We start from the raw sequence: 72,089 nt of genomic DNA on the forward strand, positions 1-72,089 counted from the left end.
CGTCCACGAGCCCCCTCGCCCTTCCTTCCCTCCTGTCTCCCCCGGGACCGGCCTGGCACCCTGGCCTGGGGCCCTTGCAGGCCCCTCTTCACCCTCCCCATTTCCTCAAGGCCGTTCCCCTAATGAGGTCCTTGCACATGAGTCCCTTCTTGGGGCTTCACAGAGCACCCGGCAGACCCCGGCCAGGGACCAGCAGGGAAGGTGGACCAGGCAGAGAAGCGCCTGCAGGGGTGGCGGAGCCGAGCAGGAAGACAGGGTGCAGTGGGGGGCTGGGGAGGTTACGGGAGGTGACCCGCCCTGTAGGCCCCGGACACGGCACGCAGGAGTCGGGCCTCTCCCACAGCCCCGGGCCGGCCCAGCATTCTGAGGGTGACTGACAGGCTCAGGGTGGCCTTTGCAAAAAGCTCTGGCACCAGCGTCCAGTGACTGGCCTGGGGGCAGGGGATGGACTCGGCTTCAGTTCCCAGAGAAACGGCACAGCGAGGCCCACACCACGGGCAGCACCCACGGGTGCGGCAGCGGCGGCAGGGGGAAGGGGCGCGCTTGGCCCTGCCGGGTGGGTCACGGCTGTGGGCGGAGCAGCCTGGGCAGTGCCCTGAGGGCCGTGCGTGGCCGGGCAGGTGCCCGGGGCCAGGTCAGCACCCAGAGGTGTGCACGAGTCGGGGGTCTGGGGAAAGGACAGCCGGAAAGGCGCGCAGACACCAGGAGGCCCCCCATGAATAGTGCAGGTCAGAGCAAAGGCGGCGCGTCGGGGTGCCACGTGCACCTCCACACCAGGGGACCTGGGGGAGGACAGGTGGGGGGGGCGGGCGGGGGCGCCGTCTCCAGGTCAGCGGGAGACCCTGCCACTGGGCCTGGGCTTATGCCTCCCTCCCTCCCTCCCTCCCTCCCTCCTTCCTTCCTTCCCTGCTTCATTCCTAAAGGGACAAATCCCCAAGGGCGGCTCCCATGGTGACCGCAGGGGCTCAGGAGAGAGGGCGCCCAGCTGAGGCTGAGACCCCTGCCAGAAAGCAGGGACCCCGGTGTGGCAGGTGGCCCCTTGGCACGGCTAATGCGTTTTCCTGACTGGGGGTGCCGGGCAGATGACGTGCAGAGAGCTGGGCCTCTCTGAAAACAGAGGAAGGGCTTTGCTGATGCATATAGTCTGTGTGCTCTGCCATTCCCCCCATTAGAGACCACGGGATGCTGAGCTACAGGGGCAGGGACAGGTCCACAGGGCTGGCGGTGGCACTGCGGGTACAAAGACGTATAGATTAGGAAACAGAAGAGGTCCCAGCGGCTATGGATGCCTGCAATTAAAATAGGGCATAAAATACACCTTTAAGGTAAGCATTAAGAATTACAGGGTTGAGGACTCATCTCGCTCATTGCTGTATTCTGCATTTCACCAGTTTAAAAACATCTGCGTAGTCTCACCCAGGACCCCACCTCGGAAAACCTCCTTTCTCACCAGTGGTCATGTCCCTAGCAAAGGCTCCCGGGGTAAAAGGACATCTCGTCCCTTCTTTATAGCGTGTGCTGTTTATTAATAAAGATGCTCGATGTTTATATGACCCTATAAATTCTAGGATTCTAGGTCCTATTCATTATCCATTTCTAACAGTCCCGTTTCATTGATTGCAGCTATTTTCAATTCTATTAAAACCAAGTTGACTATTAATCTGATCACAGCTGGATGCTTGCAGCCATCACCTTGATTACAAGTGAGTGAACTTCATGCTGCAGTTGGGGATTCTCTGCATATTTCAGAGAGGAATAGAAACATCTGATGGTAGAACAGAGAATGGTAGAATTTATACACAAAATCCGAGATTACAGTTACCCTATTTCATTGTTTTTAAGCTGTGGACAATCTTCCCTCATTTCCTGTCAAGACAGGAACTTGATATTACAGAACCTGCAAGACATTTTGCGTATGACATGAAACTATAAAGCTTCAGGGCTGTTTTTAAATAAATATAAAGGCACTGGGACTGAAAGAGGACTGTTCTCTCCCTGGATAGTTCTGTCCGGAGGCCGTACACCTGCTCCTGTGATGGCACAGTTCACACAGTTTTGAACTCGTGGTCGGCTTATGAACAGTTCTCACCAGCGCTATCCCCAAATGGCGCCTCCCAGGCGGGCACCTCTCTTGTCCCTGTTTCTGGAGGTGTCACCACCTGTGACGTGTGCCTGGAAAGCCTGGCACTGGCAGGCTGGAAACAGCAGCCGCCTACGCTAAAAGAGCTTTGAAAGCTTCCCACCTTCCACTCCAAAGGGCCTGCTGGGCTTCCGGGTTGGTTCTTTGAGCCATGCACTAAATGACCCGGCACCCCCCACTTTCAGGAGGCAGGATTGTCAGCGGGTCCTCTTCCTGCCCACAGCGGCCCTCGGGCTGGTCACGTGAGCATCGCGAGTGCGTCGCCCGCTGGCCCTGGAGCCCACCCCGAGGAGGCAGCAGCAGGGAGCCGTGGGGACGGCCAGCGGACCCTTCCCTCGCTACTGCGACCGTCCTCCACGGCCACTGCGACCGTCCTCCACGGCCACTGCGACCGTCCTCCGCGGCCACTGCGACCGTCCTCCACGGCCACTGCGACCGTCCTCCGCGGCCACTGCGACCGTCCTCCACGGCTCTCCAGGGCAACCGCAGGGCTTCCGGACTCACGGCTTGGGGAGCATGAAGGCAGCCCTTGCCAAGTTACCTCACTGAGCAGCTTCTTCCTCTTAACTCTAACTCAGAATATGTTCGGGTATTAGAAGGAAAAGCAGGCATCATGAAAATTCTTACCATTACAGGAAAGAAGAAAACCCTAACACTCAAAGAAGGGCCATGGTTTCTTTATTCCCCTTTATCAGCGAGTATTTCATTTCTTTTCCCTGGAGCTTGGCGGCGGCTCACGGAGTCGGTCAGGGCCGGCGCTGGGTCCGAGGAGAGCTGCAGTGACACGACGGGCAGCCCTTAGCACCTGCCGCCTGCGAGGCCGGCTCTCTTACTCCACTTTGCCGATGAGGAAACTGAGGCACGGAGAGGCGCGGCTAAGGAAGGGGTCCGGTGGGTGCCAGGCCTGACCTGTGCTGGGCTCCTGGGGTTACTGGGGGGCAGGGAGAACTCCTGCCTTTCTACAGGCGATAGTCTGCTAATTTCCCCTAATTCTCCAATGGGAAATGTGGGAAATTTAAAAATCCACAGAGCTGCCACGCAAATCCGCGAACTGCTCTCCGTGGCGGCACTGGGCCAGGTCTGGGGTCTGCTCCCCACCGCGAGCACCGGCCTCGGGGCACAGAGGGGACTTTCTTTAGGGAAAGGGGATGAAGTCAGAGATGAAACCCACCTTGGGGTCAGCTGAGAAAGAGATGGGAGACACCCAAGCAGGGCCCACTGGGGCTCGGCCTCGGCAGTGCTCACATTTAAGCAGGACGAGGGGCAGGTCCCGGCGCCCGGGCCCGTGGGCAGCTCAGCAGAGCCCCAAGGAGCCCACGCTCCCCCTCCTGCTCCTCATGGCATTTCACTGCGAGGCATCTGGAAATCGGAGCACTGGCCTGGCAAGGCCATTTGCAGAAAGAGCCAGGAGCTGAGAGGGGAGGGCAGGAAGCATGGCACACGCGGGCAGGAGGCCTGACACACGGGCAGGAGGTGTGACAGGCGGGCAAGGGCATTACCTGATTTGCACATGAAGCCCAGCTGCCAACACCTGGTGACTGGGCAACCCCCTGCAGCAAGGCGGAAAGCCAGACATCCTCACGGAATTCTTCATCAGATCGGAATTTGTCCTTTTTTCTCTCTCTCTACTCAGAGTTCTGCACAAATGTCACAATATCAAGTAGATAGTAAAAAAATTTGTATAATAACAGAGTAAGTAAACTGACTGAAATTTAAATGGTCTCTCAGACATACATAAAAGGGATATTTGTCATGTAACATTTATTAAGCTTACTTGAAAATCAGGATTATTTTAAGTTATTCCATTTCACTGCATAAAAAGAATGGTCCACAGTAAAACAGTGTTTTCAAGAACATTATTTTATTCCCCCCAGTTCTCACACTTGGACGCCTGACTTTAACTAGCACAGAATTGTTCAAAATAAAGTTTTTACCCAAACTGGACCACGGAGAGGCAGGCTGGAGAGAAATAAACTCAAAACAAGCAAACCAGCATCAGTAACCAGAAAAAGTGTCTGTTTCTTTACGTGTATATACCATATTTTACAAAATTAATGTTAAACCAATTGGTCATTATGTACATGGTGTTAGTGAATATTAGTATTTAATACTTACACACGTGCATATACAACCATAATACAGTAAATTTTAAATTATTTTTACCTATGAAAAATATATATACTGTGAGTGATACATACTTCAATTTGAGTGCTTGGTCAATACTCAGTGCTTAAAAATATTTGGAAAAGACTTCCCAAAATGTATTCTGGTGAAAGATATGAAAAGTGAGAGAGAGAAGGAAATAGCCAAAAAGTGGGTGAGGTGGGCAGAAAAGCCCAGCCCCCACCCAGGGGGAACCACAGGGCATAAACCAGACGAAGACTCAGAGGTGAAGGGCTGTGTCACTGGAAACCGAACAAAACCAAGGGAAGTTTTGGGGTCAGGGCCAGCGATTAGGTTCTGATCATTTCGTCCTGACGGGTGCCCTGCAGGAGGACCCCAGGGCAGCTTTTAGTTGAAGCTTCCCGTAAGAGAGCCAGTGCCATCTGTCATATAATCGCCTCACGTAACCTGCAGGAATTTGTCCTCACTGGAGAGACTTCGGCGGCGGCGCACGGCTTCCGCAGCGGGAGCTGGGTGGGAATTCTTGGCCCCCGCATTTGTTCTCTAAAGCGCGGGGTCCGTGAGGGTGAGAGACGCCCCTGCCCCTGGCTGTCGGTCCCCGAGGACCCCGGGGGCCGAGCGGCCCTAGTCGGGGCTGGGGCAGCAGCAGCAGCAGCAGAGCGCGCGGCACGGGTTCTTCTTCTTGTACTCCGCGGCCTTGCGCACGTACGCCTTGGCCTGGCCCGTGTACTCGAGCGCCTGGAGCACGTTGGCCTCGATCACGTCCACCGTGTCGGCCTGCTCCTCCACCAGCAGGGCCATCTGCAGGAAGAGCTCGTGCACGTCGCGGATGCGGTCCTCGAGGCGCAGCAGCTCGCGGTGGCGGCTCTCGAGCTCGCTGAGCGCGGCGCGCGCGCCCTTCACGTCGGCCAGCAGGTTCTCGGAGAACACGTCCCAGCGGCCCTGCTCGCACAGCGCCTCCACCTGCTCGGCCGGCACGTCCTTGCCCATGATCTCCAGCTGGCGCTGGATGCGCGCCTTGCAGTAGTCGCGCTGGCGCAGCTCGGCCTGGTTGTACTCGAGCAGCGCGCGCTGGAAAGTTTTGGAAAGCGCGTGGTGCTGCGCGCGGGCGATGCGCGCCACGGCCGAGTGCGCGCCGTGCTGGGCCTCGAGCAACTCGGCCGCCTCCTGCAGCGCGCGCAGCTTGCGGTGCACCGCCTCGCCGCGCGCCTTGATGGCCTTGGCGATGGCGTTGGTGTCGCGCTTGATGCTGCTCAGGCGCCGCATGGACGTGAGGAAGCGCGTGTTCTGCTTGCCCAGCCGCTTCACGTCGGCCATCAGCTGCCGGGTGTCCTCCTGCAGGTCCTGGATGTCCCGGTACAGGGACTCCAGCAGCTGGTCCGTCTCGAAGCAGATGTCCTCATGGGGCGCTTCCAGGGCGTCATCCCCGTCTGGGAACTGCTGGTCGAAGTGTCTGGACACCTCCAGAAGGTCTGCCAGCCGGTCCTTCATTTTGCCTGCAGGTGGAGAGACAGAGTCAGCGCCCTCCCAGCCTCAGGGGTTGAAGCCTCAGTTAAGGATGTGTTCTGCTCAACACCCCCACGGTCGCTCTCCGGGGAGGGGTGCTAAGTGCGCTGCGAGGGCGAGGTCCCCTGGCCCTGTGCTTGTGAGCAAACGGACAGCAGGAGCCCCAGGCATGATGACTCAATCAGCCGTCTAAATGTTTTGATTGCATCGGGAAGAAATCTTTTCCTTGCTTTAGGTTTTCCAATCCAATCCAATCAAAACATACCCCCAAAAAAGGAAAAATACGGAAAGACTTGCCAAGCCAAGGGCTTTTGAATAAGGACAGTCTCCTTATAGGCTTTGGGGTCAGCGGTTTCCGCTCAGCAGGCTCATGCATCATAGCAACTCTGACATCATGAGCTGCTGCACTAGGGCTTTAAAACCGTTTTCTCTTAAAAATTTTACAAAAGTGAAATGTGCTTGAAGTAGAACAACAAAATAAAGATAATTATCTAATGGGGAGTGTAAAATGTAGAAGTTGGAGTGTCCCTGCTCCCCTCCCCAATAGCTTTCCTACTGGTAAGCGTTGTTAGCGTAAGTGCTTTGAAACACTTTTATATGGAAACTTTCAAACATGCACAAGCCTAGTAGCAATAATATAACACTGTCCCACTTCCCATCAGGCTACGGCAATATTTGTTCATTTTTAATGGCTTCTTGGAACAAATTGGCAGCTTACACAGAATTTCCGTCTTTTTGTAAGGGTGATTTTGATAACTCCCCTGCTTAAGCAAGGCAAAATAATGTTCTGTGTGCCCTTTGATTTCCAAAGCTTTCATTCTTGGCTGGTGTATGTGCCAAAATACTGAACGTTTTGCCCTTACCTGAGACTTCATGACTAGGAAGGCTGTCTTTCTACTATATAATTTCCAAATGAGAGGGGAAAAAGTAGTAGCACGGATGGCTACTCAATCTAGGATGGATCTGGACCCCAAATTAAAGGCTTCTCTAAAGTCATAATTAATTTTATAGCGTGACTAATGGAATGCTGACAAGTTGGATTTAGTGATAAATGGTGAAATATTAACCGTGACCTCTCATCTACCACGATCATTATTTTCATAAATTAACAGAAGTCTTACTCCATGGCACTGACAGAACAAGTCATCCTGCTGAGAAGGCCACTTCTGCTCCCTGGAGATCACCCCAACCACGGAGGAGGTGCCGGTGTTGGCAGAGGGAGCGAGAGGCAGGAAATGGGCCCTGCCTGGGCCAAAGTTGGCTTTCTGCTGGCCCAGATTTCCCTCTATTTGAATATTTCCTCACATCGAGCATAATGTAAAGACAGACCACAACGTGCAGGGAAAGCATAATATATGACAGATGATTGGCTAACATCCTTAATGTACAGAAATTCTTCAAAAGATAAAAATTAGTAAGTAAATAAAAGGACCTCTTGTCCAAACAAAATGAAAGGCAATTTCTAGAAGCAGCAGCAACTGCAAACGCCTGTGTGTGCCAGCTGTTTGCTGCCTGCCAGGTGCTGTCTGGGCACTTTTCAGGCACTGCCTTCTTGAAACTTCCCACAGACTCTATGAAGAAGGTGTTTCATCATCGGAGGTGGCAGGTGAGTCATGGGAGACTTAGGAAGTTCTCCAAGGTCACCAAGAATTGAACAGTCAGGCTCCAGAGGAGCCTCCCATCCAAGCACACACACAGTCTTTAGCAAATGTATGAAAGGATCTTTGACCTCACTACTAAACAAGGAAAGGTAAGTTAAACTACTGAGATCTTTTTTTGCCCACCAAATTGGCTTTGATTTCTAAAAAATGACAATTTTTAAAAATAGGTGAGGATTTGGGGAACTCAAAAATGCTGTTAGGAGGTAAACTAGAGAGCCTTTCTGGAAAGCAGTTTAGCAATATGTTCTAAAGCTTTAAAAGGTGTGTCTGCATTGACTCATGCTCCTTTATTCTAAGGATTTATGCAATGACACGTGGAGCTCAGAGCTGTAAATATTTTCAATTGTCACATTTTCAAAAACAAAAATTCTGAAATAACTTAAATGCACGACAGTGAGGCTGCTGCATGAATCCCAGATTTCGGAGGCAGTCCAACGGCATGTAAAGTGCTCTCAGGCAGAGAAAAAAGGCAGAGTGAGGAGATTGTGCTGCACAGTCCACACACATCCTGAAACAAAGCTGTGAAAACACATGCACACATGTACACACACAGGTATGTTATGTTAACAGTAGTTTTTGCTGAATTGTGGACTTACAAATTCTTTTAATTCTTTGTGCTTCTGTGTATCTTTTTGTCCTTGTAGATTTTTGTAATTAAATAAAACCCCAAGGAAAATTATTTTTAAAGGGCTAACTCCTTAAGGTCCTCTTCAAGGCAGATGTATGTCAGACAGTTCAGCCCCATATGCTTCCTGGGAGAGCACGTTAGCTGGCTAGCATGGGGTCAGGCTGCTTCTCTCCGTGTAAGATGGTATTCAGGATGTGCGACAGGTGGGTGACAGAGATGGGTAGTTGTGATGACCAAGGCAAGGACAGGTGGTAGACACCTTCCTTTCATCTTGGCCAAGGTGTGTGGGGCCCTGCAATGGAAGGGGGTGGGCGGCTAGTCCCACCTGAGGGGCCTGTTAGTTGCATTCCCACTAGTCATAGACAGATGCCATGCTTGTTTGTACTGCTGTCTTAGTGCCATGAAAGAGCTATTTGGGGAAATCATCTCATTCACCATGTGAAGAGCAAAGCACCGTTTCACCATGTTGGAAATCACCATGAGGAGTAGCCCGTCCTTCTCGAGACCTAACAGCCATAAACCCTCCAGCCCTAAGTCAAGTGGAGGCCTAAGTTCATCCAAAGGCCCAGTTCCCTGATGCGGGAAGGCAAAGGGAAGGAGAGAGGGATTCAAGATTCTCTGTGAGGTGGAGACAAGACGAGGTCTTCACCTTGACTTCATGGTCACCCTTCCTGCCCACGCCCAGTTCCAGGTGAGTTGGTCCCAGAATGTCCCTGGTTGCCTGGGGGCAGCACCAGGAAACCTACAACGGAAAGTCAGCTCAGAGGCTGTGATTTCTAAGAATGTCCCTCAAAAGGTTAAAAACGCATAGCTTGCAGAAGGTGTCCCAGAATGTAGAGATTGGTGCAGAAAGCACCTCAAAATAACCTACACATCCAGTAGCGTCTGCACTGTGAGGTGTTTAGAAAAGGGATATTCGGCAAGTGAGAAAGAAAAATCAACTCCCCACTGACCTTGCTGCCTCACTGTGATGAAGGAGAAAGTAATAAACACTGGTAAATTGTGTTCATAAATTTGCCAAGGTAAGTCCTGCTTTGATTCACATGGAGATTAAGAATTCAAAAGACAAAATTACAACCAACTACCAGACATCTGCTTCTGCTTTCTATTTTCTTTTGCGGCACAACTGATAATCTGTCGTGAGAACTCTACCCAACAGGGAACGAAGGGGAAATTGGTCACGCCATTTTTATTGGGCAATAAGATTTTAAGGAAGAGAAAACAGAGGACAGAGAGAAGGGGGTGGCTCCGTGGCCCTCAAACTTTGGGGAGCAGCAGAATGGACATGGCGGAGTTGACGGCCCGGGTCTCTGCGCCGCGGGGACGGGATGGCCTCCAGGTGGTTCCGGTGCACCCCCGGGTTAGAGACCCGGCACACAGACACCTGCCCGCAGCAGGTGAGTCCGTGAGCATCACGCAGTCCCCAGGAACGTACCGTGGTCCCCAGGCCGCGGGAAGCCTTGATGAGCAAACGGGCGACCGGGACGGAGAGGGGTAGCTGCGGGGCTGTGTCCCCGCGGGGAAGAAGCTGGGGCTTCTCTCAGCACCGCCCCGCTGCCCGGCCTGGGCCCGCTCTCAGCCCAGCGAGCACCAAAGCATCCGACGACGCCCAAAGGGCAGAGTGACCAAGGAGGCGGGGGTCATTTATTCCAAGCCCTGTGTTTTAGGATTTGACAAATATAATTGGTGCAGGCACTAAGTAAAGGGGAGTGTGAGCCAAACTGAAGATTGAGCTTCATTCTTATTAGGTGCCCTCAGGGACACGACCCATATCAGTGAGGGGAGCGTGAGGAATCTGTAAGCAACCGGGACACAGGGTGCCCCAGAGAAGACTGTGAACGTCCTCACTCCCAGCTTGCTGCAAAGGGGTCACAAAAAAATTCCCAAGGCCCATCCTGACCAGAAAGGGCTGTGCACCTCCTTCCTTTAAGGGGAACAAGGGAGAAACCGTTCAATATACTAAGCTAATTTTGCTCAGTACCAGGAAAGAAAACCTTTCCCTGTCTCTCAGGCATATGTTGTGCTTTTAGAAGCAACGGGGAACTCCAGACCTGGGGCTGCGCAGAGCAGGGCACAGTCAGTGCAGCTTGCTGTGAAGGCGGAACACGGAGGGGACACGGACCATGCCAGCACATACACATCCTTGCACATGCACACACGCATGTATGTGCACTCACACATGCATGTACATGCACGTATGCATGCACGTACACACACACATGCACACACGCATGTACATACAGTCACACATGCACACACGCACGCACGTACATGCACACATGCACACACACACGCTCACTCAACTTTGCATATGGTGTTCAGCTCTGTGAAACTAAGAAAATCTTGCCCCAAGATACACACTGCAAATGAGGACATACAAGCGGTCAAGTTCTGATTTTCACATTTTATCCTCTTCCTCTCCAATATCCTGAGTATGCTGCCAGTTTTTAAAGTATTGCTAAAAAAAGTGATGCCTGCATATCAGAATGTGTCGGTTGCCCAGGACGATGGCCAGGCCACATGGTGTCATAATGGCCTTGGGGTAAGGTCCATGTGACATCGTCTTTGGGGACACACGAGGACAGCCCCTTTCCTGGGTGGACGCAGCCCGCACCTGGGCACGTGGCCTGGTCAGCAGAGCATGGAGGGGAGTCCAGCTCCTCCTGTCCCTCCTCTGCCTACCCCCTGCCATCTCCAACCCCACAGGCAAGGGGTCCTGGATAGGCCCAGGTACAGGTCACACCAACTCAGCGGCTCCTGCCCAGCACACACCTGTGAAGGCACCCACAGGGCAGCAGGTGCAGCAGGTGCACCCGCCAAGCGGCTGACACAGCCACGGAGCGCGATTCCACTCAGCTGCGTAAAGCCAAGTCCTGCTCAGGTTCTTGATTAACAATAACACACCTAAGAGGGAAAACTCATTTTTTATCATCTAAAAATTATAGGTTAAAATAAAAGAGAGCCCCTAATAGGTCTTATTTTCTTGCTACTCTAAAGTTGATTTAAAAAAAAACAAAAACGAGTTATATTGGATCTTAAAGTATGCTGGGCGAGCGCTACATTTAATTGCTTAATTTCTTGGGGTTCATTCCAAGCACAATTTGAGAGTATGAAGAACATGAATTGAGATGGGCTATAATTATAAAAGTCTGAGTCAAGAAGACATAATAAAAATGTTTCTTGTTTCTACTCTTCACTAATAAGCAAAAAGCCAGAAGGAGTTTCTCAAAGCATTTTGGGGGGGTTCTAAACTAAAAGAGCAGACGGGTCCACTGTTTAGTTGCTCTACTCATTTGATGCTTCCTGACCCTTTCCCTCCATCATAATCTCCTGCCAATGTCTGGACAGAAGTGGTTGGTTCAAGATGCCCCATCACGAGCAGCCAGTGAGCCGCTGGGGTGTTGCTTCTGGGAATCTGCTTTTGCACATTTGGTAGGAATGCCAGGACGGCCAACCGCTTCTCCCATACTGGCTCCCATGGATGCCGCCCCGCAGCTGGCCTCCATGAAGCACTTGGAGTGTGCCAAGCCCAGGGCTAGCTCTGTGCACACTTAACTCCTTCATGCCTGAGGAGCACACCATCCCCACCCAGGGGAGCAGACTCAAGGTGCACGTGCTCCAGCCACTTGCCTGAAGTCACACAATCAATAAACACGAAGCTCATCTGAACCAAGAGTGTCTGGCCTGAGGGTCCATCTGTAGACTACAACACTATACTCGCTGCTTCTTCCTAAACCTCCCCAAAAAGGGTTCCAAAGCCTTTAACCATTCAGGGATTGCGGTCTTACACTGGGAACAGTTATTATCATCTAATAACCGAGAGCTGGATTCGCAGGTGAAAATATCATCACCAGGAGAGTACAACCATCTTTCCTCCTGTCATCTCTTCATCTCAGGGTTGCCAACACTGCAACGTTTCCGTTATCAGAGCAGCCAATCCGGGACCAAACATCCCCAAGGTCCGCAGAAGTACGCACTCGGATAGCTCCCTAATGGCGGAGCGTCTCCGTGGCTCTTGGTTATGACTGACCCGAGCCCAGGTTGGGCCCCATGGCACAGAGGGCTCCAGACGCAAGCCTTGGCGCAGACCCTGGAAGTGATGACAGGAAGGGGCGGGGGGCGAGCCCGGAGGCAGCCAGCGCTAGGGGGTCCCGGGTCACTCTCCTAAAGGGTGTCCACTGTCTGTATTAGCCTTTACAAACAAAGCCGCTGGTGCCGTGGGCTGCATCTGATCGGGCTTTGGCCCGAGAATGTGAAGCAGATGCTCAGCTGGAAACAATAGAAAAAGAAATCTATATAGATAAAAACCAATAAAGAATAAATTTTGAACTCAGTATGAAAACTTGTATGCCTTGGTTAAATTTACACTTCATAATAATTCCATAGAGCATTTTTGTGGTAAAATACATATAACATTTGCCATTTTAACCATTTTCAGTATACAATTCATTGGCATTAGTTAGGTTCACAATGTTGTGCAAATGTCCCCACTGTCTATTCCCAAAATCCTTCATCATCCCAAACGAAACTTTGACCCCTTGAGCAGTAACTCCCCAATCTTCTTCCTCGAGAAGTCCCTGCTAACTCTAATCTGCTTTCCCTCTCGATGCATTTGCCTATTCTACATGTTCCATGTAAGTGGACTCATATAATATTTCTCCTTTTGTGTCTGGCTTCTTTCACTTAGCATGATGTTTTCAAGATTCATCCATGTTGTAGCATGTATCAAAACTTCATTCCTTTTTATGGCTGAATAATATCCCATTGTATTTGTATAATATAGCTGTTTAAGTCCCTTTTCCAATTCTTTGGGGCATATACCTAAGAGTAGAATTGCTGGGTCATTTGGTAATTCTATGTTTAACTTTTTGAGGAACTGCCAACCTGGTTCCTTCAGCTGCACCATTTCACATTCCTCTAGTAATGTACAAGAGTTCCCGTTTCCCAGGGTGTACTTTTTAAAAACAGAAATCAGTGGAGTTTCCAGAATCATCAATGACCTTTTGTTTTCCAACTCATAATACAACTTAGGAAAAATCCCACAGGATTTTAAAATGCCTTTTTATGGTCCTTTGTCTTTTAGACAAAGCCCTTTGAGTCAGTGATTCTAATCTCATTGGCTGGTTACTCCTTTTCAATTCTGCAAGCAAACAAATTATTATTTTTGGCTGACACTTTTTACATGCAGCACAGAAACATCTCAGTTATGAAACACAATCAGGGTATGAGATTTTCCCATGTAAGTGATTTGTAATAACTGAAGTTTCTCCCTTGAAATATTAAAGACATTCACCCCGTTATGTTGGAAATCTTCTGAAATGCATTGATATACTTCATTGCTTCCTTAAAGAGAGGAAATTGGGCACAATTTATGAATGACTTGGACAGCCATTGTTGACATTTTGGACTATGTGATGTATTTTTGTTTGCTTTAAAATGTTTCTCTTTCCTCTGGGTTCAAATGTCAAGCTCTACCTCAGTTATCATCGTGCACCATCACGGACAGTGCACTCATCCTCCTTAGAGACCGTGGCAGGCTGAGAAGTTAGATCACCAAGCATTTAATCACGGTAAGCTTCAGGTGGGTCAGCAGTCCCCAAGAAGGAAACCTAAGGAGGAAAGTAACTGATGGAAACTCACTGACATTGGACAATTGATATATAATCCACCAACAATAACTTCTGAGGAGAGTGTCGTGATTTCCAGTTGACTGACAAAAGGAAGTTAAGTTCCTTATGCAGCTCACACAGTCCGTGAGAGGGATGGAATTTGAACCGCATCTTCCCTTCCCGCTGTATCCTGCTCTGAAGCTGTGTGGAGAGTGGGGCTGTGGGGTGTTGATGCTGTCAAGGAAGACATGGTTCTCTGCTCTCCACCTCCTCCCGCCTGGGGACATGGAGTCATGTATCCAGCGGGTGACTCTGCCAGGAGAAGTTGTCCGTGGTGGTCCAGCCCCTTCCCTTCTCTCTCTCTGGGAAGTGGGTCTCTGAGCTCAGAGAGCCGAGCCCCCTCCTCCTGCTCCTCGGTGGGGTGGGAGAGCCAGCCCCGGGGACCGTCCGTCCACCCAGTTCTGGGGTTGGGATCATGAGGCACAGCCCCCGCCGGTGTCAGCCACACCCTCCCAATGTCGTGATCTGTAACTGCTTTTTCCCTCTTGTTGCTCGGATGGTGTGGAACGGGGTCCGGGGACACTACTTCCTGTGTAAGCCCAATAGCCAAGCTAAGCAAAGCGGAGGACGCGAGGGCAGCAGCAGCTTTAATGCTTACCTTGCCCAGTGCCTTAACTTATAGACAAGGAAAGAGAAACTCACTCTATTTAAGTGACCTACAGATAGTGATGAAAAGATTATTATTATTTACTATTTAAGTGACCTACAGATAATGATGAAAAGATTATTAGGAAGAAAAAAAAAAGTATGGAGAGTTTCCACTTACAGCAATAAAACTTCCATAGAGGTAGCATTTTCAGAAACCTGGCATTTATTAGGACCTCAATAAATGAGAGCTATTACTTGTACTAGTTTGTTACCAGATAGTATCCGAACTATGAAAACATGAAACTTTCAGATTATTTCCATGATATAATGACCATCAACTTTCTTAACCCGACCTCCTAAATGTGCTTTTTTTTTCCCCCCAAATTTATATGTTCTTTGGGGAAGGCTGAACAAAAAGACTCCATGCATTCTCTGCAGCTCCTTTCCCCAGGAGGTAGCCACTACTTCTCATCTCGTTGTTATTGAGCTTTGTCATGGGACAGGCTTGCTTTGGAAAATGGGCTGCTCATGAACATGATAAAGGCAGAGGCTTGCAAAGCACTTGAGCAAAAGGGCCCCCTGAGACAACAAGACCACTGTGTGCAGAAAGCTAGGCCACCTGCCATCTCGTGGCTGCAGGAGTGAGCCCAGGAGGACCAATGGAAGGCTGCTCGGCCAACAAACTGAACCACGAGACGGGATACAGCGTGGCACTGAAGCCACTAGACTGTGTAAAACGATTTCTTACGTGGCACAAATGAACGGGTACAGCGATTGGCACCCAGAAATGAGATGTGGCATGCCGCCACGGCCCAAACCTATAGCAGGCAGCTCTGGCTTTGGAGCCAGAGACCAGGTGAAGGCTGGAAAGGCAGAGAGGCAACTATGAGCAAAACCTGGGAAAACGGCACGCAAACTGTTATGGAGGCTGGAAAAGCAGAGAGGAAATTGCTAGAACAAGCTGGGGAAAAGGCTGCCCACATTATGTAGCAGCAAAATAATTGGCAAAAGCATTGCCTAGGCAGCTCAAAAGACAGAACATGCACATGAGGTTGGATCTAGCTGTGGAGTTCCCGAGAAGGGTGTTCAGAGCGTCTCTTGAGAGCTTATGGCAGCAGCATACGACGAGGTCCGACAGAGGGGGAGGTGAGCTGGAAACTGAACTGCTTAGTCAGCAAGCAGTATGCAGAGGAGATTCAGAGAAGTCAGAACCAGGAGATCGGGAAATAGAGCCTGTTTCCCTCCCCAGCCTCTCAGCTGGAAAGAGATCCTCACGGTGAGCCCCGGCCTGGGGTGCAGCCTGATGCTAATCTGCCGGCTCTGCAGGCCTCCCAGCTCGGCCGGAGGTGCCGCGGCTCGGCAGGCACCGTCCCAGGCCACCTGCTGCTCTGTCCCAGGCCGCCTGCTGCTCAGCTGGAGCGGAGACAGGCCTCCCTCGGAAACCTCTGTAGGTGGCTTTTGGGGCCACGATTCCTAGAGCTGCTTCTGCAGAGTACCACGGACTGGGAGGCCACAAACACCAGACATTTCTTCTCTCTCAGTTCTGAAGTCTGAAAGTAAAGTGTGGCCGTGCTCGCTCTGCAGCCTGTGGGTGAGTCCTTCCCCTGGTTCCAGCTTCTGGAGGCTCTGGGGGGTCCTGGCTTGGGCTGGTCTCTGCCTCCATTTCACAGGCTTCAAAATTCCATTTCCTTTCTCTAAGAGGAGAAGGGCTTAGGGCCCATCCTAACCAGGAGGACCCCACCTCGGGATCCTTCACTAGTTACCTCTGCAAAGACCCTTTCCCAAAGAAGGCCCCTTCCCAAGTTCCGGAAGGCAGGGCATGGTCATTTCTTGCGGGGGCTGCCGTCCAACCCACTGCAGACCCTAACTGGGTTCTGGGGAAATCCACCAAGTTTTTAAGAGGGTTGTACTGGTGAAAGCACCACCAGCCAGCTTAGATAGAGGCCGTTCAGGTGGAAAGGGGTCTCAGACCCACTTTCTAGGAGCAGGAGTTAGGCCGAGAAAGCTAATGTTTCAAAGCACAAATGGGCCATTTCTTATGGGCTGGGAAGTCTGTTTCAAGGATGGAGCCAAGAGCAGGGAGCAGGCCTGAGCAGCAGAGCAGGGTCCTCACTTAGGCACGCCCCGGGCCCAGGGTTCAGGGCCAGCGACCCACACCCGGCTGGAGGGAGGCACTGCTGGGGGCTGCTGTTCAGGCTCTGCCGGCTCATTGCCATGGGGTGTCCACCGCGGCCACCTGCCTCATCTCACCAATGTATACGGGGGGTGAGGGGCAGGTAGCATGTCCCCTAGGGCACGGTCTCGGTACCAGGAGGAGCCCTATTGGCATCCACATCCGATGCAGACCCTGAGATCCCGGGCTTGGAGCCTGATGGTGCAATGGATGAGACTTTCAGGAAGCCTGGGATGGGGTGACCATATTTTTCTCATGGGAGAAATATGAATCATTTGTGTAAGAGGCAGACTACAATCAATTGCAAAAAATAGCCACCAATTCCTAGCAGTACCTCCCATCAAGAGGGGGTGCCTGTTTTTCTGCCCTTGGAACCTGGGCACGGCCACAAGGCTCACTTTGCACAAAGGACAGTGACAGTGTGATGTGGGCAGAGGCTGAGCTGGCACTGGCACCGGGGAGAAGGGCTCACCTCCAGGGTGAGGACCTGGGAGAGGGGCCGGCCCGGTCACCCTCCAGCTGACCACAGCTCCTGGCTGTGCCCAGGCGGGGCTGGCGGATGAGCCGCCCAGCACATCCTTTCTGCCAGGTCCTGTGTGTTCTGGAACATTCCAGGGATGTGCTCACTTGAACCCTACAACCACAAGAAGTAACAGACTGGTACTGGGGTATTGTTACACTGGGAAAGCTAACCGATACACCCAACTTTAGACTTCTCTGGCACCTGAGTGTGTCCACTTCTTTGAAGAGGACGAATCATGGATAAGTCATAATATTTTGGAGAATAAGTTCCGATGCAGTCACAATTAAAGCAAGCAGCAAATGCCACACAATTTTCCTGCTGATATATGGCACCTCCTCAGTGCCTAAATTATCTATGCTGATTTCATTTCAGTGTATATTTATGATATTATCGCATCCACATTGTACACAAAAGTTCATATAAAGCATACGCAGGAGAAGGACACGTGTTTCCTAACATGACTGAGGACAGCCCTTCCTTTCCTTTGAGGACTGTGGTCAGCATCATGGTAAGGAGGAAAAAGATGCTACAGAAAGATTATCTCGCACCAAGCAGCCTCTGCGGAAACTGACCACACAGCTGGTGGACCTGGAGTCAGGACAGCACGGCCGCAGCTGTCCAGCATTGGCGAGCTTCAGTCCAAGAGTTCCTGAGAACCCGGAGAGCCAGGTTGGAAATGCAAGGAGGGAGGTTTCAGGGTCCAGATCAAAGTAAAGTGCATCAGGTGAGCATGGCTCAGCTTCCCAAACCACGCACACCTCTGCCACGTGCCCGGCCGCCTTTCTGGTCACATACCAGACGAGAGATGCTTCCTGCTTCCACGTTAAAGAGAACCAACGCGTTACCGGGATGCGAACTCGGATCCTACGAAATGGCAGAGGCCGATTATGGCCCTTCCGAGTGGAAAGCCGATCAGGGGACCTCTTTTCAGAGCCCTTGAATCTGCTCAGTGCCCGGGGGTTGTGGATGACAGTGGCTGCAGGTCCACCTGGGGACAGGTTCAGATCCCATCTCCGCCACCAGCCGGCCGGGCCCCGCCGAGAGAGGATGATTCCTACCAGATCGCAGCTTTTCTGGGCTAAGCTGCTTGCCTTCTTACTGCTCACCTTCCCACATACGGGTTTTGGGAAGGGGCAGGAGTAGACGGGATGGGCGAGGCACGGCCCACAAAACAGCAGTCTGCAAACACCGCCTGCTGCCCTACTCATGTGATGTCAGTTCACTCAGACGCTAATTTAGGTTCAGAAACGCTGAGCCTCAATAGTGCATTTGCCACTTGCGGAAGCACCACTGGCAGCTCCCATCCCATCCGGGATCCTAGGTGAACACGCACACCTGGGGTTGCTCTATTATTTGGGGTTTTACATAATTTGTGTTCCAATTCTTGTTATGGAAAATTTCTCTGTTTCCTGGCTATAAAAGCAACCCATGCTCTTTGTTTAAAAAGAAATCAAATAATATGGAATTTTGTTTTCATGGAAAGTAAAAATGCCCCATCATCTAATGTAATTAAATTTAATTATATAAAATTATATAAAATAACCAAAGGTAACAGTCTTTCCCAGACTCTGTTCTATGCTGGAAGGCAGGAGTACTCGGGCACAGCACTCAGAGCATCTGGTCCTGCTACTGCGGAATCGAAAACCCTTCCCGGGTGAACGGCAGGGCTCTGTGGGTTCCTTTTTGCCTGGGTGTCCCTCGGGGCCTCAGGGCGCCCGCACTGCCCTTCCCGGCAACACTGTTCTGTGCAGGTCAAAGTTGCACCGAGGACAACCCGAGAAGGGAAGGGGAGAGACCCCTCCTGTTCAACAGCCCTGCAGTGGTTACCCCAACCCCACACGCCGTGGGCCTGTGGACAGCCCTGAGGACGAGGACTGACAGCTTCAGGCTCGGTGTCTAGAAAGCCAGGGGCGAGATTTCCTTTTGGGAACAGATTAACAAGTTTAATTCCATGGCATTTGTCATGGAGGTGAGCCCTGTTATAAGGTGTTGTTCGTGGACTTGGTTTGGTTTTGTTTTCCACTGGTGTGAAGGGTCACACGGGCAAGAGGTCCTGCTCCTCAGCCAGGGGCTGTGAGTCCTGCGAGAACCCAGTGCCAGTGCTCCCACATCTCAGGGGTCGCGTGTGCTTAGGAAAGTGCCTGGGGTGGAGGGAAGGGGCTGGCTGGGGCTCAGGGGCCTTGTTTCCATCTCCAGTGCTCAAGACCACCATCCATGATCATTTCACCAGGGAGTTCACCCAGATCCTGCGGGAACCAGTCCTCGGGAAACAGGTGCAGACCCTGGGATCCAAAAGCAGCCTGGAAAACCTACTGGCTATCTCATATCAGGTTCTGTGTTATTTCTATAACACAAGCGGCAGAATAGTAATGCCCAGTCCTCACTCAGAGTCTCGGGAGAACATGAGTTAGCCTCCGCACTGTCACTGTTTAAAAGACGGCCAAGAAAGCAAAGCCACGTATGTTGCAAATTTTTATTTCAAAGTGAATATCTCATATTATGCTATCAAAGAAGACAAATAAAAAATAACTCCCTGCAAAACAAAACTGACAAACTAAGAAGCAGTACCTGATCAGATTTCTTACACATTTACACCAACCTGAACTCTTCCAGGTGGCCATTGTGCTCTTTAGTGCTGTACCGAAGCAATAGCTACAGGTGTTCAAGGAAAGAAAAATCTTTCAGACCTTTTAATCTTAACAGAATAACTGGCCTAGCATATCTAGGACAGTTAAATCCTAAGCTAACAGTGAAGAAAGCCGGTCATCTAAGTTACTCATAGAACTCCCGAAAGCTCAGGAATCAGAATCAAAGGCTGGGTATCTATGAAAAAAGAGTGTAACAACAAAATAGGCTGGCTGGGAGCTTTCTACAAAGTGAGACAATCCTCCTTCACCTGCCCACCCTGACAGGAGACTGAACTGTGGACAGAGCCCACAGAACCTAGACTGAAAGCATCCACCGGGAAGGCTGGGCCCCAAGCCCTCCTCCTTCACCTGCTTTCCAGCACACTGCTCTGTATCCTACGAGCAGGAGAATGCAATATCCTTTTTTAGAAGCTAGAAAGAAAAAGAGAGGTTAAAGATCACAGAGCCGATATAAGAAGTTGAGCGGGCCAGTCCTGCCGCACCTGATTCTGAGTAAGATGAGTTCTAGAGAGAGGACACATCCTGTACATCATGTACAAGCACCAGGAGTCAAAATGCCTGTGGGCTTCTCAACAGCAACACTGGGAACTTGAAAATAATGGAATGAAAGCTTCAAAATTATGAGAAAAATGTATTTCTAACCCAGAATTCAGAATTTGGTACCCAACCGATCTATCAATCAAATGTGCAGGTAAAAGAAAGACGTGTTTCAGGTATTCAGAGTTTCAAAAGATGTTACCTCCCATGTTCTTATTCTCAGGAAGAGACTGGGGAATGTGTTCCAAGAAACACGAAGGGAAGCAAAAAGGATACACAGAATCCTAACATGGGATCCCACACAAGAGAGTAGCAAAAGGCATTCCAGATGATGGCAAAGGGAGCCTGGAAATGGCAGCTGTGCGCGTGACCATAAGGCATCTCTCCCCAGTATGTGATAAGACTACAGGGGCGATTTCTTCAGAGAGATGAAACTGAGAGGATACCTGAAGGCTCAAACCTTCTTGAGAGGAGATTTTGACAATTTGGGATTATGTTGTAAGCATAAATAAAACTAGGCTAACCAAAGAACAAGACAGTTAGCCCCTAGGAAAGCAAAAAAGGACTTTGCAGTTATGGGAAAGTAATCATGGAATCACATATGGCTCAGCTGTGATAAGCATTTTCATAATCATGAAAATATAATCCCTGAATACTGAGCTAACTCAATTCTGACATAGCTGTTTGGGGAGAATGAGGGGACAGGAAGTGTGCACATCTGCTGAGGACACAGGGGTGAAAATGAGTTAAATCAGCATCTGCATAAGGGAATTCAATGGATAATGACTAAAATGGAAAAACTCAAGAAATAGCAACAGAAGCATATCATTTAGAGAAATGAAAATAAAAACCAAAAGAATAAAAAAATAGCTGAACCTTGTTCCCATGGGGAGGAGAAAATGGAGGAGGTGATCAGAGATTTTGGTTTTTCATTAAATGTTTTCTAGGACTCTCTGACTAGAGAGCGAGAGACAGACAGACAGACACAGACATTGAGAGAATAGCTATGTAGAAATCACAACACCAGCCAAAAGGGCAGTGCTTGGGGGTGACTGGGCACTCTTCAGGAACTCCTCTGTTGCCTGCTCACTTCTCTCTCCCTTTCTCTCTCTCTCTCTCAATCTCTCTCTCTCTCTCTCTCTCATAAGCATCTCTTTACAGATTCCACTTTAGAATTAACATTTATCCATGTTTATAAGTGGAATCTGAAATTCTCCCCTAGACAGTTTTTCACTGCACTAAACTCAAAATTTCCACCAGGGTTTTTGTTTGTAAATCTGAAGGAAAAAAAAAAAAAAAAGATCCTGAAATAATCTAAATCCTAAGTGATTTAAATATTTTAATAAATTGAATAGAACACAGCGAAGGTGAATAGGGTGAGCCCTAGCAGACAGGAGTACATTATAGAAAAATAATTAAAACATAGTACTTTTGCAAACATAAAAATACAGATACATGAATAGAACATTAAGATATAGACCAATTATATGTAAAACATTAATATATGAATAAACCATCAGAAAATAATGGGGGAAGGAAAGATTTAAGCAACCAGACTGGTATAACTGGCTAGCAAAAATTTCTCTTCGATCCTTACTCTAGATCTCATACCATGCCTCTGAGACTTCAAAGAATTAAAAATTCCATAAACACTAACGGAATAAAGCTGAATATTTATCAGTACTTTGGGATAATGATAGCTTTCTATGAAATCTGAGGTTGCAGTAGAAATTTAAAAAAAAAAGATAGGTAAATTTGACTACATAAAATTTGATATCTTTATGCAACACAAAAGAATAACTAATATTAGGAAATAAAGCTAGAGACTGGAAGAAAAAATGTGCACAAAACATAATAGACGTCATGTAATGATCAGTATTATATGAAGAGACAATCCCAACTGATAAGAAAATAACATGACAATAAAATATTGGACCAAATTTATAGAAAGAGCAATTCTCAGGGGATAAAATATCCTCAATAAAATATGAAAGAATACTCAGCATCAGCTACTTAGTCAAATAAATACAAATTTAAAATAAGATGCTATTTTAGACTTAGTTACTAAGCTAAAAATGAGGGGAATGATGCAAATATTAAAAATGGCTCTCCATCTCGTCGGTTAACAGTGGCAGGTCGGGCCACCCAACTGTCAACAGAAAGGAGAAAAAGCCAATGGCGCTGGAAGTTTCAACAAAGGGCAATTAGCAACTGGAGAAATTTTGCAATTAAAAAACAACAAAAATATACTGACCAAACAAGATTTCCCTCTACCAACTGTTAATCTTTTTTAATGCTTTCATGCTATAATTTTCTTTCCTCAAGAAATGAGGTTGATCCTCTAAAGGATTCTGCATTTTTAAAGAGAGAAAATATTTCATTTCACCACCCTAGCTTTTTATAAACAAAAATATCAAATACTTAATGAAATATGAAATTTGAACTGGTTTACAATAAATGAAGGATTCAACTGGATTCACAATGACTAAATTCTTGCTTTACAATAATGAACAAAGTTCAAACTATACAAAATAGAAAGTTTAAGAACAAATATCTAGAATTTTTTCCTCACCATTCATATACCCCTTATATAAAATATTTACAGTAAAATCAAACCAAAAATCTAGACGTAAATTAAGTTACACTTGAAGTAAATGAAGGAATATGCCAAAGGGGATAGGAAAGATGTGAAAGCACATGGCAAATCAACTGGTTGCTTCAAGCCTGACTTACATTTTCACTTGCACTGTGGTTTCTAATTCCCTATTTGGGTGCTGATGTTGTGTTGAGGTCTTGGAGGGTGTGGACCAGTTTAAGTTGCCTTTATGAGGGACATAACAGAGCATTCCACACCTCCACCTATACGCAATAAGTGAGGCCTCGTGGGGCCCTAACCCTGTCTTTCCTTCCATCAGCCAAATGGCCGGTTTTCTTAGTAACCAGAGTAGATATTCATAGGTTAAATATGCTCATATTGGCACTTGGCTTATTTGCCTTGTGTTGTCAGGTTAACTGAGAAATAAATCCTCACTATAGAACCAATCCAGCCACTTTGTCAAGCCAAGGATTCCCTCTTACTTCAGCTGTTCTATTTAGGGTTATTTATTTATTTACCTAATTGTGGTAGTTTGGAGCTGTTATGTACTCAGAAAAGGCCATGTTCTTTTAATCCATCCTTGTGGGTGTAGACCTATTACGGGTGGGACCTTTTGATTAAGTTGTTTCAATTGAGATATGACCCATCCCATCCAAGGTGGGGCTTAGTCCTTTTACTGGAGTCCTTTATGAGAGGATAAGAGAAATGAAACCAGGAGAAACTCATAAAAAAAAATAATAAAAATGCCTTTGGAGGAGCTGAGACAGCCACTGAAGCCAGAAGCTGGAAGCAATGAAACCTGGGAGCGAAGGACCAGCAGATGCCGCCATGTGACAGAGGGACCCCAGATGCCGGCACAGCTTTTCCTCAGAGAAGGTATCGTCCTGTTGATGCCTTAATTGGGACATTTTCACGACCTTAAACTGTAACTTGTAAGCTAATAAAGCCCCACTGTAAAAGCCAACCCATTTCTGGTATGTTGCAATCTGGCAGCCTTAGCAAACTGCAACACGACTGCAACACCATTGCAGTAGAGGAGCTGCAGGAGATTCAAAGACTACAAAACCAAGAGGTCAGTGAGCCAGGAAGAACATGCACGATAGGCTCACACTGAGTCTCCACCACGGTCTCTACAATAAACCCAAAGGAAATCTGTCAAGCACCTTCCTGGGCCATAATAATCAGAATCTTAAAATTAATTTCTTTATAAAAAGCTGTGATATAACTCATAATTTTCAGAGCTTTAAGTTTATTTTCTTTTACTTTAGGTCACATATTAAAATACTAGCAAGTTAACTTCTAGCAATGGCACCTTAAGTAAGACACAGAAATCTCCCCTGTTCCTTGCCCCTATTTTACTCAAAATGAAGGAGTCATTTTCTTGTTCTCTCTTTGCCAATGTGTGTCCCCCATACTGGATACACACATACGTGCATGCACAAACACACATGGGAATTTCTAGAAATTGTAACACTGAACTTTTTAGTGAAGGATTGATCACTTTCAACTGGATAGACCAAAAGATCTTCCTTTGTTAAAATGACAGCCCTTGTCTTGTAACCAAAGCCAGTCTCATAGCTTCTTTGTTCTAATATAAATTGTGTCTTCACACCGATGAGACACTTCCTCTGGCTTGCTCTTCGCAGGATCTTGAACACCTTCTGGTCCTTCCTCTTTCCTGCCTCTCTCCTGGCCACGTGTGGCTCCCCGAGCCCTTCCCCGTAGACCTGTAGGCAAAGCTCAGCCTACGTCTGTTTTCCGGGAACTCGGCCCGCGACCCTGAACCTGCCTCTTCCGCTCAAGCAGAGGCAGCACTGTGCCTTCCTACCTGGGTGGTCTTGGGTGGCCACTTAATGTCTTCAGTTGTCTCCTTCCTCATCACACAAGGCAAATACAGACAACAGCCACACTCACAGCACGTATGATTTCTGTTCTGCGGAGCTGCCGAGAATTAGGGTACTTTGTACACAATAAAGAGCGTGTATAGTATCCTCAGCTACCATCATTGTATGTCAGTTTGCCGTGCAGTCATCAGGGACATGCACTAATATCACAGACTTCAGCTTACATGCTGTGCCCTACTTGGCTGCTGATCAGCAGATGTGTGTCCCTCATCAGCACATCACAAGGCATAACAGAAAATGAGAGAGAAAACCCCGAGGTGAGACGTGCATTGCTGCAATCCTGAAACTGAAACAGAAGACAGAGCAATACGTGTTTGCTGTCAGTTTCCATCCAAACACGGCAAGAGGGCAAGTTCCGCTGTTCTCAAAAGTTGAAATTCACATTGTTACCCAATAAGTTATGCAGTGAGTAATGGAATAGCATCGTTTCTATCTTTCAACTGGGAAACAAGTAAAACAGAGTTGGTATACCAAATGGGGAATACTTTTCTGAGAGACTTAGTATTTTCTTGATTACCTATGACTATATCCACTGAAGAGTTAAAAAAAAAAAAAAGTAAACAAAGTTAAAATGCATTTCATCAGTTCTAGAAAGATAATTTGAAATTAGCAACTCTAAAACTTCACTTCATACTAAAAATTAACAAATTATTGAGTCTTTGGGCCTTGAATGAGATATACAAACAATGGTCGTAGCCATAGACTCCCGAGTGGTACCAAACAAATGACTTGCCCTGATGGGTGGTTTCATTATCAGTAAAAGTCAGAATCCACAGAACCAGGAGGAGCCTTCGAGATGACTGGGGACCAACAGGGCCCCAACTCTAGCTGGGCCTGGGCTCGCAGGGCAACCACAGTCCCACTGAGGAGGCAAGACAAGCTCACATGCAAAGTTACCCACACTCCTTCCCTCAGCTGCCACCTGACCTCTGGACGGGTTAACGCAGGCGTGGGGGAATCCACACCCAGGTGAACGTGGGGGCTGAGTCATCACGCAAGGCTTTGTGTCACCCTCATGCAATGGGAAACTAAAGACCGGGATTCCCTGGAACCTGAAGAAATGCTCAGTGAAACACTGAATTCCTGAGTGGAGGGAGAAACATTTTAACTCTTGAAACTTTGAGCCTGCTGACTGACTTTAGGTACAACATTCAGTCTGTTCTAATCCTTAAATGGTCCAAATAGAGGCCTCTGAGGGAAAAGTAATCAGAGATGAATCACTTGCTGAACAAAAATCAGGACATTGATCCAAATCAGGGGAGGCTGAATCACCAAGCAAAGAGGGAAGAGTTGGAGCCAGACTTTTCGGGAAGAGAGAGGTCGTTGGCCCAAAGTACCTTTTTCAGGACCAAAGGAACAACATGGATAACGCAAATAGGGAGCTGGGTCAGAACCCAGGAAACTTGAACGAATGTGCCAAGCTAAAATGAGGAGCCCAGGGAACTCGAGAGGGTCGGGTTCACTTACTGAGATTCTGGAAGTTAGAGGCAAGTGGTGCAAGGAAAACACCTGCTTCAGGGTAAAACCAGAACAAAATTGGCCTCAAAAGGCAGCTCATGAGCCAGAGATGTAAGTCTGGATCCTTAAACACCTGTCTGCGTTTGTGAGCGACTCTTCCACCATTTGATCCTCTTAGTGGATTAACACCCTCTGGCAGCCTTCCTGCCTCTCCATGGGGTACTATAGATCTTAGCAGCAAAACGCTGAGCCCTGCCAGGGAAGTCCCGGGCCATCCGCAGGAGCAGCTGAATGCCCAGAGCTTAGGAAGGACAGTGGCCAGCGCACCTCAGAAGCCCTCAGTCACTGCAAGTCTCCATTAAAATTTAAATTCCCAGGAGAAAATTTCTGAGTGTTCCAGGCTGATTCCTTGATCAATCAGGTATTTCTTGGGGTGAGGATGGGAGAGTGCTACTCTACGCATTAGGGTCACTGGGGGCCAAGCTTAGGTATGGAGGTTATTCCGGATGAGGGAGAACTGCTGGGATCAGGAGAACAACTCCAATTTCCCGCCCTGTCCAAAACCTCATTCATTCACTCACGGAGGCTGCATTTCAAAGCACCGTCATTCTGAATGCAAACTCGAGGTCAGGTGCTTGGGGCGGATTCCTGGCTCTGACAATTACTAACATCACACTTCCTGCCTTTGTTAAAAGTAGTTAATTGTAGTATCTATCGCAGTGGATTGCAGTGAGGAGTAAAGATGTAATTCACTTAATGATCCTGAACAGGCACATAGTAAACATTCACTAAGTTATGGCTATAATTATTATCATTCATTCAGTCAGTCACTTTTAATGAGCACTATGGGCCAAGGGCTCTGTGCACTCTCCATCATCCTTTACCCCAAACCTGCTTGTGCACTTGCATTCCTGTCCTAGTAGTCATTAACAAGAAATGTGGGCATCATCCTGAGCAACTCCCTGTCCTCCACTGCCCACTTCTAAATACACTCTGGTTCTGTCTCTTAACCACCTGTCAGCTCCTTCCCTCCTTCCCACTCCTTACTGTTGCTGCCTGATTCTTTAATTTCTCATCTCCACTATGACAATACTCTCCACTGTGCCTCCCTGAGACCAGGGTCACTCTCATCCAAACTGTTTTCCATATTGATTCCAAGTTATTTTCCTGTCACATGCATGTGACAGTGTTGTTCATGTGCTCAAACCCCTCTGGGGATGGACACACAGTTCCAACATGACACACCATCCTTAGTGATCTGGCCCCTGCTCACCTCTCCAGCCTCCTCCCCAGTCCTCTCCTGGCCCTTCGCCCTGTGCCCACAGTAACTGAGCTTGAGTTCTCTGACCATACGATGCTGCTTGGCTTCTTTGTACCCACTGTTCCTTCTTCTGGGTCACCAATCCCTCCATCTGCCTGAGAACTCCTCCTGTGTTAAGGTTCATTCTTTAATCAATAAATACTTCCTAGTACTTTTCATGAGTAAAGCCTGTGCTAAGTTCAAGGAGTATATGATAAATAGTACACTCAATGGTTTTTCTCATAGAAAAAGGAATTTCAGACTCTTGAAGGAGAAATGAAGTATGGAGATTAAGGTTAAGCCATCTCAAAGTCAGCACTGTCTCCCTTACTACTTGGATAACATACAGAATTGGAGAACTTAATACACATTGGCATCAATCCCAAAGAACCTATAAGATTTTAACCCCAACAGTAAGTTGTGGTATAGTGAATTTAGTCATTTATACTTATAGAACCGTAGTGTGTTAGAAAAGATTGATTTGAACTCAAAAAATAATGACCAGAAAGTTGTTTCAATATGATGTTACAAAGTTATGTCATTAATTAGTCACTTTAGACAAAAAAGGGGCGCTGTTTAAAAGTGCCCACAATTGCCTAGGTATAACAATAGGCTGGGTTTATTTGTAAATGATTATTATATAGCATAAAATATGGTTAATTCAAAAATGTTAAAAAATCATGCCTTTCTAATTAATGTATTCGTCAATCATCTTATTGAATGAAGAATAAGCTGCCTGCAAAGAAAAGGAGATGACTAACCTCAAAACCTTGGTTCCTCCAGCAATGACCCAGGCCATTTCAGATCTCTGTTTTAAGGAAAGTTCCGTTATATTGGGACCAAAACTCCACTTTGGGCATTGATTGCTCATAGCACTCTCTCCTTGGACTGGATTCACCTTTGTATTAGTCGGTCTTCCCTCCTGGTCTCTAAGGCCCTTGGTGGCAGGGTCCTGTCTGATTCATTAAAGTATCACCAGGATTTAGTGACAAGCCTGCCAGAGAGAAGGAGCTTGGGAACTGTGTGCTGGGGCTGAACTCAGCTCCAACAGAGAAAACGTCCTTTCCTTCCTTCCTAAAAGTTTACTACCTGGCTGCAAGGGGACCTGTCAGCTTAAATGTTTACTTTCTCAGCTCCAACTAGCATCCACCTTCTTAAAAACTTTCACCAGGCTTAGCACTAATTTAGTGAAGACAAACTGACAAACTGTACAAAGTATTTTGACTCAGAGAGTGACTTACAACCACTATATAAAATGACATATTGCTACCATACAGTGAAAGTCATAGTAAAAGAGTTATCAAATAATGAAGTTAATTTTCCTGTGGGCCTCTGTGTCAAAGCACATGATGTGAATGGTTATCGTAGATCAGCTGAGTGACCCTCGCTGGTATGTTGAATCTCAGGCACTTTAGGCAATGAAAACTTGAATGGTTACTTCCTACACCACTAACCCCACTTTAGCAGGGCATACATTTCACCTGTGTAGTCTCATTTTAAATACAGGCAGAGCAAACCTCACTTTTCCAAAGTTCATTAGCAAAGCCTCACAATTTAAAAGAGCAGTTGTGTGACTCATTTTTGGATACCCATGTGGAAATAACAACCCCTCCCATTGCTGAGAAACAGCTTAAACAAATGCGTGAGAACCACAGGAAGTACTTACAGATCTCAGCTAGTGTCAGCTGAGTCTAGAAGAGGGGACAATTCCCTCGTGGGACATGTGGTTCTTGTAGGAGCTCCCACTACTTCTCTCCATTCGGCTTTTTTAAAAAAAGAGCCTTGTGTGGGCTTGGAAGGAACTGTTTAAAGGCTAGATCAGTTTCTCCCATTTCCTGAGTCATTCTGTCAAGTTCAAGTCAAGACATACTCGTTCTGGTGTTTTTGAGAAAGTGCACCCTAATAGGAAGTGAAGAAGTGATCGGACCCACTATTGCCCCCACTAACTCAAAACAAAAGTTAAAACAAAAGTTCTTCTGGGTGGCTACTTTAAAAGGTGTAGTCTATCAGTAGTTTTCTCCGAAATAAATTATGTCTATGAAGCCCCAAATGCTCAATCCCTCATCTTCCGAAATTAAAAAAAATAAAGAAAGCAAAAGTCATTTGGCTGTATCTGGGAAACCTGAAGCCCTGTTCCCGAGGAAGCAGAGCTGCGGGGAGGACCCAGCACACCGGGACCCCCTCTGGCCCCAGCCCCTGTCCCGGACGAACGGGAGCCCCTCCGCCGCCGGCACCCCAGTTCTGAGCGCGCAGCCCGCGGGGTGCCCCGCTTTCAGGGCGGTCGGAGGGAAAATCAGACACCGGGGGACAACTGACCGGAACCGGACGGGACGAGCGAAGGGAGTCGGGCTCTCTCCTGTCGGCGCCCGGCCCGCCGTGGTGGGGACGGGACCTGCTGCGCCGCGCCCGCCCGCGACGGCTCCTCGGCGGCCCCCGGCTGCTCCCCGCTGCTCCCCGGCTGCTCCCCGCTGCTCCCCGGAGGCTCCCCGGCTGCTCCCCGCTGCTCCCCGCTGCTCCCCGGAGGCTCCCCGGCTGCTCCCCGGCTGCTCCCCGGCTGCTCCCCGCTGCTCCCCGTTGCTCCCCGGCGGCTCCCCGCGGCTCTGCGGGTCCTCCACCCCCGGGCTGGGTCTCCCCGGCCGCTGCCCCCGCCCCGCCCCGCCCTGCAGACGCGCCCGCAGCTGGGACCGGCCCCGCCCAGGCCGATGGCGCCCCCGCCTCTGGACACCCAGGGCCACGCGCCCCGTCCTCCTGCCTCCTCCTACCCACCCATCCCAGCCCACCCCAGCCCACCCCACGTTCCCGGGAGGGGCCGTGGGCGGGACCAGACGCGCCCGGACTTTCCCCGGGAACCGCCGGACCTCCGCAGGGGGATGTTTCCCACCGCACCAGCGCGAACGCCCTTGCCGGCACCCGGCTGCGAGAGGCCCCCTGGCACCTGTGAGACCCTCGGGGGCGACCCAGTGGAAGGAGATGAGGCCACACGGCGCTGAGTCCCGCCTTCCCCGAGCCCGAGTCCTGGGACCAACCAGGGAGGTCATTCATTCATTCAACAAACCAACTCATGAGAAAAGGGCTGAGGATACAGCCATGGTCAAAAGCTGCCAGGACCCTGCCCTCAAGGTGCAGGCGTTTTAGTGGAACTTATGGACAAAACAGATAAAGTAGATATTATGTGAGGTGGGGATATGTATCTTGAAAAATAAGGCAGAGCTTGAAAGTAAGGAAATGTTCAAAACAAAACAAAAGAATCCTTAAAGATAGTGTACACGGGAGCCAACTGAAAGAGCTCCCAAAGGCCAAAACTGGAACAATTTGAGCAACAAAATAAAGCATTACTGATTATAGCCCAAAGTAAAAAATAAATATCGATGAGTTGGATACTGATAGAGTAAATGATTTATACTGACAGAAATAAATGGAGGAGATGAGACAAATCTTTCATAGTGAGGAATTCTAAATAATTTATATACATACTCTGCATTCCAGGAGGGGAAGCATAATTCCCCCTCTTTTGGTGTGGGCTGTACATAGTGACTTTCTTCCCAAGTGTAGAGGATGGAAAGGGGTGGGGAGGAGAGTCACTTTACATTGGAGAAGCCAGATAAACACTACCTCCTCCAGGTGACCGAGGTCAACACCGATAGTCATAGACCATGGTGATAGTGTGTGCCTGTGATCTGACATGTGAAAAGTGGTACTTTCCCTCTGTGTTCTTTCTCCCCAAAACCCAAAACCCCAGTCTCATCATGAAGCAACACATCAGACAAATTCCAGTAGTCAGGCATCCAACAAAATACCTGACCAGTACTTCTCAGAAACAAGGAAAGTCTGAGAAATTGACATGAACAGGAGGAGCCAAAGGACACATGATGACTAAATATCACATGGGATCCAGGAAGGGATGCTGGAGCAGAAAGGGTCATTAGGTTAAAAACTATGAGAGTCTGATAAATTATGGACTTTATTTTATAATAATGTATCAATATTGGTTCATTAATTGTAACAAATGTACCATACTAATGCAAGAAGTTACTAATAGGGGAAACTGGAGGTAGGGTGTATGGGAACTCTCTGCAGCACCTTTGCAATTGTTTCTGTGTATCTAGAACTATTCTAAATAATAAAATTTATTAAAAAAATAAAATAGTGAGAAGAATGTGGAGTGCTATATGAAAACAGGTTATTGCAAAGGCCTACAAGACAAAAAAATATATATGAAACAGTTGAGGGAAGAAGCAATGTAGACATTTGGGTAAAAAAGGACCATTCTGAGGCAAAGAAACTGCAAATATAAAGGCTTTGAGGCAGGAATATACTTGGCTTCTTGAAGAAGCAGGAAAGAGGCCAGTGTGGGTAGAACAAAATGAGTGGGGAAAGAGTGATAGGTGGTGGAGTAGGGGGTGGAGAACAGAGTATGTAGGGCCCTTGTGGTCATAATAAAGTATTTGGATTTTACTTTGATTGAGATGAGAAGACACTGAAGAAATTTTAGCAGAGCACCACCATATGTGACACTTATTTTCTTTAATCTACTGTTGTGTGGAGGGTGGATTAGGGACAAGGATGGGAGCAGGCAAAACAGTTTGCAGTGGAGCTGGTGAGAAGTGGTCAGGCTCCGGTTATGACCCAACGGATAGCCTGACTGGACTTGCTGGTTAATCGGATGTAAGGCACAAGAGAGAAAGAGGAGTTGAGGATGAGTCAAGGTTTTTACTCTGAGCCCTTATGCTGAGTTGCTGAGTTGGTGAAGGTTGTCTGAGAAGCAAGTTGTGGATGCTGAGGATCAAGTCCCATTTTGGACATTGTAAGTTTCGAGTGCCTATTAGACATCTATAAAGAGTTGTCAAGTGGGCAGTTGGGAGGTGAGTATGGAATGTGGAGATGAGATCTGGGATGATGACACAAATGTGGACGTCTTCAGCATATAGATGGTGTACAGGTAGAATGCAGATGTCTCAAGTCTGGGTCCTGGGACCCTCCAAAGTTCGGAGGTGAGGAAGAAGAACAACAAAGAAAGGAAAACGAGAAGGTAAGATCAGTGAGATAGGAGATAAACGAAGGGGGGATGGTATTCTAGAAGCCAAATGAAAAAAAAATGTGTTTCAACAAAGAGTAAATTAAGACTGAAAACTGAGTTCTGGGCTTGGCCACATCTAGGTCAGTGGTGCCCTTGAAAAGAAGAGTTTTGGTGGCATATGGTGACCAAAGCCTGATTGTTGTGGGCCCAGAGAGAATGAGAAGAGAGTAAATCAAGACAGAGAATGGGGCAGGAGCTGGAAGAGAATATGTAGTCAAGGGAGGGATTATTTTTCTTAATTAGAGGATCTACATGTTTGTATACTAAGGAGCATGAGCCAGGAAAAGGGGGAAATAGCAACGCAGGAGAGAAAGCTGGTGATCACTGGAGCAATGTTCTTGAGCAGGTAAGGGGGGTTGGAGTCCAGTCCACAAATGGAAAGTCGGGATTCAACAGGAGAAGAGAGTTCGACCACTTTAACAGGAAGGAAGGCAGAATGAGTGGGCCCAGATGCTGGGAAAGATGGCAGCAGGAACGTGTGAAGACTGTCCTGTTCTGTCAACGAAGAAAGGCCAAGCTCGTCAGCAGAAAGTGAGGCACAGAGACAGGCTGTTGGGGGTTTGAAGAGAGAGGAGAAAATATGCAATAGTCGTCTAGGACAGGGAGAGAGTAACTGGAATTTGAAAACATGGGCAGGTTGTTGGTAACGCTAGGGCCCACCTGAGGTGTGTGATAATGAATATAAAGGGAGTCCAGCCAGAAAAGTTGTGTGTTCTCACCAGCCTCATTTACCTACATTTAGGCAGAGGTCTGGCTTCAGCCAGAGTTTGGAGGTGCCAGGTGAATGTGAGAGAGGAAAGAGGAAAAGGGGCTGTGTGTGGACAGGAAGGGATCACTACACTGAAGGACTGTGGCATCCGAGCCAGGCAAGGAGAGAGAAAAGGACATGAAGGACAGTGTGGAGGGCAAAGGAACGGATAGATGGGAGGTTCCAGGGGGGTCAAGAAATTATTGCATTTGGGGGTTAGAGAGATTCAGTGAGAAAAATACAAGGTTGTTTCAGAGAGTGGGGTTTCTGTGACTGTGGTTATAAATTTAAAAACTAGTTCCACAATCCATTAGCTCTTGTTTGCACCTTTCAAGGACTCAATTGCCACTGTGGCTAGTGGACAGGGAAGGATAGAGCCAACATGTTGGATACAACATCGCAGAGAGTTGTGTTGGGCAGGCTTTCTAGAAAGATCCTAGTAGCCACCTCTGCCTGGTCTCACAAATCACACTTGGATAAGCTTTTCCAGAGCTGGGCAGTTTACAATTCAAGATGAAGACAGTTCTTTCAGAAGGGAGGAAACATGCTGCCTAAAAACGTTGGTGGCTCTTTCACCCACAAACAGCTTCTCTGCATGGTCTCTCATTTTCATGACTAAATATTTTGTGTGACATTCAACTGTCACGTGGTTTTGGTTGCTCTTGGTAATTACCTTTACAAATGCAGACTCACAGAACCAGTTACATCTTTCTCTACATCATCATTCAAACCTTCATCTACTAAATAGTAAGCTTCAAAAAGGCAGCTCTTGTTGTCTGTTTCCCTCCTCCTTCTTACCCAAAGCCTAGCCCAGGGCCCAGCACACAGGAAGCCTCACTGAACTGTTGAATGAGGCTGAACGTGCGATCCCAGTAAGCCCTGAGCTGAACCGTGGTGCTCAGGGCCCGAGATAGCATTACAGAGGAGGTGCACGGGAGTAGAGAGACTTAGACATGGTGAGAAAAGATTTTATTTTTCCAGAACAAAATTTCAAAACTATGCCTCCCCCGTTGTTCAAAAAGTAGTTTATAACATAATTCCAACAAGAATCTTGTCAACTACATGTATATAAAACTACCTACATTTTTATAAACATTAGTCACCAATGAATATAACAAAAGGAAAATCAATTCTGGAATTTTATAGTGCTAGCACGTATGCCAGATGTCTTCCATTTGCTTCCCTAGAAACACTTTTCATCTCCCTCCGCCCGGCTCTGCTCTCGTGGACCTATCAGAACGGATTATTCTAACAGCTCGTGTGCTCTGTGGCTTCCCATGGGCTTTTGAATAGAGAATTCTGGCAGGAGAGCAGGGGAAGGCAATGAGCTCAGGGGATTTATTCCAAAGAAAGGGGGTGGGTCCCTCAAGAGACGGCCCTGGGTCCTCTCCTGTGGCCTGCCCCCACACCTCTCTCCTTCCTGGCCCCAGGCACCTCTCCTCCTGGTGATTTTGAGGCTTGGAGAAGTGACAACCCAGGGCTCCCCTGCAGTTTCCTTCCACCTGCTCACACCTTTGTAACTGTGCCCTTATAAATAAATCCTCCCTGAACTAGCCTAATTTCAATGTGCCCTCCTTTCTCCACTGGAACCCCAACTGCTACAGCATCTTTAAGTTAGTAGCTAGATCACAATCTCCAAAACCCAGCTCCAAAATTTTTATACTTATAGTCCTTACAAAAATGTTCCTTGATATTATCAGCTTTATTTTGACCCACTGGTGAGCTGTCTGAAGAAACTACGCTGTACACGATATGATACAATTTTTTCTCCAATACCCTCAGACTAGAAAAATACTCTCAGATTCACAGGCAAATCTTTTGGAATGTTGCTTCTCTGTATAAAATGCAATTTATGGAAATACATAAATAAGAATTCATAAGTAGTTTTCTTTTTAAGGTAGTTATTTATATATCAAATTTTAAATTACTTCTAGATAATTGAGGAGTCTGTATTTCAGAATATTTGCCTTTTTATTGCAAACAATTCATCATTACTCAACATACTCAGCTGTCCCAGAGAACATGGTTTCTAATTCTTGAAGCTTAAGATTTAAACATACAATGATTAGCAAACTCCAGGTTATTCAAAATATAAGCCCTATAATACTCAGGCCAATATTAAAAATTACCAATACTTTTTGATCAGTTACAATGTTCCAAGTCCAGTGTTAACATTTTCATATATGATCTCATTTAATTCTCATCACAAATTTATCATGTGTGTGCTATGCAACCCCATTTGACAGAGAAGGAAACTGAGCCTTAGACTCTCCTGCCCACTGTCACAGCACCAGTAAGTGGGAGAGCATAGATTCAAACCCTAGTGTCCAATGCGAGAGTCCAAATTCTTAACCATGAATAAAGAAACTGTTCTGGTTTGCTAATGCTGCCAGAATGCAAAATACCAGAAATGGATTGGCTTTTATAAAGGGGATTTATTAGGTTACAATGAATATATTTATTTATTGATGATGGTTTAGTTTGGACACTTTTATGGCCTTAGAAATGTATTTCTTCAGTTCATTTCTGCCTGCCATGGAGCTGTGGGGTGAGGTTTGGTAGCCATCACAAGGCCATAAAAGTGTCCAAACTAAAGCATCAACAAGAGGATACCTTCACCCAGGAAAGGTATCCGGAACACCTCTGTCAGCTGGGAAGGCACATGGCTGGCATCTGCTGGTCCTTTGTTCCCAGGCCCTGGTTTCAAAATGGCTTTCTCCAAAATGTCTCTGGGTCTCTGTTTCTCTTAGCCTCTATCCCTCAGCCTCTGTACATCCTTGCTTGTTCTCCCAGGGTGTTTCTCATTAAGCGCTTGGGGGTCCTCTCTTAGCTTCTCCGGGGCAAACTCTAGGTTTCGTCTCTTAGCATAGCATCTCCGAATGTCTTTCTGTCTGCATCTCCAAGCATCTCCAAGCATCAGGATCTGTGTTGGCTCTTAGCTTCTCTTAAGTTATCCAGTGAATCACTCAAGACCCTCCTTGAATGGGGGGTCCACACCTCCATGGAAATAATTTAATCAAAGCTTTCACCCACAGTTGGGTGAATCACATCTCCATGGAAATAATCAACAGGTTCCACACCCAACAAGTTTGGATTAAAAGATCATGACTCTTCTGGAGTCCATAACAGTTTCAAACTGGCATAGAAATGAAGAACAACATCAAAGAACACAGAAGAACCAAAATGCCTTTCAAAGCAAATGATTTCTTTCACCTTATTATCTGAATTCAAAAATCAATGCAAAATCTAGGTAGAAGGAAATTGTGGGAAGATGGCAGAGTAGGAATTTCCAGGAACCAGTCCTTTTACCAGAACCATTAAACAGGAAGGAACTGTGTGAATCCACTGTCAACACCGTGAGGCACCCAGGGAAGAGCAGAGGAAGAGGCTGGTACATTGTGGTAAATGCAAGTGAATTTCACTTTCTATGCGAGGGCTACCATCCCTCACCCCACAGCTCCACGGCAGGCAGAAATGAAGTCCTCAACCCCAGCTCCTGGTGCTGCTGGCTGGTGTGAGGGTAGATTATGAAGGACTAGTTCCCCAAGATCTGGAGATGTATGTTCCAATCACTGATCACTGCATTTGATCAGCTACTTCAGAGGCTGAGCGCTCGGCTCAGAGGGCAGCCATTGTTCCAACCCACCCAGACAAAAGCAGCAGAGGAGACTTAAAGACAGTCCCCTTCCTCAGATCTGGAGAAAACAGTTAAAGGTCTACATTTACCTGACAACTGCTGAATCAAGAAAATACTTCAAGAGTCATAGGAGAAGCTCTCAGTGCCCTTGCTGGACCTCCCTCGGCCCCTCCTCAAGGCAGTGTGGAGCCATCTGGCACTCATTTTGGGGGTACCTGGCCTCCTTGCAGCTGGGAACGACTGACCTGGGAAACACTTCTTCTGCTTGCCCTTCATCCAGAATTTTCCCTCCAGGCAAAAGCATTGGGATAGCTAAAGCAGTGCAAGAAATAATTGAGTAAGGCAGCCTGGGGCAAAGGCTTACCTGCTTTAAGTCATGTGGTGGAGAACTCAGGAGAGGGAGAAAGTCTTTTGCACAGGCAGTAGAGGGGACATGCAAATTCCCATAAACAGAGGAACTCCCAAGGCCACCAGGACAAGATACAGACCCCGAGAAGACAAGAAGGACCCTGCACACTGTGTTTGCCTCAGGCTGACCTTCTGGATAGAAGGGCTGAACTCTGATGGAGGGCACCAGCCAACACAAAGCCAATTTGCAAAGACTGTGAAAGGTGCTTGCTTTGCATTGGTTTGTTTGGTTTTGTTAGCTCCTGGCACTCAGGAAAATCTCTGTCTTATCGCTATATAGATACAAACTCAAAAAACAGACAGCTCAGGGACTAAATTCCAGGGTTAAAGAGGATAAAAATACAGAGAACATCAACAAAGAAGACCAGGCCATGGACATACAGAAAAATGCTTAAAAAATTATCTTTAGTAGGCTCAAGGAGATGAAGGAAAACACAGAGAAAGAACTACAGGATATCAGGAATATAATGAATGAACAATGTGAGACTCTCAAAAAGAGAAATTTTAAAAGGAACCAAACAGAACTACTGGAGTTGAAGACACAATAACTGAAATGAAAAATTCCCAGGAGTGTTTCAGTGGCAGATTAGAGCTGACAGAAGAATCAATGAACTCAAGGACAAGACAATTGAAATGAGTCAGGGTGACGAGCAGAAAGAAAAGAGAAATAGAAAAAACAAAAATAGCCTAAGAGGCCTATGGGACACCATCAGGCATACCAATATATGCTTCGTGGGAGCCTCATAGGGAGAAGAGGGAGAGAACGTGGTAGAAGGAATATTCAAAGAAATAATGACAGAAAACTTCCAAAACCAGGAAAAAGAAATGAGTATGCACATTCTAGAAGCCCATTGAACACCAAACAGGGTAAATCTGAAGATAAATATGCCCAGACAGATGGTGGTCAGACTGTTGAATGGAAACAACAAGGAGAACATTCTGAAAGCTGCAAGAGAAAAGCAACACGTTATGTACAAAGGAGTACCAATTAGATTAATTTCTTATTTCTCATCAGAATTCATGGAGGCAAGGAGGTAGTGAGTTAAAATACTTAAAGTGCTGAGAGAAAACAATTTCTAAGCAAAAATTTTATATCCTATGAGACTTTTTTCAAAAATGAGGGGTAGATTAAAACATTCTCAGATAAACAAAAGCTGAGGGAGTTTGTCACCATTACATCTGCTCTATAAGCAATGCTAAGGGGCATTCTTTAGACTGAACACAAAGGACACTAGACAATGGACTGAACCAGCATATGAAATAAAGACCTCCAGTGAAGGTAGCCAGTGAATAGCTACCTTCAGCACTATTGTAATGTATTTTTTTTTTGGTATGTAACTCCACTTCTTTCTTCTTATAGGTGCTAAAATGCAAATGCAATACATAGGAGGCGGGGCAAGATGGCGGACTGGTGAGCTGTATGTTTTAGTTACTCCTCCAGGAAAGTAGGTAGAAAGCCAGGAACTGCGTGGACTGGACACCACAGAGCAATCTGACTTTGGGCATACTTCATACAACACTCATGAAAACGTGGAACTGCTGAGATCAGTGAAATCTGTAAGTTTTTGCGGCCAGGGGACCCGCGCCCCTCCCTGCCAGGCTCAGTCCCGTGGGAGGGGGGGGGGGCTGTCAGCTCCGGGAAGGAGAAGGGAGAACTGCAGTGGCAGCCCTTATCAGAAACTCATTCTACTGATCCAAACTCCAACCATAGATAGACTGAGACCAGACACCAGAGAATCTGAGAGCAGCCAGCCCAGCAGAGAGGAGACAGGCATAGAAAAAAAACAACACGAAAAACTCCAAAATAAAAGCGGAGGATTTTTGGAGTTCTGGTGAACATAGAAAGGGGAAGGGCAGAGCTCAGGCCCTGAGGCACATATGCAAATCCCGAAGAAAAGCTGATCTCTCTGCCCTGTGGACCTTTCCTTAATGGCCCTGGTTGCTTTGTCTCTTAGCATTTCAATAACCCATTAGATCTCTGAGGAGGGCCCTTTTTTTTTTTTTTTTTTTAACCCTTTTTTCTTTTTCTAAAACAATTACTCTAAGAAGCCCAATACAGAAAGCTTCAAAGACTTGCAATTTGGGCAGGTCAAGTCAAGAGCAGAACTAAGAGAGCTCTGAGACAAAAGGCAATAATCCAGTGGCTGAGAAAATTCACTAAACACCACAACTTCCCAAGAAAAGGGGGGTGTCCGCTCACAGCCATCATCCTGGTGGACAGGAAACACTCTTGCCCATTGCCAGCCCCATAGCCCAGAGCTGCCCCAGATAACCCAGTGTGACGGAAGTGCTTCAAATAACAGGCACGCACCACAAAACTGGGCGTGGACATTAGCCTTCCCTGCAACCTCAGTTGATTGTCCCAGAGTTGGGAAGGTGGAGCAGTGTGAATTAACAAAGCCCCATTCAGCCATTTCAGCAGACTGGGAGCCTCCCTACACAGCCCAGCAGCCCAGAACTGCCCTGGGGGGATGGCACTCACCTGTGACATAGCACAGTCATCCCTCAACAGAGGACCCGGGGTGCACAGCCTGGAAGAGGGGCCCACTTGCAAGTCTCAGGAGCCATACGCCAATACCAAGGACTTGTGGGTCACTGGCAGAGACAAACTGTGGCAGGACTGAACTGAAGGATTACACTATTGCAGCAGCTTTAAAACTCTAGGATCACCAGGGAGATTTGATTGTTAGGGCCACCCCCCCTCCCTGACTGCCCAGAAACACGCCCCATATACAGGGCAGGCAACACCAACTACACACGCAAGCTTGGTACACCAATTGGACCCCACAAGACTCACTCCCCCACTCACCAAAAAGGCTAAGCAGGGGAGAACTGGCTTGTGGAGAACAGGTGGCTCGTGGACGCCACCTGCTGGTTAGTTAGAGAAAGTGTACTCCACGAAGCTGTAGATCTGATAAATTAGAGATAAGGACTTCAATTGGTCTACAAATCCTAAAAGAACCCTATCAAGTTCAGCAAATGCCACGAGGCCAAAAACAACAGAAAATTATAAAGCATATGAAAAAACCAGACGATATGGATAACCCAAGCCCAAGCACCCAAATCAAAAGATCAGAAGAGACACAGCACCTAGAGCAGCTACTCAAAGAACTAAAGATGAACAATGAGACCATAGTACGGGAGACAAAGGAAATCAAGAAGACCCTAGAAGAGCATAAAGAAGACATTGCAAGACTAAATAAAAAAATGGATGATCTTATGGAAATTAAAGAAACTGTTGACCAAATTAAAAAGATTCTGGACACTCATAGTACAAGACTAGAGGAAGTTGAACAACGAATCAGTGACCTGGAAGATGACAGAATGGAAAATGAAAGCATAAAAGAAAGAATGGGGAAAAAAATTGAAAAAATTGAAATGGACCTCAGGGATATGATAGATAATATGAAACATCCGAATATAAGACTCATTGGTGTCCCAGAAGGGGAAGAAAAGGGTAAAGGTCTAGGAAGAGTATTCAAAGAAATTGTTGGGGAAAACTTCCCAAATCTTTTAAACAACATGAATACACAAATCATAAATGCTCAGCGAACTCCAAATAGAATAAATCCAAATAAACCCACTCCGAGACATATACTGATCACACTGTCAAACACAGAAGAGAAGGAGCAAGTTCTGAAAGCAGCAAGAGAAAAGCAATTCACCACATACAAAGGAAACAGCATAAGACTAAGTAGTGACTACTCAGCAGCCACCATGGAGGCAAGAAGGCAGTGGCACGATATATTTAAAATTCTCAGTGAGAAACATTTCCAGCCAAGAATACTTTATCCAGCAAAGCTCTCCTTCAAATTTGAGGGAGAGCTTAAATTTTTCACAGACAAACAAATGCTGAGAGAATTTGCTAACAAGAGACCTGCCCTACTGGAGATACTAAAGGGAGCCCTACAGACAGAGAAACAAAGAAAGGACAGAGAGACTTGGAGAAAGGTTCAGTACTAAAGAGATTCGGTATGGGTACAATAAAGGATATTAATAGACAGAGGGGAAAAATATGACAAACATAAACCAAAGGATAAGATGGCTGATTCAAGAAATGCCTTCATGGTTATAACGTTGAATGTAAATGGATTAAACTCCCCAATTAAAAGATATAGATTCGCAGAATGGATCAAAAAAAATGAACCATCAATACATTGCATACAAGAGACTCATCTTAGACACAGGGACACAAAGAAACTGAAAGTGAAAGGATGGAAAAAAATATTTCATGCAAGCTACAGCCAAAAGAAAGCAGGTGTAGCAATATTAATCTCAGATAAAATAGACTTCAAATGCAGGGATGTTTTGAGAGACAAAGAAGGCCACTACATACTAATAAAAGGGGCAATTCAACAAGAAGAAATAACAATCGTAAATGTCTATGCACCCAATCAAGGTGCCACAAAATACATGAGAGAAACACTGGCAAAACTAAAGGAAGCAATTGATCTTTCCACAATAATTGTGGGAGACTTCAACACATCACTCTCTCCTATAGATAGATCAACCAGACAGAAGACCAATAAGGAAATTGAAAACTTAAACAATCTGATAAATGAATTTGATATAACAGACATATACAGGACATTACATCCCAAATCACCAGGATACACATACTTTTCTAGTGCTCATGGAACTTTCTCCAGAATAGATCACATGCTGGGACATAAAACAAGCCTCAGTAAATTTAAAAAGATTGAAATTATTCGAAGCACATTCTCTGACCACAATGGAATACAATTAGAAGTCAATAACCATCAGAGACTTAGAAAATTCACAAATACCTGGAGGTTAAACAACACACTCCTAAACAATCAGTGGGTTAAAGAAGAAATAGCAAGAGAAATTGCTAAATATATAGAGACGAATGAAAATGAGAACACAACATACCAAAACCTATGGGATGCAGCAAAAGCAGTGCTAAGGGGGAAATTTATAGCACTAAACGCATATATTAAAAAGGAAGAAAGAGCCAAAATCAAAGAACTAATGGATAAACTGAAGAAGCTAGAAAATGAACAGCAAACCAATCCTAAACCAAGTAGAAGAAAAGAAATAACAAGGATTAAAGCATAAATAACTGACATAGAGAACAAAAAAACAATAGAGAGGATAAATATCACCAAAAGTTGGTTCTTTGAGAAGATCAACAAGATTGACAAGCCCCTAGCTAGACTGACAAAATCAAAAAGAGAGAAGACCCATATAAACAAAATAATGAATGAAAAAGGTGACATAACTGCAGATCCTGAAGAAATTAAAAAAATTATAAGAGGATATTATGAACAACTGTATGGCAACAAACTGGATAATGTAGAAGAAATGGACAATTTCCTGGAAACATATGAACAACCTAGACTGACCAGAGAAGAAATAGACGACCTCAACCAACCCATCACAAGCAAAGAGATCCAATCAGTCATCAAAAATCTTCCCACAAATAAATGCCCAGGGCCAGATGGCTTCACAGGGGAATTCTACCAAACTTTCCAGAAAGAACTGACACCAATCTTCCTCAAACTCTTTCAAAACATTGAAGAAAATGGAACACTACCTAACTCATTTTATGAAGCTAACATCAATCTAATACCAAAACCAGGCAAAGATGCTATAAAATGCAAATGCATAAAAAGGAATGATAAATCTATGGTTTTGTACATACAATGATCAAGGATATAATTTGTGACAAGTACAAAGAAAGATGGGGGACATAGGGGCATAATAGCAGTGTATGTGTATGCTATTGAAGTTATGTTGGTATCACATCAAAAGTGATTGTTACATGTTTATGATTTTAAATTTTAACTCCATGGTAATCACAAAGAAAATATATGAAAAATATATCCAGAAAGAAATGATAAGGGACTCAATATGGTGCAATACTAGAAATCAAATAAGTATGAAAGTAGGAATTTTTGAGGGTCAAAAAAAAAGCTATAAGATTTGTAAAGACTAAATAATAAACTGAATAGAAGAACGTCCTGCATTATCAGTAGTTACTTTAAATGTAAATGGGGTAAACTCTCCAATCAAAAGGCAGATACTGGCACAATGGATAAAAAAGCACAATGCTACTATATGCTGTTTATAAGAGACTAACCTTAAATTCAAAGACACAAGCAAGTTGAAAGCAAAAGGATAGAAAAAAATACCATGCAAATAGCTAACTGTACTATTATCAGATAAAATAGCCTTTAAATCAAAAACTGTTACAAAGGACAAAGAAGGCCACTATATACAGAATACAGAAGGGGTCAAATAAACAAGAAGACATAACAGTTATATATATGCACCTAACAGTAAAGCCCCAAAATATATGAGGAAAATATTGACAGGTTTGAAGGAAGAAATGGATGGTTCTACATGAATAAAAGGAGACTTTAATACACCACTTTCAATAATGGTAGAATATCTGAACAGAAGATCAATAGGAAAATGGAAGACTTGAACAATACTCTAAACCAACTAGACCCATCAGACCTATACAGCACACTTCACTCAGCAGCAGAATACACTTTCTTCTCCGGTGCACTTGGGTCATTCTCCAGGATAGACCGTATGTTGGGTCACAATAGGAGTCTCAATAAATTTAAAAATATTGAAATCATACAATGTATCTTCTCCAAACACAATGAAAATGAACTAGAAATCATTACAGAGGGAGAAACGGATAATTCACAATTATATAGAAATTATACAACATACTCTTAAATGACTAATGGGTCAAAGAAGAAATCACAAGGGAAATTAGGAGATCTCTTGAGGTGAATGAAAATAAAAACACAACATACCAAAACTTATGGGATGCAGCAAAGGCAGTGCTGAGAGGGAAATTTATAGCATTAAAGGTCTACACTAAGAAAAAAAGATCACAAATCTGAAACCTAACCTCACAACTGGAGGATCTAAAAAAAGGACAGCAGACTAAATCCACAGTGAAAAGAAGGAAAAAAATAGCAAAGATTAGAGTGGAGATAAATGAAATAGAGATTTTTTAAAAATAGAATAAATGAAACCAAAATTGGTTCTTTGAAAAGATCAATTAATTTGGCAAAGCTTTAGCTAGACTGACAAAGAAAAGAGAGAGAGAGAACACAAATAACTAAAATCAGAAATGAAAGGGGAACATCCCCACCAACACCACAGAAATAAAAAAGACTAGAAGAGAATACTATGAACAACCTTGCACCAACAAATTAGACAATCTAGAAGAAATAGATGAAGTCTTAGAAACACACAAATTGCCTACACTGACTCAAAAAGAAATAGAAGATCTCAACAGACCAATAACAAGTTAAGAGATGCACTCAGTCATCAAAAACCTCCTAACAAAGAAAAGCCCAGGACCAGATGGCTTCACTGGTGAATTTTACCAAACATTTCAAGAAGAAATAATAACAATCTGCTCAAATTCTTCCAAAAAAATTGAAGAGAAGAGAACACTTCCTAACTAATTATATAAGGTCAACCACTAACAAAACCAGATAAAGATAGTACATTAAAAAAATTGCAGACCACTATGAATATAGATGCAAAAGTCATTGACAAAACACTAGCAAACTGAATCCAGTAGCACATTAAAAGAATTATACACCATTATCAAGTGGAATTTATCCCAGGTATGCAAGGGGGGTTCAACAAAAGAAAATCAATTTATGTAATACACCACATTAATAGAATGAAAGGGAAAAACCATATGATCCTCTCAATTGATGTGGAAAAGCCATTTGACAAAACCCAGCAAACAGAAAGACATTCTGTGTTCATGAATTAGAAGACTAAATATTGCTCAGATGTGAATTCTACTCAAAGTGATTTACAAATTCACTGCAATCTCAATCAAAAGTCCAACAGCCTTCTTCACAGAAGTGGAAAAGCCAATCATCAGTTTTATATAGAGGGGTATGGAGACCCAAATAGCCAAAACCATCTTGAAAAGAAGAATGAAGTTGGCCAACTCACTTTCCCAATTTAAAAACTTATTACAAAGCTACAGTAATCAAAACAGCATGTTTGTGGCACAAGGTTAGACATATCAACCAATGGAATTGAATTAAAAATTCAGAAATAAATCCTCCCATCTAAGGCCAATTGATTTTTGACAAGGTGCCAAGTCCACCCACTGGAGAAAGAATAGTCTCTTCAACAAATGGTGCTGGGAAAACTGGATGCCCATATGCAAATGAATGAAGGTGGACCCCTTCCTCATGCCATATACAAAAAGTAAGCCAAAATGGATTAATGACCTATAAGAATCAGGACTATAAAACTCTTAGAAGAAAACATGGGGAGGCATTTTCAGGATCTTGCGTTAGGCAATGGTTTCTTAGACTTTACACCAAAACATGAACAACAAAAGAAAAAATAGATAAAAGCTCTTCATCAAAATTAAAAACTTTTGTGCATCAAAGGACTTCATCAAGAAAGTAAAAAAGACAACCTACAAAATGGAGAAAATATTTGGAAACAAGATATGTGATATGGTTTCATATTCAAAATGCAAAAGAACTTCAACGACAAAAAGATAAACAACCCAATATAAAAATGGGCAAAAGGTTTGAATAGATGTTTCTCCAAAGGAGATATACAAATGGCCAAGAAGCACTCAATGCCATCAGCCATTAGGGAAATGCAAATTAAAACCACAATGAGATAACATTTCACGCCCACTAGAAATGTTACAATTAAAAAAAATGGAAAATAACAAGTGTTGGAGAGGATGTGTAGAAATAGGAACACTCATTCATTATTGGTGGGAATGTAAAATGGTGCAGCCTTTGTGGTAAACAATTTGCCGGTTTTTCAGAAAGTTAAATATAAAATAACCACGTGACCCAGCAATGCAGCTTCTAGGTGTATACCCAAAAATATTGAAAGCAGGGTCTCAGGCAAATATCTGCACGCTGATGTTTATTGTGGCATTACTCACAGTTGCCAAAAGATGACGGCAATGCAAGTGCCCATCAACCAATGTATCAATAAACAAAATATGGCATATACACACAATGAAATATTATTCAGCCATAAAAAGGAATGAAGTCCTGATACATGTGACAACATGGATGAAACTTGAGGCCATTGTGTTGCGTGAAATGAGCTGAAAATAAAAGGACAAATACTGTATGATCTCACTGATATGAAAAAATTAGGATAAGCAAATTCATAGAGTCAGAAACCAGAATCCAGGTCACCAAGCATCTGGGCAGGGGTAGGGAAGGGGGGAATTAATGAACTTGGTACAGAGTTTCTGTTGGGGGTGATGGGAAAGTTTTAGTAATGGGTTGTGGTGACGGTAGCATGACCTTTTGAATGTAATTAACACCACCAAATTATATTTTTACATATGGTTTAAAAAGGAATTTTAGCTTGTATACATTTTACTAGAATAAAATAAAAAAAAATCCCATCAGACTGTACAACAGACACCATGAACCCGAATGTAAAGCATGTCACACACTTAATAGTTACACAACTATACAAGGGTGCCACACTAGTGCAAAGTGTTAATAATGGGCAAAACTGTGGGGGTCAGGTGGGGTGGGAGGAGGGTACTTGGGTAACTGTATTTTCTCCATGATTTTTCTGCAAACCTACAACTTCCCTAATATAAAATTAAAATAATTTGGGGCTAGAGATAGAATAATTCATCTGCTGAGTAGCACTTCATGGAAACCAATTTTTCTGCAACTGTGATTTTGCATAACAACTTGCAAAAGTATTTTCAGAGGAGACGGTTACTCAATACTCATTTCTGGTAAACCCTTTCTGCACCATTGCCCCGTCCAGAGGAACTGACAAAAGTTAGCTAGAAAAGTATACGCAGAATGGAACAAACAAATCATATATGCCTTTTATAAATACTCATTTTGTCAGATATTGGCTTTGACTTTGAATAATTAAATTAGTTCTCAATAGCTGTAATTTTCCCTCAACAAGCTTTTTCCATCCATATTTTGCTCATATAGATGAATTTGTACTCTCCATTTAGAAACAACATAATTCACCAAGCGCCTTACTTTGGGGTTGAGGCATGGGTTTCTTCTCTTCTTCGTCCTCTTCTTCCATTGCACCCGCCACGTCCTCGTTTGCCCTAATTTTCTCTCTGACACGCTTTCACACGGACAGATTACGCCTTCAGAAGTGGCTTGTGACTTCCACGACTTTCGCCTGCGTCCCTCTGCAACCCTAAAGAAAATTAACAAGTATTATGTTGGCACACAAAGAAGCAAACACATCTAACATGAATTTGTTTTTGAGATGAACGTACTCAAGGTGACCCAGTGAACCCAGACTGAACTGCACGCAGCAGACACAGAGACCAAGGACAAAGTGTCTCCTCAAGGACCCCTGCCCCTCGCGACAGGGATCTTGCAGAGGAACGCTCGGGGGCTCTGGCGGGCGCTCCCCGGGCCCGTGGCGTCCTCCCTGACGCGTGTGTCCACTGTGACGAGGAGTCCCTGGGAGGGGCCCACCTGGCCTTGCCTCAGAGCTCGGAGTGTTGAAAGCGGGCAGCTCCAACTGATTTCTGTGCACCCTGTATTCTGCAAGTTGGTAAAGGGTGAAGGTGAGTTATGAAACAGGAACTTCTGCCACAACCGTATCCCTAGCTACCAAGCCCATGCCCCCTGCAAGTAGGAGCTCACGGTTCATGGTGATGCGGACGTGGGGGCCAACCACAATCCGTTCACCCCTGACTCCTTCCAGGGCCCTGGCACCCCATTTATGAACGAGTGGACCCCTTTCCAAGAGAAAAAACACACGGCACCCCAGTGCTGACAGATCATTTCTACTCCAGTGTTACTTGAGTGTAATATAAAGACAGTGTCATTAAACTCAGATGTGGTGTAAGTTCCTTATGCCTGCAGACCCTTTAAAACACTATAAAATCCAAACCAACCTCCTCAGTGAGAATAAATAGTTAATAACATTTAATTTTATTTTAAAATATGTAATAGTTATTAAGTAAATAAACAATAATATTTAATAATATTAAAACAAACAGCATTGGTTTGATGTTATTTTGATGAAACAAAACCAGGAATGGTTATTCAAAAAGTTGAGAAGCGCAGTTGGCTGCTTTGTGTTTCACTTGTTATCTGTCTGATACTTTTTATTTTAACATTATCATTGTTGTGATTTTTCCTTTTAAATTATAAATTTACTTTGAATTATCAATCTATGATTTTAATGTCAATCAATTTAAAATTCTTCCTTTAAAAATGCTAAAATAGGAGGGTAACAATGAAAATGTCTTTATTGGCATTTTACAGCTGTATGTAGACATATGGCCGATGCCTGTCCTCCCCCAAGGCCCTTCCGTGGGGGCTGCATGTGGCCGAGGGGTGGCCGGGGACTCGTGTCTACCACCACTTTCTCCCGGGCCACTTTCCTTGGAGGGCAGCCTTCACTGAGTGCCACACAAGTGTCCCCCCACATGCAAATGGTGAGACCACACACACTCCGAGTGTACAGATAATCCCGAATCATAATTCTGGGGTTATCAAAATGAACGTGAGAACAGCTTTGTGGAACAACTGGACCCCTGAGAAACACCTGCCTGGTAATTGGTGGCATCGGACGGAAAAGCCAGCCCAGAGGAGGGGACTGGGTCCTCAGCCCAGTGCATCTGTCAGGAAGACAGGGAGGTTGGGGGCTCTGCAATCAGATGGCCGGTTAGTGTCCTGCTGGTGGGGACAACCTGGCCCCGACCCCTTCCAGGAAGGCCTGGCTGCCTGCGGCTGGGCCTGCACCGGGAGGGCCCCCTCCAGCCCCATGCGGCCCGGCTTTGCCTGAGCTCAGAGAGCTGCTTGGCCAGTCTGCACCCTCCCCAGCAGCCGGCACCCCTGGGGGGCCGAGGCCCAGCCTTCTCGGGCCTCCTCAGGACACACCGGGAAGCAGCGTTTGCTCGGTGGGGGCCTTGGCAGGCCGGCAGCACGGTTTGACTCCCTTCCCTGCCCAGCTGTTTCCAGTATCTTCCTTCCATGGTTGCTGGTTGCTAATAAACATCTTGCTCCACACGCTCCGTCTCAGCAAATGCTTCCAGGAGCCACAACGTTCTGGTTGACTTTGGCCAAGTTGACGAACACCTTGGGGCCTCATGTCCTCATCTGTGAAATGGAATGTTGACAGCATGTTTCATTTTATAGGAGATGCCTTTGATTGGGGGGCACCTCTGTTTCCTGTTCTGGTAACAGAGACCCGCAGGAGGGGGGCTCTGAGAGAAGACCCCCACTCAAAGCTGATGCACAGTGTGGGGGGAAATAAAAAATAAACTGCCATGCAGAAAGGTACAACGAGAAAACGTCTCTGTCTCCATCTTGACAGCAGGTGGACAGAGAAAAAATCTCCCCTGAGAATTTGCATAAAGCTGGTGGTCGTGAACATTTGAAGTCTGAATTCACATTATCCCTTTGGGACAGAGGGCCTCAAGCAGGTAATTTAATTTATAGTGGACTTGGTGGGCCCTGCCTCCAGGTAACCACCAGAAGTAAAGGCAGATCCTCTCTGGAAGTTCTGTGTTGTGTGACGGCAACAACCAAAAGATGCATCCTGATTTCAGAAATGTCAAAATGTGCATTGTAGACTGTTCTGGTTTGCTAGAGCTGCCATTACGCAAAATACCAGAAATGAATTGGCTTTTATAAAGGGGATTTATTAAGTTACAAATTTACAGTTCTGAGGCCATAAAAGTATCCAAACAAGGGCATCAACAAAAAGATACCTTCACTGATAAAGGCTGATGGCATCCGGAAAACCTGTCAGCTGGGAAGGCACGTGGCTGGCGGCTGCTGGTTCCAGGCTGTGTTTCAGCTCCGGTGTCTCAAAATGGCATCCATAAGATGTCTCTGGGTTTGTCTCTCTTAGCTTCTCCGGAACAATCTCTGGCTGCATTTCTTGGTGTCCCTTAGCATCAGCGTCAGCAAACATCTGGGCCTGTGTGGCTCTTTTTAGAGGACTCCAGTGAACCAATCAAGACCCACACCACACTGAATGGGCAGGGCCAAATCTCCATGGAAACATGCAATCAAGAGGTTACACCCTAACCAGAGTGTAATAAATCTGCCCCCACAAGATTGCATTAAAGAATATGACTTTTGGGAGGACGTAATAGACTATATAAAATATGGAAGTTACGAAAATGAAATGAAATGACAATTCATGCAAAGTGCTCATCACGGCACCTGCAAAGTAGCGAGCCACCATCCTTATCTTCCTCACTCTACCAACATGTCTCAGCTTCATTCCAGCAAGCACCACCTGTCACCAAGCGTGAACAAAACTGACCTCCTCACCTTTCCCCAAACACATGGCCTTTTTACGCCTCTGCTTTGCGTGGGGTCAGATGAGAACGTGTTTTGCTTTTCCTGGGTGTAAAGAGCTGCACTAATGACAATTACGTTGATGATGTGGTATCTTGATTCATTAATTCAGCCATATCAGCCAGGCGGTGGCGAAGCAATGAGGGAATTATTACAATTAGCACTGTAAAGGGAGTGTGGCATGTGGCAGGACCAACGACAGGGGACACATCTCGGAGAAAATGGTGGGCTTCCCAGGGAAACAATGAGAATGCGCCAGCCAGGCTGTGGGAACGGCAGGCCAGGGGAAAGTGGGAGCCACGGAAGGAGCCCCCGAGGGGCTGGGGCAGTGCAGGCAGGGAAGGCCTCAGTCAGGAGACAAAGGGGAACCTGAAGGGCTGAAGCCTGGAGAGTTGTCAGGTTTGCTCTCTCAGCCAGGATCTCCCTGCTCCTGGTTTCTGCTTGTTGAGAAATTTAAAAGCCCAGTTCAGTGGTGGTCCCCTTGGTGAAATGCTCACAGGTAACCAAGGGCAGCACTGCTCTCTCTTCCTCTGAACTCCTAAAACCCTGCTTTGTTAACTACCTTTACTGCATTTATTGGGCATTGAACTGATGTCCATGTGCCTTAAACCCTAACGTCCCTGTTCTAGTTTGCTAATGCTGCTGGGATGCAAAACACCAGAGACGGATTGGCTTTTATAAAAGGGGGTTTATTTGGTTACACAGTTACAGTCTTAAGGCCATAAAGAGTCCAAGTTAAGTCATCAACAATGAGGTACGTTCACTGGAGGATGGCCAATGGTGTCCGGAAAACCTCTGTTAGCTGGGAAGGTGCGTGGCTGGCGTCTGCTCCAAAGTTCTGGGTTCAAAACGGCTTTCTCCCAGGACATTCCTCTCTAGGCTGCAGTTCCTCAAAATGTCACTCTTAGTTGCTCTTGGGCTATTTGTCCTCTCTTAGCTTCTCCAGAGCAAGAGTCTGCTTTCAACAGCTATCTTCAAACTGTCTCTCATCTGCAGCTCCTGTCTCAGCTTCTGTGCATTCTTCAGAGTGTCCCTCTTGGCTGTGGCAAGCTCACTCCTTCTGTCTGAGCTTATATAGTGCTCCAGTAAACTAATCAAGGCCCACTCTGAATGGGTGGGGCCACACCTCCATGGAAACTACCCAATCAGAGTCATCACCCACATTGGGTGGGGCACATCTCCATGGAAACACTCAGTGAATTACAATCTAATCAACACTGTTATGTCTGCCCACACAAGAGTACATCAAAGATAATGGCGTTTGGGGGGACATAATACATTCAAACTGGCACAGTCCCCAACAAGAAGTGGGCCTTGCGATTGTACAGTTTTACACTCCCATGGCCTAGTATAAAAATGCTTTCTAAATTGCATTGTCACATGTCTGAGCATCGTATGGCAAATGTGCTTGGGAAATAGCTATTTCCTTCAGTAATCGAGAGACCAGACTGCTACTCATCGAGCTTGCCTATTGCACTTCCTGCACCACCACCACCCCCCTTTTTTCTCCTTTATTAGAGAAGTTGTGGGTTTACAGAACAATCATGCTTAAAATATAGGATTCCCATTCACCACCCCACCACCAACGCCTTGCATTGGTGTGGAACATTTGTTGCAACTGATGATAGCACATTTTTATAATTGTACTGTTACTTGAAGTCCATGGTTTAACTTGGTGTAGTGTATTCCCATGGATTTTTTTAAAAAGCTTTATTCTGTTACCATATATACAATCTAATGTTTCCCTTTTTAATCATATTCAAATATCTATTCCAGTGCTGTTAATTGCATTCATAATGTTGTGCTACCATCACCACCATCCATTACCAAAAACTTTCCATCATTCCAAATGGGAACCCTGTACATTTTAGCCTAAACTTTCCAATCCCTATCTACACCTCAACCTTGGTAACCTACATTCTGTATTCTGACTCTATGAGTTTGCTTATTCTAATTGATTCAAATCAGTGAGATCATACAATATGTGTCCTCTTGTTGTCTGGCTTATTTCACTCAACATGATGTCTTCAAGGTTCATCCATGCTGTCACAGATATCAGGACTTCATTCCTTTTTACAGCTGAATAATATTCCATCATATGTATATACCACATTTTGTTTATCCATTCATCAGTTGATTGGCACCCCCCCCGTTTTTATTTTGAATTTTTCTTACTAGCCTTTTTTTTTTTAACTTTTTATTTTGAAATAATTTCAAACACACAAAAAAGTCACCTCCTCAAAAGGTCCTATTTACAAGGCTTCACACCCACAGGAATGGATTAAGTTTAAGAACATATTCTTTTGGGGTACATAGCTCCAAGCCACCAAATTATTTAATAAGTATTTTATGGTAAGATTCATTGAGACAATGTAAATATCCTGTTACTCATCAAATTTCATTCACTGCTTTGGGCATCCATTGATGATACTTGCCTGAATCAATTATTACTAAAATGTCTGCCAAATGGGGACTTTTCAATTCCAACACACTGTCCACATTTATGAGTTGGCACTGTGTAAAATAGAGCTTTCTCTTCTCCCCCATTTATTTGTAATAGTATGGATTCATGGCCTCTATATAATTTAATTGATCATGATAGTTAACTACCATTATTTTTCATGTTGAAATCATCCCAGATTTGGTCTGTGAAGCCCCTTTGAGCTGCTGCCTCTGACAAGACCCTTCATTCTCTGGGCACTTACTTTCTGACACAGCATGTTCCAAGCTCATCTTGTACTTTTCCTAGTCAGCTCTAAAAGCAGCCATTTCTCCTCGGTCAGCTCAGTGGAAAGGCATTTAGGACCCCAAATCTGGGCACTCTCTTGTTTATTGCTACTGGAGTGTTGGCAGACAGGCCGGGAAGTGCAGGTGATGCACACACACACACACACACACACACACACACGTGTGTCTCCATCTAGCTGCTGTCTATCTATGTATCCATCTATCCATCCGTCCACCCATCCATCCATCCAACCAGCCATCTATCCATATATCCATATCTATCTATCTATCTATCTATCTATCTATCTATCTATCTATACCTATGCATTAAAACCATTCATTTATACCATAACAAAGCACCACCGATTGGATGACTTAAGGCAACAGCACGTAGCGTCTCCCCGTCTGGAGACCAGCAGCCTGCAGTCTGCGTGGAAGAAGCCTCTCCGCCCCTTCCTGGCTTCTGTGGTCTGCAGCATCTCCTGGGCCCAGCCCCTGCCCCCGTTGTCACGAGGCTCTCCCCATGTCTCTCCGGGTGTCCGCATTTCCCTGCTTTCGCAACCCTAGTCCTATGGGATCAGGGCCCTCCCTGCGCCAGTTTGGCCTCATCTTAACCAACCACATCTTTAAAGACACTGTTTCCAAATGACTCATGCTTTGAGGGACCGGGGTCTTTGGGGGACACAATTCAAGCTGAATTCCAATCCAGCAGAGTTAGTTCTACCTTCCCTGCTTCCTGCGACCATGAAAACTTGATTTCTTTTAACCTCAACATATTTCCTTCTTCACTCATCCCCCTACGGAGCCCACCTCGCAGCCACGCGGGCCATCTCCTTGGCCTCTGCTTTGGACCCAGTCACCAGGCCGTGCCCTCGGCCCAGGGGAAGGTGCCGGCTGACCCCGAGCTGGGTCCCTGGCCAAGCCTTGGGCACTGGTCCCAGCCCCACTGAGCAAGCCCATTGAGTTCTCGGCCACAGAAAGAGCCACTTACTGCCTTTTAACAGGTTTTCGTAAGTGCAATTTGAAGAGTTGGACTGGGTGATATTTTAAACACTTTATTATGGAAAATTTCAAGCATATAAAATATAGAGAGAATAGTTGATGGCTGAGCTTAAACACATCACTCACGGCCAACACAGCCCCTTACACTTGGCTCTCCCACCCGGGCCAGGCATCGCGTCATTTCAGGCTTTACATCTGTTTCTGACTCTACACATTGGAAAAAATCCAGAAATTCAAGGAAGCGTACGTTGTCTTGGCTCGTAACTGCTTCCCGCCCCCCTCCAGCTGCGTGTGACGGTGACAGCTGTTCCTCTACTGCTGCGGTGCTTTTCATCCTTGACTTCTGCTTCCAGAGGCGGTGGAGCAAGCAGGACCAGGAGCGCCCTCTCACCTGAATAACGACAGCAAAATGGACAAAATATAGGAGACATCAGTATTCAAGACACCAGTCACCAGTCAGTGCAGGCCAGTGACCCCTGAGAGACGGGAAACAAACAGGTGAGCCGTGGCTGTCCCGGTTTCCTGCCTTGTAGGTTCCCAGCCCATGGACAGGGAACGGGAGCCAGGGGGAGACCGGCGGGTTCCCTGGTGGAGGAGACGAAGCTGTAGGCCCGGGGCACCAGGGTGGCTGGAGATTGCAAGACAGAGCAGCAGAGGGGAGAGAGACCAACAGAGAGGGGTCTCTGGGCACGTGCTGGGGTGCCCTTGAGTATTGAGCCGAGTATTTATCAGTGTGTTCATGTAAGAAAACTATCTAGGGCTAAGGACACAAAAAACACCTGAGAAGATAAAGGGAATCAGCAGCTCTTGCTCACTCATGGCCAAAAACACTGCCTATTCCCCCAGCCAGACTAGGAACTTGGTAACTGAGCAGGGAGAGTACTTGGAAGGGTTTTGCCTCTGTTGTGGGCAATTGTAACCCTCCACCAAAATGTCTCTGGTCCTGCCTAACAAATCTTAAAAGCAAGACTCGAAAGGATCAAACCACTTCCAAGAAATTTAACTGCATCCCAGAACAAAATTCAAGAATATTTATGGGAATACAAAAATATCTAGCACCCAACAAGGTACAATGCACAGTGTATGGTATCCAGTCAAAGATTACCAGGCAAGCAAAAATAGTAGGAAAAGTCAACCCATAATGAGGAGAGAAATCAACCAATTAAAAGTAATCCAGATCTGACAAGAATGTTAGGATTAGCAGACAAGGATATTAAGACAGTTATTACTTTTTTTCCATATGTTCTAAAAGTTCATAGTTGATCTAATCACTCCCATTAAAAGGTGGAGATTGTCATATTGCATGAAAAAGTAAAACACAACTATAAGCAGGCCTAAAAGAAAGTCACTCTAATATAGCTTAAAACAAATGGAAGGAAAAAACAGGGCTTGCAACACAAATCAAAGGAAAGCTGGAATGAGTTTATTAATCTCAGACAAAATGTACATCAGAGCAAAAATATTTCTTGGAATGAAGAAGGCCATTTCATAATGATAAAGAGGTAAATTCCTCAGGAGGAGATAGCAATCCTAGAAGTTTCTACACTTAAAACAGAGCTACAAAATACCTAAATTAATAAATTAATAAAATCAGTTTTACTTTATCTTTGTATTCATTAATTATAATTTGCATCTTCCCTTTTTAATATTAGAAAATTTTTAATATTTTAGAACTAAAATCTCTTTTTAATATTTTAGAAGTAAAACATAAAAATGTTTGATATTTTGGTTTATTCATTTTCTTTAATTTACATTTTGATAAAAATAATTTCAAGTTGTTACGTTTTCAATATATTGCTTTTCATCTTTTAATCCTTCAGATAACTATCAATAGAACAAAATGATGCAAAATCTAATTATGACTTGCTGAAGTGAAAGCAAGAACAATAAATTGTATGGACTAAAAGTGCCATAATTTATGAATTATTTTTATTTTAGTATTCATCAACACATCTATGGCCTATCAGTAGTAAATTTGGTCATTTTTTATATTTTTTCAATTTTTACTGATGTTTTTCATTTTTGTCATTGTGAGGTTCTATTTGCCAAGGTAGGAAGAAGAGCATATTTTATTTAGCAGTTTGTGAGCTTCACTGATAATTTAAAAATATTTAGGCCTATGGACTGTTGGCCTCTTTTTGGACTCTGGCCCTGGGGGTGCTCCTCTCTGCAGGGGTGGGGTGCACCTTCCGAGAGGCTGTGGATAGTCTCAGCAGAAACTGGGACATGTGCAAATACAGACATGATTTTTTATCCATTTCAGGGATTCACAGGTTCCCTAAAAGCAGCAGCCCTCGCCCCAGATCTCCTCCGCGTGGCTGCCATTCTGGCCCCCCACGCACAGTCCTGGAGCCGAACTTCCCGCCCCTCGGCTCACTCCCCAGGGGCTTCCGATTCTCTCCCCCACAGGTTTCCAGTCGCCACTTAGAGCCTCCGCCCGAGAGCCCCAACGTGCCCCAGCAGACTTCGCTCCCCGCCTTTCCTCGGTGCAACGAAGCCTGAGCCGCCGCCAGCGCGGGACTTACTCCCGAGTGCACCTCCACACCATCCGGTTTCTTGGGCTTTATTTACATAATCATATAATTTGTATAATTTTCAACTTGAAATTCCCATTTCCTCAATTGCTTATTGCAGTTCAGTTGCTTAGTGAAATTCTACCATCATTCAAGGCTCCTTGTTGGAGCCTTTTTATCCTATCCCCAGGTACCCTAAAACAGTCTCTTCTCCTTCTGGCCTCTCAGGACCCCCGTTTATACGTATGTCCGTCCTCCCTCCCTCCCTTCTTTCCTCGCTCCCTCCTCCCTCCCTTCCATAAACTTTGCTGGGTGTTACAGTCCAGGTTTCCCTAATGGGACACCTGGTCCCTGCCCTGGGAGGCGGCCACAGACGGGAGCTGGTCTAGGTGGGAGCTGACAAAGGCCAGGGCTGATGGGCAGGGAGACGCGGAGGTCCAGGGTCAGCCTGGGGGGTCGGAACAGGCTCCCTTATCTGCAGTGAGAGGGGCGCCCGCCTGGTGGGCACAGCGATGGGGCACAGGTGAGGGGCCGAGGGCGGGCCTGGCGAGCAGGACACCCGCGGTGACCTCACACTCAGCCTCATGACAAGTGCTCGCACCGTCGTCTCTGGGAACGGAGGGAGTGGGACTGAGATCGGACTTCCTGAAACTAAGAAAATGCTAGGCTCTACCCCGAGCCCCAGTGCTTGGTGAAGGTCAGACGAGCCCAGGACTGGGGTGGGGTCCCCCCTCGCCCACCGGAGCCGACTCTGCGGGTCTCGGGTGCATTGGAGGGTGTCTGCCCACAGCCAGTTTATCGAGTCACGACGTGAGAGTGGCTTTGAAAGGTCACTCCACCCATGTGGAGTCAGGAGACAGATGTTTAGAATTGACAGGTCACAGAAAGTTTGGGGGACCAGTCAGCAAGCAGGCAAATGGCCTTTTAAAATACAAAGCATTTTGTTGATGTAGAGTGTTTGGAAATGGGTGATCGGCTTTCAGTTCATGGGTGGTAACTTTCGTAATTGGATGAGCTCTGAGGGTCAGATGCCACAATGTGCCTGCGAGCATGTGTAAACAGAAAGATGGAGAGGAGGGCAGAGGGGAAGGGAGGGGGAAAGGGGGAGAAAGAAAAGAAAGATGAAGGCAGGAAGGGAGGAAGGGAGAAAGGAAAGAGAGAGAGAGAAAGAAAGGAAAGAAGGAAGGAAGAGGGAGGGAGGAAGGAGGGAGCGAGAGAGGAAGAGTGAGCTCCAAATTTATTGCAGAGCAGTAGCTGGAGATGTATGCTTGGAATTTGAACTTGCACATACTTATGGAGTGTTTTGTGTGGCATTGACTTTCTGAGTTCAGATCCTCCCACTTTTTGAACCAAGTGCATGCAGTGCTTTGACTTTGCGAGCTGCCTGCTTTCTTGTTTTGTTCCTTGAATGGCATATTAACCCATTACACACTTTCACCTTTAGAACTGCTGAGACACTTAAGGTCAACAACACGCAGGAAATTTATGAGTAGCAGAGCGAGAACATGGCAGATTTCCATAGATCACTTTTACTGAAAGTTGAGTCACCCTTTGCTATGGAAATAATTCATGGGGCAATGTTCCATTGGAGGAAAATTCATGATCTTTGTCAAGATGATGACAAATACGTTTCAATACCAGTGGAAAAAGAGTGAGTTTCACAGAAAATCTAATCCCCAGGCCAAATTCTTTATGTCATAACTATTTCAGGCTCCGTGGGTAAAAGTTTAAGAAGTTGAGGTGAATTAGAATCACCTGCTGCCCTAGCTCTTCTCTCGTGGCCCTCCCTGTTGCCAGCGCCACTCCAGCCCAGGGGGCTTTGGTGGGGGGCTGGGGGCACCATGAGGCGGGACCAGGCGTTTCTCTTGCACCCCCTTCCTGATGGGCTGCCGGAGCTGGCTGCCACCCCCTCGAGGCTGCCCTCCCATCTGCAGATGTAACACGTGCTCCCCAGCCCCCCCCCCCATTTCCACAAGGGCCTCATTTACAGCAGGGACCCCGCGGGCAACAGGCCAGGCATTGAGCCCCTCAGCCATCCCAGCTGACGGGTGCGCACAGCGTCCCTTTGCATCATGCACAGTTGTCGCCGTGGCCACTCTGTTACAACCTGGCTAAGATGGACCGAAATAGCTTGCGTGGGGGCCAGGCGGGGTGACACCCCCAGAGCCCACTTTCCTGCGGGTTTCTGATGGGGCAGGAGAGGAAGCAGCAGGCATCTGTAGCTCCCACCTTCCCAGGAACCCCCTCATCTCCGTGGCTCCCGGGCCGGGTGTGGGGTGCGGCCAAGCAGGGACAGTGGACACGGGTCTCAGCTGCCTCGGGGACGCCCGCACCTGCTTCCCCCACTTCACACCCCTCTCCCCTCCCCAACCACGGACACCCACTGAGGACCAGCAGGCCACGCCCACGACCCAGCCAGCTCCTGCCTGCATGCGGCCAGCTCCTGCGCATGTGCGTGAGCGCGTGTGAACGTGTGTGTGCGTGCACGTGTGTGCACATTCCCTTTCAGCACGTTGAAAACGCCACTCCCTTGTATTCCCCCGTGTGTACCACAGTCGTATCTTTCTTCCTCTACACTTGATGTTCCTTATTTCTCAGCAGCTTGTAAGATTTTTCTCTATATCGCTAAATTCCAGCAATTTGATTACGGTGTGCCTTGTTTCTGTCTTGTTTTTTCTTCTTCTTTGGGGTAGGGCCAAGCAAAGGATTCTTAGATGTGGATCCACTGAAAGGAGACACTAAGAAATTAGACTTTATCTAAATTAAAAACTTTTAATTTTGCTGTGAATGACCCCGTGAAGAAGGTGGAAAGACAAGCTACAGACAGAGAAAATGTTTGCCAGGCACACATCTGAGGAAGGACTAGTATCTAGAATTTATAAAGTCTTCTTGAAACTCAATCGTAAAAAAACAAACAACCCAATTACAGAGTCAGCAAAAGATATGAACAGACATCTCACCAAAAGGAGGCAGGCATGGCAGACGAGCAGACAGAAAGATGCTCGCCGCCACTAGCCATTAGGGAAACGCACTTGAGAGCCACGATGAGACAGCACTGCACATCTCTCCTACAGCTGAAATTTTAAAATCATGAGAACAGAAAAGCCCACATATTGGGATTCTATTTCTGTGAAGTGTCCAGAAAATAGGTTAATGCTTGGCTGCAGGGGGTGGCAGGAGAGAGGTGGGAAGGGGGTCTCTTTGGGTGGTGATGAAAACATTGGAATGAGGCAGTGAGAATGGCTGCTCAACTCTGAGAAGGCACTAAAGATCACCAAGGTGTACACTTTAGCAGGGTGGATTTTATGGTATGTGAATTGCTTCTCAGTGAAAAAGAAGAGACCTGAAGGGCTTCACATCTCTAGTCCTTCAAGGTACGGTGAGACAATCTCAGTAGATCACATTCAGAATTTAACTCCCAGCTTCAAATCTTTTGTGGCTTCCTGCAGCTCACAGCTCATGGGATGGGGTTCTGATTAATTAGGATTAGGATCAGCTGGGAAGGGCAGAAGTTTCCAACAACCGTTGCTTACACAGATAGACACTTGTGTCTCTCAGATTGAGTCCAGGGTACGTGTGAGCCACAGTGTCAGGGCCAGGTCTGTCCAGCTGTGGCTCTTCCCTGTGTGACTTCCACCTCATGGCCTAAAAGGGCTGCCCCAGTTCTAGCCATTGCATCCACATTCCAACCAGCAAGGAGGAGATGAAGAGGAGCCTCCCTCTTCCTTTAATGCCATTCCACTGGCGATCTGTGGGCCAGAACTCAGACACATGGCCCTACCCTACTGCAGAGGGGGCGGGATTTGTCTTTCCTCCAGTGAACACCTGCCCAGCTAAAACTGGGGGTTTGCCAGTAAAGGAAGAATGGACACTGCGGGACAAGGAGCTGTCTCTGCCACAGGTGCCCACTCTTCAAGGCCTTCCCAGTGTGACCTCATGTCCCACTGTTCCCCAACCAACACGTCTGCCTCCACGTCCTAGTTCTCCTCATCACTGTCGTTCATCATCAATTCAAACCATAGGTTTCATTAGATTACTCTCTAGTCCCACCATCTCCAGGGTCCCTTTAACTTACAGGTTATGTCCATAGCCTTCTATTTAACATGATGGAAGTCCTCCAGGTGCCCTTTCAGCTTCACCCCTCTGCCCCCCTTCCCCTGGCACACAGGGGTCCACTCCTGACCCCCTGAGGTCTCAGTCCCCCAACTTTCTGCTTAACAGACCCTCTGCTGGAATGACCCCCCCAGGGCTCGTTACCCAAGCCCAAAGGCCGTTTCTCCTATAAACTGATTCTTCATCACTTCCATTAAAAGTAATCTTCCCTTCCCTGAATTGTCAGTTTCTATGCTGCCTTGTATCCTAAAACACCACAGAATGCTCATATTCACAACCACAGCTCAGTCACAATCTTCATCGTCTTCACTACAGCTCATTCACCTTTGTATTCCTGGTCAAACTTGATATGAAAGCGATGAATTTATAGAAGGAAAGAGAAAAATCTCAAGGCAGTTTTCTCTGGATAAGGCATTTAAACTGAATTAAATAAATGCTTTATCAATGTCTAGTATTATTTATTACACAATTCTCTCTAAATCTATAGGTACTTACTTGGAATTATTTCGAGTGATTTGTGTTAATAATACGAAACTTTATATAGATTTTCATCAAGAAGAACAACTTATAAGAGCTGACTATTTTCAGCTCAAACCAGGAAGTAACAGTTTTTCAATTTTTAGCAGAAGTGCTATAACTTATCTCAGACCAGCTGTTACTGGGTCATTTAGCCTGTCACTTATGTGGTTGAACTTTCTATTTTAACCTCTCTGGTGTATACAGAAATACAAGAAATAGAAAACTATAGTTTGCTTGCTGTTAATTTTTTTTGTGACAGAAGGTAGAAATGCAAATATTTCAATACCGAATGGTCTCTGTCTTAAAATATGACAAGATTGATTTCAAATTAATCTGTTACCCGTGTTGGCAAATTTTGCTGGCATGTCAGGAAAAATAAGGCTATAGAATTTGAAGTAAACACTAAGTTCCCATTAAGATTAATAGATTATCTGAAACTGAGCCCCACGGCGGCCTCCTGAGGACAGCTCTTCCTGGAAACGGGGCTCCATCTGCGCCCCGTGGGGAGTCGATGCCCTTGCTGTCTGCCTGGCCCCTGCTGTGCTCTCTCTGACCCCACGCGGGGCTGGTAGTTCTTCTGAGCTGATGGGAACTGTGTCTCTCATGCACTTTGAACCAGCCCTGGCTGAGCGGAAGGACTGGAACATCAGCCGGTGCTTGGGGCCGCACGCCACTCCAGCTGCAGCCGGAGCTGGAAGAAGGCCTGGCGCCCTGGACGGAAGGCTGACGCTTTCGGTTCTAGCTCTACACCCATTTTCAAGCTATTTTTTTTTAATGCAAGGAAAGTCAGTTCCCTTTCCAGGGCAGGGGGAACAAAAGAAACAAGGAAGCATCCAGACGGCAAGAAAAGCAGAGCAAAAACCAGTGTCTTTTTGCAAATGTTAGCTTTGAATCTTAGATTTCTTAGGTTGTTACTTCCTCCACCCACATTAAATAGTTAAAAGATTTTCGGAGACTCTGTCATCACATACCAGAATCAGAGAGGGCGTTCTGGGAGCGAGAGTGTCCTGAAACTGACTATAATTACATTTGTATTTGGAGTGGAAGGTCAGCAGGGTCATAACTCCAAATTGGGGAAGGATGAGTGAAGCAATGGGGGAGCACCTGCAGCCTGCTGGGTGTTCGAGGCATGCTGGAACCGTGACCCTCGTCTCCCCAGGCTTCACCAGCCTGACGCTGAGGACAGGGTCCTGAGGGATTTCTGGGAACCCGAGGGTTCATATGCATCCTCAGGAATGTCTGCTCATGTCCTTGCCACCACTGTCCTGAAGAGCCACACAGGGCTCTCTACTGACCGCCCTCCAGCACTGCTGTGGCCTCTGCGAGGGAGGGAGCACAGCCCTCTGGGGTACAGCACAAGGCTGGGGAGTCAGGAGAACCCCCACTCCCCACCCCATCCGAGGGCAGGACTTTGCTAGGTGAGTCTCTGAGCCGGGCTGCTCGTTATCAGAGTTTTTGTAAAACGCCCTTTGTGCGTTTGCCCATTGGCCCTGCCCTCCCAGGTCTCAGAAGACCTCTCCGTGACTCAAGACTTCCTTCCTTCGCTAACCTGGTCGAGCTCCTCGTGCCTGCTGCCCTCAGCGGTTCTCCTCCCAGATGCCTCTCAGCTCCCAGACACAGAGGTTTTAGACTTCAGACAGGTCATCTCCCCACATCCCCCAGACCACTCGCCGTCCAGAGGGTGCTGACGTGGGGGGAGCCCCAAATGTTTGGGAGAGTGAGTGAAAAAATGGGTCTTCATGCTGACCACGGTGGAGTCCTCCCCCAGGAGGATGCTCAGGCCAAGGCAGTCTCCATCCATTCTTCGGATACCCCAGCACATCACGATTCCACGTCGAGTCCAGCTGCCTGTCGTTTAACTTCCTTTCTCCTCACAAATGACTCTGTGGGCTTTAATGGGAGAGTCGAGGGCCGACTGTGGAGGGAAGCACGAGGGGCCCAGAGCAGGGGGCATCAGCTGTGACCCCCCATGAAAGAGCACAGGGAGCAGCACCAAGGTAGCAGGGAGTGGCTGGGAAGGGGCAGCGAGCCTCGGAGGAGCTCGGGGGGCTCTCCTCTGTGGGAGGGAAGATGCCCCCCTGGGGCAGATAACCCCTGCCAGAGACAGAATGACTGGGGACACTAAAGGTTGACGCTCAGCCTCAAGGCGGAGCTAGCTCAGTGGGGGATCTGTGCTCTGTTCCTCCCCTGGGGATGAACCCTCAGCTCTCCCCCTGCCTTTCCTGCCTCTCCGGCCCTGTTCCTGAGTCCGCTCCCTCCGGGAGTCGCCCGAGAACCCCCACCCCAGGCTGTGCTGCTAGGGGAGCTGACCTCAGAGCTGCACGGTTCCCAGTTTCAAGCAGCTGGTCAGTCGGAAAGCTTCAGTTATATCCTCAAAGCCCTTCCCCTGTCACAGAGCCCCCTACCCCAGCAAGAGCTGATTCGAGCGTAAAAGGTCTGCTGTGCTGTCCACGCCATTCTGACCCTCAGTCACTGATGTGCATTAAATTAGGCAATATTCACGAGCAGAAGTTACCGGGTGTGTCCCAGTGTTAGGGGTGTCTGAGATGCGGGCGCCTGGCCAGACGTGGAGGAGGAGGGGACCGCCGCAGGGCTCTCACTGGGCTCCCCAGCACGACACTCCCCGCCCGAGCTCCTCCCGCAGCCGCCTGCCACAGCCTCCCTGGGTCCCAGCGTGGGAGCCTGATTCTAACTCGCAGCAGAGACCACTGAACCCCAGCGCCTCCCCTTCCTGCCCTCAGGAGACTTTCCACACACTTCCTCCAGGCTTTCTCTCCCTGGATTGGATCGTGTCCCCCCAAAACTCACGTCCACCTGGAACCTTGGAATGTGGCCTCATTGCAATGAGGTGCTTTGCAGATGTGGTCAGTTAGGTCAGTTAAGGCGGGCCCTTAATCCAAAACAACGCGGTCCTCGTAGGAAGAGGGAATTCCCACAGGGACACAGAGCGCAGGAGAGAGTGCTGCATGACGACAGGGGCGCGCGGGAGGGACGGCCATGTGGGGATGTGCTCAGATCGGGGTGCAGCTGCCCCAAGCCCGGCGCCTGGGCCGCTGGAAGGGAGCGCGGCCCTGCTGCACCCCGGCTGCCTGGAGGGTGAGGCAGCAAACACCTGCGGTTCCAGCCGCGCTCTGGGTGGGGCTTTGTTGCGGCCGCCCCAGGAATCCACTATGCTCTCCCTTTAGACTTCCTCTCCTTCTTTTCAACTCACTCCATTAAGCAGCCTCCTCTCTCTTTCAGCTTCAGCGCTCCCCCCTCCAGTTGTTCCCAACCCTCGGTATATATAGATGCTCGAGTTATTCCCAAGTTTAAAATAAAGGTACCATTTTACTACTGATGCCCGTCTGGACTGTTTCCATTTGGGGCTGTGAGGAAGAATGCTGCTGTGGACTCCTGGTTTATGTGTGCCTGCACGCGGTTTCCCCAGGGCAGGGGCCCTCACATTTTGGTTCACATCAGAAGCATCAGGGGGTTGTGGTGGTGGGGGAGTGGGGGGGGGGATGGGGGCTTGTTAAAACACAATCTGGGAGGCGGGGCAAGATGGCAGACTGGTGAGCTGTAAGTTTTAGTTACTCCTCCAGGAAAGTAGGTAAAAAGCCAGGAACTGCGTGGACTGGACACCACAGAGCAATCTGTCTTTGGGCATACTTCATACAACACTCATGAAAATGTCGAACTGCTGAGATCAGCGAAATCTGTAAGTTTTTGCGGCCAGGGGACCCGCACCCCTCCCTGCCAGGCTCAGTCCCAGGGGAGGAGGGGCTGCCAGCTCCGGGAAGGAGAAGGGAGAACTGCAGTGGTAGCCCTTCTCGGAAACTCATTCTACTGATCCATACTCCAACCATAGATAGACTGAGACCAGACACCAGAGAATCTGAGAGCAGCCAGCCCAGCAGAGAGGAGACAGGCATAGAAAAAAAAAAAATAACACGAAAAACTCCAAAATAAAAGCAGAGGATTTTTGGAGTTCTGGTGAACACAGAAAGGGGAAGAGCGGAGCTCAGGCCTTGAGGCGCATATGCAAATCCCGAAGAAAAGCTGATCTCTCTGCCCTGTGGACCTTTCCTTAATGGCCCTGGTTGCTTTGTCTATTAGCATTTCAATAACCCATTAGATCTCTGAGGAGGGCCCCCTTTTTTTTTTTTTTTTTTTTTCTAATCCTTTTTTCTTTTTCTAAAACAATTACTCTAAGAAGCCCAATACAGAAAGCTTCAAAGAATTGCAATTTGGGCACGTCAACTCAAGAGCAGAACTAAGAGAGCTCTGAGACAAAAGGCAATAATCCAGTGGCTGAGAAAATTCACTAAACACCACAACTTCCGAAGAAAAGGGGGGTGTCCGCTCACAGCCACCATCCTGGTGGACAGGAAACACTCCTGCCCATCGCCAGCCCCATAGCCCAGAGCTGCCCCAGACAACCCAGTGTGATGGAAGTGCTTCAAATAACAGGCACACACCACAAAACTGGGCGTGGACATTAGCCTTCCCTGCAACCTCAGTTGATTGTCCCAGAGCTGGGAAGGTGAAGCAGTGTGAATTAACAAAGCCCCATTCAGCCATCATTTGAGTAGACTGGGAGCCTCCCTACACAGCCCAGCAGCCCAGAACTGCCCTGGGGGGACGGCACTCACCTGTGACATAGCACAGTCATCCCTCAACAGAGGACCCGGGGTGCACAGCCTGGAAGAGGGGCCCACTTGCAAGTCTCAGGAGCCATACGCCAATACCAAAGACTTGTGGGTCAGGGGCAGAGACAAACTGTGGCAGGACTGAACTGAAGGATTAGACTATTGCAGCAGCTTTAAAACTCTAGGATCATCAGGGAGATTTGATTGTTAGGGCCACCCCCCCTCCCTGACTGCCCAGAAACACGCCCCACATACAGGGCAGGCAACACCAACTACACACGCAAGCTTGGTACACCAATTGGGCCCCACAAGACTCACTCCCCCACTCACCAAAAAGGCTAAGCAGGGGAGAACTGGCTTGTGGAGAATAGGTGGCTCGTGGACGCCACCTGCTGGTTAGTTAGAGAAAGTGTACTCCACGAAGCTGTAGATCTGACAAATTAGAGATAAGGACTTCAATAGGTCTACAAACCGTAAAAGAACCCTATGAAGTTCAGCAAATGCCACGAGGCCAAAAACAACAGAAAATTATAAAGCATATGAAAAAACCAGACGATATGGATAACCCAAGCCCAAGCACCCAAATCAAAAGACCAGAAGAGACACAGCACCTAGAGCAGCTACTCAAAGAACTAAAGATGAACAATGAGACCATAGTACGGGATATGAAGGAAATCAAGAAGACTCTAGAAGAGCATAAAGAAGACATTGCAAGACTAAATAAAAAAATGGATGATCTTATGGAAATTAAAGAAACTGTTGACCAAATTAAAAAGATTCTGGACACTCATAGTACAAGACTAGAGGAAGTTGAACAACGAATCAGTGACCTGGAAGATGACAGAATGGAAAATGAAAGCATAAAAGAAAGAATGGGGAAAAAAATTGAAAAAATCGAAATGGACCTCAGGGATATGATAGATAATATGAAACGTCCCAATATAAGACTCATTGGTGTCCCAGAAGGGGAAGAAAAGGGTAAAGGTCTAGGAAGAGTATTCAAAGAAATTGTTGGGGAAAACTTCCCAAATCTTCTAAACAACATAAATACACAAATCATAAATGCTCAGCGAACTCCAAATAGAATAAATCCAAATAAACCCACTCCGAGACATATACTGATCACACTGTCAAACACAGAAGAGAAGGAGCAAGTTCTGAAAGCAGCAAGAGAAAAGCAATTCACCACATACAAAGGAAACAGCATAAGACTAAGTAGTGACTACTCAGCAGCCACCATGGAGGCAAGAAGGCAGTGGCACGATATATTTAAAATTCTCAGTGAGAAACATTTCCAGCCAAGAATACTTTATCCAGCAAAGCTCTCCTTCAAATTTGAGGGAGAGCTTAAATTTTTCACAGACAAACAAATGCTGAGAGAATTTGCTAACAAGAGACCTGCCCTACTGGAGATACTAAAGGGAGCCCTACAGACAGAGAAACAAAGACAGGACAGAGAACCTTGGAGAAAGGTTCAGTACTGAAGAGATTCGGTATGGGTACAATAAAGGATATTAATAGAGAGAGGGAAAAATATGGCAAACATAAACCAAAGGATAAGATGGCCGATTCAAGAAATGCCTTCACGGTTTTAACGTTGAATGTAAATGGATTAAACTCCCCAATTAAAAGATATAGATTCGCAGAATGGATCAAAAAAAATGAACCATCAATATGTTGCATACAAGAGACTCATCTTAGACACAGGGACACAAAGAAACTGAAAGTGAAAGGATGGGAAAAAAATATTTCATGCAAGCTACAGCCAAAAGAAAGCAGGTGTAGCAATATTAATCTCAGATAAAATAGACTTCAAATGCAGGGATGTTTTGAGAGACAAAGAAGGCCACTACATACTAATAAAAGGGGCAATTCAACAAGAAGAAATAACAATCGTAAATGTCTATGCACCCAATCAAGGTGCCACAAAATACATGAGAGAAACACTGGCAAAACTAAAGGAAGCAATTGATGTTTCCACAATAATTGTGGGAGACTTCAACACATCACTCTCTCCTATAGATAGATCAACCAGACAGAAGACCAATAAGGAAATTGAAAACCTAAACAATCTGATAAATGAATTTGATTTAACAGACATATACAGGACATTACATCCCAAATCACCAGGATACACACACTTTTCTAGTGCTCATGGAACTTTCTCCAGAATAGATCATATGCTGGGACATAAAACAAGCCTCAATAAATTTAAAAAGATTGAAATTATTCAAAGCACATTCTCTGACCACAATGGAATACAATTAGAAGTCAATAACCATCAGAGACTTAGAAAATTCACAAATACCTGGAGGTTAAACAACACACTCCTAAACAATCAGTGGGTTAAAGAAGAAATAGCAAGAGAAATTGCTAAATATATAGAGACGAATGAAAATGAGAACACAACATACCAAAATCTATGGGATGCAGCAAAAGCAGTGCTAAGGGGGAAATTTATAGCACTAAACGCATATATTAAAAAGGAAGAAAGAGCCAAAATCAAAGAACTAATGGATCAACTGAAGAAGCTAGAAAATGAACAGCAAACCAATCCTAAACCAAGTACAAGAAAAGAAATAACAAGGATTAAAGCAGAAATAAATGACATAGAGAACAAAAAAACAATAGAGAGGATAAATATCACCAAAAGTTGGTTCTTTGAGAAGATCAACAAGATTGACAAGCCCCTAGCTAGACTGACAAAATCAAAAAGAGAGAAGACCCATATAAACAAAATAATGAATGAAAAAGGTGACATAACTGCAGATCCTGAAGAAATTAAAAAAATTATAAGAGGATATTATGAACAACTGTATGGCAACAAACTGGATAATGTAGAAGAAATGGACAATTTCCTGGAAACATATGAACAACCTAGACTGACCAGAGAAGAAATAGACGACCTCAACCAACCCATCACAAGCAAAGAGATCCAATCAGTCATCAAAAATCTTCCCACAAATAAATGCCCAGGGCCTGATGGCTTCACAGGGGAATTCTACCAAACTTTCCAGAAAGAACTGACACCAATCTTACTCAAACTCTTTCAAAACATTGAAAAAAATGGAACACTACTTAACTCATTTTATGAAGCTAACATCAATCTAATACCAAAACCAGGCAAAGATGCTACAAAAAAGGAAAACTACCGGCCAATCTCCCTAATGAATATAGATGCAAAAATCCTCAACAAAATACTTGCAAATCGAATCCAAAGACACATTAAAAAAATCATACACCATGACCAAGTGGGGTTCATTCCAGGCATGCAAGGATGGTTCAACATAAGAAAAACAATCAATGTATTACAACACATTAACAAGTCAAAAGGGAAAAATCAATTGATCATCTCAATAGATGCTGAAAAAGCATTTGACAAAATCCAACATCCCTTTTTGATAAAAACACTTCAAAAGGTAGGAATTGAAGGAAACTTCCTCAACATGATAAAGAGCATATATGAAAAACCCACAGCCAGCATAGTACTCAATGGTGAGAGACTGAAAGCCTTCCCTCTAAGATCAGGAACAAGACAAGGATGCCCGCTGTCACCACTGTTATTCAACATTGTGCTGGAAGTGCTAGCCAGGGCAATCCGGCAAGACAAAGAAATAAAAGGCATCCAAATTGGAAAAGAAGAAGTAAAACTGTCATTGTTTGCAGATGATATGATCTTATATCTAGAAAACCCTGAGAAATCAACGATACACCTACTAGAGCTAATAAACAAATTTAGCAAAGTAGCGGGATACAAGATTAATGCACATAAGTCAGTAATGTTTCTATATGCTAGAAATGAACAAACTGAAGAGACACTCAAGAAAAAGATACCATTTTCAATAGCAACTAAAAAAACCAAGTACCTAGGAATAAACTTAACCAAAGATGTAAAAGACCTATACAAAGAAAACTACATAACTCTACTAAAAGAAATAGAAGGGGACCTTAAAAGATGGAAAAATATTCCATGTTCATGGATAGGAAGGCTAAATGTCATTAAGATGTCAATTCTACCCAAACTCATCTACAGATTCAATGCAATCCCAATCAAAATTCCAACAACCTACTTTGCAGACTTGGAAAAGCTAGTTATCAAATTTATTTGGAAAGGGAAGATGCCTCGAATTGCTAAAGACACTCTAAAAAAGAAAAACGAAGTGGGAGGACTTACACTCCCTGACTTTGAAGCTTATTATAAAGCCACAGTTGCCAAAACAGCATGGTACTGGCACAAAGATAGACATATAGATCAATGGAATCGAATTGAGAATTCAGAGATAGACCCTCAGATCTATGGCCGACTGATCTTTGATAAGGCCCCCAGAGTCACTGAACTGAGCCATAATGGTCTTTTCAACAAATGGGGCTGGGAGAGTTGGATATCCATATCCAAAAGAATGAAAGAGGACCCCTACCTCACCCCCTACACAAAAATTAACTCAAAATGGACCAAAGATCTCAATATAAAAGAAAGTACCATAAAACTCCTAGAAGATAATGTAGGAAAACATCTTCAAGACCTTGTATTAGGAGGCCACTTCCTAGACTTTACACCCAAAGCACAAGCAACAAAAGAGAAAATAGATAAATGGGAACTCCTCAAGCTTAGAAGTTTCTGCACCTCCAAGGAATTTCTCAAAAAGGTAAAGAGGCAGCCAACTCAATGGGAAAAAATTTTTGGAAACCATGTATCTGACAAAAGACTGATATCTTGCATATACAAAGAAATCCTACAACTCAATGACAATAGTACAGACAGCCCAATTATAAAATGGGCAAAAGATATGAAAAGACAGTTCTCTGAAGAGGAAATACAAATGGCCAAGAAACACATGAAAAAATGTTCAGCTTCACTAGCTATTAGAGAGATGCAAATTAAGACCACAATGAGATACCATCTAACACCGGTTAGAATGGCTGCCATTAAACAAACAGGAAACTACAAATGCTGGAGGGGATGTGGAGAAATTGGAACTCTGATTCATTGTTGGTGGGACTGTATAATGGTTCAGCCACTCTGGAAGTCAGTCTGGCAGTTCCTTAGAAAACTAGATATAGAGCTACCATTCGATCCAGTGATTGCACTTCTTGGTATATACCCGGAAGATCGGAAAGCAGTGACACGAACAGATATCTGCACGCCAATGTTCATAGCAGCATTATTCACAATTGCCAAGAGATGGAAACAACCCAAATGTCCTTCAACAGATGAGTGGATAAATAAAATGTGGTATATACACACGATGGAATACTACGCGGCAGTAAGAAGGAACGATCTGGTGAAACATATGACAACATGGATGAACCTTGAAGACATAATGCTGAGCGAAATAAGCCAGGCACAAAAAGAGAAATATTATATGCTACCACTAATGTGAACTTTGAAAAATGTAAAACAAATGGTTTATAATGTAGAATGTAGGGGAACTAGCAGTAGAGAGCAATTAAGGAAGGGGGAACAATAATCCAAGAAGAACAGATAAGCTATTTAACGTTCTGGGGATGCCCAGAAATGACTATGGTCTGTTAATTTCTGATGGATATAGTAGGAACAAGTTCACAGAAATGTTGCTATATTATGTAACTTTCTTGGGGTAAAGTAGGAACATGTTGGAAGTTAAGCAGTTATCTTAGGTTAGTTGTCTTTTTCTTACCCCCTTGTTATGGTCTCTTTGAAATGTTCTTTTATTGTATGTTTGTTTTCTTTTTAACTTTTTTTTTCATACAGTTGATTTAAAAAAGAAGGAAAATTTAAAAAAAAAAAAAAAAAAACAAGAAAAACAAGGAAAAAAAAAAAAAGATGTAGTGCCTCCTTGAGGAGCCTGTGGAGAATGCAGGGGTATTCGCCTACCCCACCTCCATGGTTGCTAACATGACCACAGACATAGGGGACTGGTGGTTTGATGGGTTGAGCCCTCTACCATAAGTTTTACCCTT

General features: G+C 45.9%; 1 protein-coding gene across 2 annotated transcripts; it reads right to left on the reverse strand.

Annotated features, from left to right (window-relative positions):
- Window positions 1-3,984: 3,984 nt before the first annotated feature.
- STX11 (syntaxin 11) lies at window positions 3,985-47,776 on the reverse strand. 2 transcript variants are annotated; one of them, XM_037842898.1, is made up of 3 exons: window positions 47,596-47,776; window positions 47,345-47,513; window positions 3,985-5,760 (listed from the first exon to the last, which is right to left on the reverse strand). In XM_037842898.1, the coding sequence occupies exons 2-3, from the start codon at window positions 47,391-47,393 to the stop codon at window positions 4,889-4,891; spliced, it is 921 nt and encodes a 306-aa protein (XP_037698826.1). In that variant the 5' UTR covers window positions 47,394-47,513; window positions 47,596-47,776; the 3' UTR covers window positions 3,985-4,888. The 2 variants fall into 2 exon arrangements, with proteins under 2 accessions (XP_037698826.1, XP_037698827.1); XM_037842899.1 differs by lacking the exons at window positions 47,345-47,513; window positions 47,596-47,776 and adding an exon at window positions 29,772-29,949.
- Between the last annotated feature and the right edge of the window lie 24,313 nt (window positions 47,777-72,089).

Source organism: Choloepus didactylus, chromosome 7 (genome assembly GCF_015220235.1).
Source record: "Choloepus didactylus isolate mChoDid1 chromosome 7, mChoDid1.pri, whole genome shotgun sequence".
In the NCBI taxonomy this organism is placed as follows: domain Eukaryota; kingdom Metazoa; phylum Chordata; class Mammalia; order Pilosa; family Megalonychidae; genus Choloepus; species Choloepus didactylus.

Excerpts from the sequence above, each read along its gene's own strand:
- STX11 (XM_037842898.1), bottom strand. The coding sequence starts at position 47,393 with ATGGAAGAAGAGGACGAAGAAGAGAAGAAACCCATGCCTCAACCCCAA. Across the intron at positions 5,761-47,344 it reads ACCCATGCCTCAACCCCAAA|GCAAAATGAAGGACCGGCTG; the intron begins GTAAGGCGCTTG and ends CTCCACCTGCAG.